Source organism: Mirounga angustirostris, unplaced genomic scaffold (assembly GCF_029215605.1).
Source record: "Mirounga angustirostris isolate CCGP_5_RB_7025 unplaced genomic scaffold, mMirAng1.0.hap1 SCAF_1, whole genome shotgun sequence".
Taxonomy (NCBI): domain Eukaryota; kingdom Metazoa; phylum Chordata; class Mammalia; order Carnivora; family Phocidae; genus Mirounga; species Mirounga angustirostris.
This window is the reverse complement of record NW_026991709.1, coordinates 145,571,876-145,642,511: the sequence shown is the minus strand read 5'-3', so window position 1 is coordinate 145,642,511 and position 70,636 is coordinate 145,571,876. Positions and strand designations below refer to the sequence as shown.

The 70,636-nt window shown below is 51.7% G+C and overlaps 1 protein-coding gene across 1 annotated transcript; it reads left to right on the top strand.

Moving 5' to 3' along the window:
- The first annotated feature begins 38,167 nt into the window (after nt 1–38,167).
- Nucleotides 38,168–69,975, top strand: VIPR1 (vasoactive intestinal peptide receptor 1). The gene is made up of 13 exons (XM_045863738.3): nt 38,168–38,346; nt 48,949–49,060; nt 53,519–53,632; nt 59,497–59,603; nt 60,823–60,926; nt 61,378–61,510; nt 63,763–63,916; nt 64,452–64,512; nt 64,714–64,780; nt 65,147–65,238; nt 67,704–67,833; nt 68,079–68,120; nt 68,626–69,975. Exons 1-13 carry the CDS (start codon nt 38,269–38,271, stop codon nt 68,815–68,817), a joined length of 1,386 nt encoding a protein of 461 aa, XP_045719694.2. The 5' UTR covers nt 38,168–38,268; the 3' UTR covers nt 68,818–69,975.
- Nucleotides 69,976–70,636: the final 661 nt, after the last annotated feature.

Below are 70,636 nucleotides of genomic sequence, written 5' to 3'. Positions count from 1 at the left end.
TATTTATGGTTTCAATGATGTGGAACTGGCTGGGATTAAATACACAATAAATCTGCTAAGTTTTTGAACTGCCAAAGAAATAGTTCTGGACTAAAAGAATTCTGTGACTCCTCAAGATTTACACTGACCCCTCAGCCCCCAACTTTCCTTTGTTTAGCCGTAAGTGAGCTAAGAAATCTATGCAGCCCCCCAAGAGAATATATTACCAACCCCCCACCTCAGGTTAGCCAAAGATTAAAATAAAGAAGAAGGAAGGTATAACCAAAGAGAATTCCTCAGCTCCACAATAGGGGCACTCACAAGATTTACCCAGTGGAATTTCAGAATTGCTCTTGAGATACATTTGGAGATCGTGGAAGAGCCCAGGCTAGAGACTCATTATTATATACAGAAGTATTTGAGGCTGTAGGTCTGAAGGAGATTAACAAGACTGATGGAGAAGGAAAGTGGTCCAAATACTGAGACCAGAGACACCGGAAGGTTTAGAAGTCAGTAAGATGAGAGGGAACTAACAAAGGAGCCCGAGAAAAAAGATCCAAAGAGGTAGCTGGGAACTAAAAGAGCAGAGAAGCTCACCAGCCAAATGAATAAGGGTGCCAAAGAATAGCTTAAAGGCATTTAGTTTGTACACAGCTGAAAATGTATTCATAGATCAGAAAGCACAACCATGTATAAATTGTCACTCTAAACAAAGGCAAAGGCAGGATTTATAGAGCAAAACTCATGGAAAGTGTTATGAACAGAGCCTTGAATTTTGTCCTTGGGTAGGATGGTTGACCACAAATGCTCAGGAGGGGAGGTGTGCTCTTGAGAAGGCTGGCAGGGTTAGGGAAGGCAGTTTAGTTCTTTGTGGGATGTCTGAGAAGCCCTGAGGGCTCTGTGGCTGGGTAGATAGCACCCCTGCCTCTCGTGGTGACCAGTGTCTTTCTACTGGTGTCTCTACCTTAGGTAAGCAAGTAGTCTCTCCATATACCTCATTATGACTTCTCAATCTTCTATTTGGTCAGCCTGAGCTCACTGAGTAGCTGAGAAAGCCAGTGGGACCGCTGTTTCTTTCTGACACAGTACTGTCAGCTAGATGTCAGCTTGTGGTAACATTTAAGTGTTGGGAGATAGCAAAATAAGGTAAGAAGAATTAAGAAGAAAGATACTTGCAAATACCATAAGGAAAAAGTAACACCTACTTCATATCTAGTTTCCTCTTCAGCCTACCCCTCATCAAGAGAATAAGATCAACTGGCCAACCATCAAGTGTCCTTTTCTCTCATTTGACTGGTTATTTTGCTCCCCCTTTAGTGGCGACCCAGGCATTATAAGATGTATTAGCTATTGTATAAGATGTATTAGCTCTAGCCCCTCTGGCTGGCAAGAAAATAGTCAAGGAAGTTCTACTATCTAGGATTGCTTGAGCCAATGAATGCAGTCTGTTACACAGTCCGTCAAGAGCCTGCAGCTTGAGTGTTTCATTTGTTATTTGGGCTAAAGTCACAAATAAATGGCGGATTTATGTTAGATTTAGATAACTGCTTAGTAGTTTCTAAGTTTTAATCTGAGAGACTTTATAATCTAGCTTACTGATTCCCTCTGGAGGGAGGGAAAGATATACTAATTCATTTGCTCTGAGAAGTTCTCACATTTAAGAGAAAAGAGAGAGAGAAAAGTCATGTATTTAGAAGCTTCAGATTGGGGGTGGGGAAGAAGGGCAGCCATGAAGTTCTAGACAAGCCAAATGCCATGACCTCCTTTTATTTCTATTCCATCTGAGATTTGAACTCTTAAACACATATTTAGGCTCATTTAAACAGTCCTTATACAAACCAGGTAATCTTGCTTAGAAACTATAACTCCCAGTTCTCTCCATCACTTGAAACCAATTTCAGTTGTTTAACTCTTTGTATACATTTCCTCCCTTTGATGGCAGGTTGGCTATATTAGACATACGTATGGTGCACACAAATGACAAGCTCCTGTGACCATTTAATCTCTAAAATTCTCCCCCTCCCAGGAAAGAGAGGCAACCACAAATACACATAGAGGAAGGAGGAAGATAGTTATTGATAGGCAATGAGAACTAGCAGTCTCCTTTTTGAAACATCCATCAAAAGCAATTACTGATACCTAAGCCAATTACTCTACTTGCCTTATTGGGGCTTCCGTAGATCTTCACACACAACAGTGGTACCACAGCAAGGGACATATTCCAGGCCTTCAGGCTCTAAACTGAAAGATGGATATCCACCCAGGTCTGCCAGGCTCTCACTCAGGAGACAACCATACCAGAATGTTTTAGACTCCCACTGTCCAAGTCCATGTCTGCCAGCCTTCCTCTGGCAGACAGTCATGGCCCACAGGACCAAGATGTTCCTGCTTCTAACATGTGAAAGACAAAGACATCTAACTATATCTATCAGACAAGTAATGTTGAACAGATCTGAAAATGGTCGTCTGCTCTGATAATGGGAACAATGTGTTGGGTCTCAGCATAAACTCACAAGTAAGTTAAGCAGTTCCACAAAGGAAAGGCAGGAAGATACCAAAGATCTTAAAGGCGCATTTGCTGTGATATTTCTTGATCTGGGACTGTTCTCCATTATCAGATGTTTGCTTTGCACAAAAAATTCTATTTGTTAGTGATTTAAACTCATACTACTACACAGACAAGTGAGTAACATGGAGGACGCTATCAACTATTGGGATACAAGGGCCCAGAGAAGGGTTTGGCCCTTTGCCTCTGGCTCCTGAAAGGTAAACTCTGAGGTCTTTGAAATGTCCTGCCTGATAAGAGAATGTCTTGTTTGCCCAGAGACAGATTATCTGTGCTAACAATGTGGTTTATGGTGGGAGCTAGACTTCTGAGGGGTGGAAGCTGGAGACTAAGGTCAGTAACCCATGCAGTCCTCCATGTCTATGTGACCAACCCCTGGTGGAAATTTTGGACTCTAGTGAGCCTTGTGGGTTGGCAGTACTTTGCACATATTTTCAAACATTGTTGCTGGGAGAAATAAGCACTGTCCACATGATTCCAACTTGGAGAGGACAACTACAGCCTTCATGCCTGGTCTCTTCTGAACCTTGCCTTATGTGCCTATTCCCCTGGCTGGTTTTAGTCTGTATCTTTTCACTGTAACAAACCATAACAATGAATATAGAAGCTTTGCTGAGTTCTGCGGATCCTTGTAGTGAGTTATTGAACCCAAGCATGGTCTTGAAGAACCCCAAGCTACAACAGACAAAGAGACAAATAATTTATGATGTATAAGTACACAAGTGACACCTCAACACTGTGGTTGAGACCAGCTAACAATCTAAATCAAAGCTTTGTGACCCAGTAATAGACAAATGCCCCCAATGCTGAAGATATCATAATCCTCAAGACAAAACGTCAAAAAATATAATAACAAATCACTTTGCTGCTGCTACCAGAGAAAAAAGAATGGCCATGTGCAAAACAGAATCAGAATAGAATCAGATGTGACCAAGAGCCATAGTCAATGTTTGAAAGCCAAAGAATTTGATTATCAGACTTATCAGAGAAGCTAAAGGAGAGTGAAGCAGGGGTCAAGGGGTCAATGAGGTATACATTCAGGCAGGCTCATCATTTGTTCAGCTCTGAGAGAGGGCAATATCTTAGTATTACCTCCCAAATTGTCAAAGAGTAACTCAGAGATGTTTAGTCAAAGTACAGCCGAAAATTTACATGTCATCCAGGGAGATCAATCATGCATACAAGGACAAAGAAAGGGTTTATAAAAGCAAAAATTACAGTCTGTGGAACATAGAGTCATATTTTTTGTCCTTGAATTGGCTAATTGACTAAATGTGACCAAAAAGGCAATTTGCTCTTAAGAAGAAAAACAGAGTTGTCAGAAAAGGCAGTGTTAGTTTTTTGTGGATTTTCTTTTTGGGATATTAGCTGTTGAATGTACTTGGACCTGACCTCAGACCTCATCTATAGTCATGGACTTGATCTTTAGGAATGAATTTGCCAGGACCTTAGACGTGGATCTGGAGATAGACACTGGATATTGGACCTGGAGATGGACAGTGGAAATGGACCTTAGATCTCGAGTTCTCAAAAGTTCCTATTGCAATTAGAGTGAGTTAAAGTATATCTAAGCAGTATTTATGTAAAGAGTCATTATCACACATTGGGGTTTTTTTTTAAGTTTTTATTTATTTATTTAGGAGAAAGAGAGAGCATGAGCGAGCATGCGCAGGGTGAGGGGCCGAGGGAGAAGCAGACTCCCCACTGAACAGGGAGCTCAATGTGGGGTTTGATCCCAGGACTCCAGTATCATGACCCAAGCCAAAGGCAGATGCTTAACTGACTGAGCCACCCAGGCACCCCGTATCACACACTGTTTAAAAAAAAAAAAAGTTACTTTCTTATTGCAAGTTAGAACCAATTAAGATGAATCAGATCAGTGTATGGGAAAACAAATCATTTTCCAATTTTCCCAAATGTGTAAACAAGCTAGTCTCATACACTGTTCTCAAAAGTATGGTCTTACTGCAAGTTATAATAAAGTAAGTGTACAAAGAGAAAGAAAACAAGCTCAGAATCAAAGTCAAAGCCAAGTACCAACATCAAAGTCCAAGTCCAAAGTCAAAGGTCTAGGTCTAGGTCTGATTTCCAGGACTAAGGTCTGGCCTGATGTCCAAGCTAAAGCAAGATCCAACATCAAAGGCTAAGGTCTAGGTACAAGTTCCAAAAACCACATCTAAGGTTAAAGTCCAAGTCTAAGATTAGAGTTACTGATCCAATGTCCAGAACTGAAGTCCAGGTCCAGTGCAGAGGTCCATGTTGCAAGTCCTAAGTTCAAAGCCAGACACAGAGCCAAAGTCCAAGCCCAATGTCTAACTCCAAGTCTAATTTCCAGGTCTAAGGTTAGATCCAAGGAACCAAAGACTATTCCAAAGACTAGGTCCATGGTCCACATCCAGATCCCACATCCAGATCCATATACAAGGGATGAATATAGCATGTTCACATCCCACATCCATATCCTAGGTCAAGTCTAGGTCCATGACAGAGGTATAAGCCTCAGGTCAACATCTGAGGTTGGTGGTCCAAATCCAAGATATAGGTCCACCTACATTCAAGTTCCAGCTCTAAGGTCATATGCATGTAACTAGGAAAACCAAGTTTCAGTGTCAAGGTCCAACATCCATGTCTAGATCAGAAGTCCAGGTCCAAGGTCAAGGTCAAAGATGAAAGGTACACTTCCAAGGTCCAGAAAAACTGCATGTCCAAGTTCCAGGATCAAAGCTGAGCAACAGTTTGAGGTCAGTGATACAGGTTTAAGGTCAAAACCTAATACCAGGCTGAAGGTGTAAGACAATGTCCAAGGTCCAATTTATATTTCAAAGTCTGAGGTCCAGGTCCAGGTCTAGGTCCAAGGTACAGGACAAATGCAGGTCTGAGGTCAAGTTCTGATTCCCATAGAGTCCAATTTCAACATCCAGGTCAAGTTCCAAGATTTAAAGTCCAGTTTGAACTCCAAGTCAAAGTCTAATATCCAGATCCGTGGACAAGATCAAAGTCCAAGATCCTAGTTCAGGGTGCACATCCAAGTACAAGTTCTAAATGAGAGGTCCAGGTCCAAGTCCAAATTCTAATAACCACATTCAGAACTATATCCAGGTCCTGGTCAAGGTCCTGTTCTAAGGTCCAGATCTGGGTTTAGGTCCAAGGTCTAAGACTGACTCTAAAGGCCTAAGTCCAGTTCCAGGTTGAAGGTCCAGATCCAAAGGCAAGTCCAGGACAAGGATCCAAAGTCTAGGTCTTGGTCTAAGGTCCAGATTCATGTCAAGGTCCAAAACCCAAGTCCAAGATCCAGGTTCAGGTCCAATTTCCAGGTATAAAAGCAGGTGAAAAAAATAAAAATAAAATAAAAGTAAAAGTAAAACAGATAAAGTTTAAAGTCTGCAGTTGCAATCCAAAGTTTAGATCCAAAGTCTAGGTTTGAAGTCTAAGTTAAAAGTCCACGTCTAAAATGCAGGTCCAGAAGTCAAAGTTGACTTTCAAGGTTCAAGTCTAGTTCCAGGTCCAAGTCCCAGACCCAAATGCAGGTTCACAGTAAGGGTCAACGACAAGGTCCAAGTCCTTGTCTAGGTTTAGATTAATATCTAAGTGTAAGATCCAAATCTAGGTTCAAGCTCCAGATCTAAGAATGGATCCGGGAACTGGAAAAAGTCCATGACCAAATTCCAGGTCCAAAATCAGTATACCAGGTTAGTTCCAGGCCCAAGTCTGCATGCCAGGTCTGAAATCCATCCCAGGTTTAGAGGTCCAGGTCCAAGGTCCAAGATAGTTCCAAGGTCCAGGTCTTAATCCAGTTTCCAGTTCTAATTCATATCCACATCAGAATGCAGTTTCAACATCTAGGACCAAGTCAATGTTCAGGTCTTAGATCCAGGTCCAGGGTTCAGGTCCACAGCCTTGGTCCAGGATTGAGTACCAGGTCCAAATTCCAAGGTCAAGAATCGTGTCCCAAGTCCAGGTCTGAGCTCCAAGATCAAGGTAAATGTCATGGTCTCAGATTCAAGTCCAAAATCCAGGTCCATGACCAAGGACAAAATCTAAGGTTCTAGGTCTTAGAAAAGTCCAAAACCAAAATTGAGACCCTATGTCCAATTTAAGGCCCAAATCCATATCTAAGGGCTATGCCAAGGACTAAGATTCAAGACCCAGTTCAAAGGCTGAAGTCTGGTACAATGAAAGTAAGTTAAATAATCCATCTTCAAGATCCTGGCCCAATACCAAGATGTAGGTCTGAGGATAGGTCTATGTTTCAAGTAAAAAGTTCAGGTCCAGGTCTCAGTTACTGATCCAAAATCAGAATCCATTACAGAGGTCCAAAGTCCAGGTCCAACATCTACATCCATTATGGTCCATGTCAAAGTTTGGAGGTCCAAGCCAAGGTTCCATTGTCCAAGTCCTGGTTCACATCCAAGGTACAGGTCCTAGGTCCAACTCCAAGTTACAAAGTTTACATTTGAGGTTCTGGTCCAGGTTTGAGGCCTAGATCTAAGGAATATGTCCAAGACTGAGGTCCAGGAACAAAGTCAAAATTCCATTACCAAAATTCAGGAACAAGGTACAAAGCCTAGATCTAAGGTTGACATTCATGTCAGAAGTCCTTGTCCAACATCCACATCCATAGTCATGTGTCAGTTCAGGTCTGATGTCCAGGTCTGAAATAAACTCCAAGTTTAGAGATTAAAGTCCAAATTCCAGTCCAAAGTCCATTCCCAGTTTCAAGGTACAGAACCAAAGTCGATAGCCAAGTTCAGATCAAGGTCCAGATCAGAGGTATGGGTCTAAGTTTCAGTTCCAAGATTAGAGATGCTGATCTAAGTCCAAGCCCATGACAAAGGAGAGGTCTAAATTCAGGTCTAAGGTCCATAAGAACCAGGATGATGCCCAAGATACAGGTCCAGTTATGATGTCTGGGTTTAATATCCAGCTACCAAAGCTGGATTAATTTTAATTTAGACTTGTTGGCACAAATACTGGTTGGATTTGTTTTAACCTGTTTTAACTTTCAATAAAAACTTTTGAGAACACTCTGTGACTTGGAGCTAGTTTTCACAAATACTGCATGGATTTATCTTGTTTGTTCTAACTCAAAATAAGAGTTTCCTTTTTAGAGTAATGTGTGACTCTGAGCTTGTTTTCACATATACTGCTGAGATTTATCAGTGTAGTTGACAGGAATGTGTATTTTCAGATTTTGCTCATGTAATGCTGATGCCCCTCAGATCATTATGCCAAGCAGTAAGAAGTTAATCTGTAGAAGGGCTTCTGAAACTGAACTTGTTTGCACTAATGCTATCTTGTTTCAAAACAACAATGCCGTTTTCCAGCTCCGTGAAGATGGAGTTGTCCCACTCTCCCTGCTCCTCCTTCTTACAACTAAAAATCCCTGGACGTAATACAACAAACAAGTATAAGAAGACTGACAGATAGAAAGAAGAGCACAAACTGCCTAGAGACCCCTAGATTTGATCAACACCATGATGAGTCCCCTGGGTTTGTTTCCTCCTTACCTCCACATGTTCTGGACAGGTATTGCACAAGCTCCCAACCCAGAACTACAAACAGGCACAGCCATAAAAACTTCAACAAAATCCTGTTCTCTCTAGCCAAAGGACCCTCCCCCCACCCCCAAAGAAAGTGCTCTAACAACAGAAAACTTTGGCAATATTTGCCCTACTCTAATCAAACATCAATTTAAAAAACACACCCTGCCCTGGCAATTTGAGCAAAAACATGACGGGGTAAAGGGATTTGATCTCCCACCCACCCCCTCACACCGCGGAAGTAAAAGGCACAATCTGACTTTTCTGCCAGCAGCGTTAGTGAGTCTGAGCAAGGAGCTAATATTCCATTCCCTGCCTGGCAGAAGTAGGCAGCATTCTGATTCCCCCCAAAGGTGGTGTCAGCCAGGTCCAACCCTGAGCTCAGCCTCCATCCACCCACACCTGGCATCAATGCAACCTGACAAGGCACTGCAAGTTGGGGCTAGTCGTCTCTCCACTTTCCTTCCATTCCAGGTATCAGGGAGGCACAGGTGTGAGCTGTACCCCCACATGCACCCAACAGCAGTGAGACTGAATGAGGCAGTGCAAAGCAGGGCTAGTCAGCACTCCCGCATCACCTTCCCAAGTGCTATCAGGGCGCAGTGGGGGGCTGAACTTCCACATGCACCCTGTGGCAATAAAGTGGTATGGGTCAGTCCACTTCTCCCCCAGTCCCTGGTAACCGTGCAGCCCAGTGGGGAGCTGAGCTTAAACTCCCACTTAGAAGCAACAAGACAGTGTGAGTTGGTGGCCCACTTTTTCTGTGTCAGTGAGGCACAGGGGAAACTGAACTTCCATCCCACCTCTCTGCAACAAGCCAGTGCCCCACTTTTGTCAGGGTGGATGTTGTCCATGCCCAGTGGGAAGCAGAACATAACACTCTCCCAGCCCGTGTGCTACATGTAAACAGAGGGACTCCCTGATTAAAAAAAAAATAGGGGTGCCTGGGTGGCTCAGTTGGTTAAGCATCTGACTTTCGATTTCTGCTCAGGTCATGATCTTGGGGTCATTAGATCAAGCCCAGCGTTGGGCTCCATCCTCAGCATGGAGTTGGCTTGAGTTTCTCTCCCTCTGCCCCTTCCTCTTCTCTCTCTCTCTCCTCTCTGTCAAATAAATAAATAAATAGATCTTTGAGGGAAAAAAAAGACTAAACAGGACCCAGCATCTTATGATATGATATCCAAAACATCCAAGAGACAACTGAAAATCTTACCATCATACCAAGAACCAAGAAAATCACAACATGAAGGAGAAGATACAATAAACAGATTCCACTACTGAGATAAATCAGATGTCAGAATTACCTGACAGAGACTGTTAAAGTAGCTATCATTAAAAAAATGTTTCAGTGTGCAATAACGAATTCTCTTGAAACAAAAGAAAAAGTAAACATCTCAGCAAAAGAAACCAAAGGTTTATTTTTAAAGAACCAAATGAAAATTATAGAACTGAAAAAAACAATAACTGGAAAAGATTGCTGCAGGGGTTCAATAGTAGAGTGGGGATGAAGGAAAATAGAATCAGATCAATAGAATTTACCTAGTATTAATAACAGAGAGAATAGATTGGGGGTGGGGAGGAAGGGCACCTAGGGGACGATAACAAAAGACATAACATCGTACTGCTGGAGTCCCAGAAAAAGAGGAGGGGAAGAGAGGGCATGCAGAAGTATTTGAATAAGTAATGGCTGAAAACTTCCCAAATTCACTAAAAGACATAAACCTACAGATTCAACATGTTCCAACCAAGATAAACCCAAATAATCTTATGCCAAGACACATCATAATTAAACTTCTGAAAACTAAAGATGAAAAACCATCTTAAAAGCAGCCAGAAGGAAACAATGCATTATTAATGAAGGAACGCCAATTCAAATGACGGCAAATTTCTCATTTGAAACTAAGTTACAAGGTGAAAATGACACAACGTTTTTCAAGTACTGAAAGAATATTATAGTTAGAGCAACCACTAAGAAAACCATACAGAGCAATATACTCAGAACCACTATAAATAAATCAAGAAGGAAGCCTTACAATGTTCAAATTTTTTAAATTTTATTTTATTATGTTATGTTAGTCACCACACAATACATCATTAGTTTTTGATGCAGTGAATTGTTAAAAATTTTTTTAAATATTCAGGGGTGCTTGGGTGACTCAGTTAGGCATCCGAGTCTTGATCTCAGCTCAGGTCTTGATCTTAGGGTCATGAGCTCAAGCCCCGCATTGGGCTCCATGCTGGGGGTGGAGCCTACTTAAAAAAATGTTCAAATTATACATGAGAAGCCAAGAAAAGACAAATAAAGGAATAAGAAATACAGAAAACGTGATAAAATAGCAAATCACCAATTAATGTAAATATACCAATAAAAAGAGATTAACAGAGTAGATTAAAAAGATGACTCAACCATATGCTATCTATAAAAAACTCATTTCATATACAAAGACACAAGTAGGTTGAAAGTATTAGGGTGGAACACTCCACCTAACAATAGCAAAATACACATTATTTTTAAGCATACATGGTACGTTCACCAAGATAAACCATATCCTGGGCCATAGGACAAACCTCAACAAATTTAAAAGAACTGAGATCAGGACATATATGTTCTCTGATCATAATGGAATCACACCAGAGATCAATAACAAAAAGATAACAGGAAACTCGCAAAACACTTGGAAAGTAAATACACTCCTAAATAATCCATGCATCAAAGGAAAATTTTAAATATGTATATAAAAAGAGAGAGCTGAATTAAACTGAAAATACAGTGTATCAAAATATGGAGGATTCAGCTAAAACAGAAATGAGAGGGAAATTTACAGTACTAGAGACTTACATTAGAAAAAAGAGAAAGTTTCAAATCAATAATTTAAGCACCGTCTGAAGGAACTAAAAAAAGAAGAGCAAGATAAACCCAAAAGAAGCCAGCAGAAATTAATTGAAAAAAGAAAAAAATAAAAACAGAAAAATCAAAAGGCCAGATGTTTGGAAAAAAATTTTTTAAGATTTTTATTTATTTATTTATTTATTTATTTATTTAAGATGGGGGTGGGGGTTGGAGGGGAGTGCTAATGAGGGGCAGAAGCGGGCTTCCTGCCGAGCAGGGAGCCCAGTGGAATGACAGAATGCAGGGCTCTATCCCAGGACCCTAGGAGCCAAAGGCAGCCACTTAACCGACCGACTGAGCCACCCAGGCGCCTCTGAAAGAAAAAATCTTTTAAGATTTTAAGATGAACCTCTAATAAGACAAAGATAAAAAGAGAGAAGACACCAATTATCAGTATCAGAAATGAAATACTAAAAGCAATTTTATGCTCATAAATTCGACTACTTAGAAGAAATGGACCAATTCTTTTAAAAACACAAACTACCAAAACTTAGCCAAGGTGAAATAGATAATTCAAATAGCCCTATAACTACTAAAGAAATAGAATTTATAATTTAGAAGCTCCTGGAGAAGAAATATCCAGATGCAGATGGTTTCACTGGAGAATCCTACCAATTTTTCTAATTGGCACCAATTTTACCAATCTTTTCTAGAAAATCGAAGAGGAAGGAATACTTACCAATTTATTTTATGAATTTGGTATTACCCTGAGATAAAAACCAGACAAAGACATTACAAGAAAAGAATACTATAAACCACTATGTCTCATAAGCACACAAATTCTCAACAAAATATTGGCAAATTGAATCCAACAATGTACGAAAATAATTATACATCAAGGCCAAGTGTGATTTATCCCAAGTATGCAAGGTTGGTTCAACATTCAAAAATCATTCAATGTAATCCACCATTTCAATCAGTTTAAAAAAAAAAAACATGATTATAAATATACATGGAAAGAGCATTTGACAAACTACAGCGCCCATTCATGATAAACCTCTCAGGAAACTAGGAATAAAGAAGAACTTCCTCAACTTGATAAAGAACATCTATAAAAAGCCTCCAGCTAACATCTTATCTAATGGTAGATCTTTCCCTTTAAGATCAGGAACAAGATAAAGATGCTTGCTCTCACCACTGCCAATTATTGCAGTACTGAAATTTCTAGCCACTGGAGGAAGGGAAGAAAAAGAAATAAAAGCATATAGACTGAGAAGAAAAAATCAAGTTGTTCCTATTTGCAATAATATGATTGTCTATGTAGAAAATCCCAAACAATCTAAAAACAAAAAACAAACTTCTTGAACTAATACGTGAGTTAAGTGAGGTCACAGGACACAAGATCAATAAACAAAAAACAACTGCATTTCTATATCCCAATAATAATCATGTAGAAACTGAAATTAAAAATACAGTACCACTTACAATCATTCCAAAGAAAACACGGCACTTAGATATAGCTCTAGCAAAACTATGCACAGGATATATCCTGAAAATTTTAAAGTACTGACGAAAGAAATTAAAGAAGACCTAAATAAGTGTAGAAATGTACTATGTTCAGAAATGGAAAATTCAACATATTAAAATAGGTTTAATGCAATTCCTGTCAAAATTCCCAGCAAGTGTTTTATAGACAAGTTTATTCTAAAATGTATATGGAAAGACACAGTACCTAGAATAGCTAAAATAATTTTGAAAAAAGAAGAATAAAGTGGGAGGAATCACTCTACTCCATGTCAATTCTTGCTACAATAATCAAGACAGTGTGGTATTAGAGACCGATGGGCACGTAGATCAAAGGAACAGAATAGAGAATCCAGAAATAGACCCACACACATATGCCCAACTGATTTTTTACAAAGGCACAAAAGCAATTCGCTGGAAAAAGGGACAAACAAATTATTTCAACAAATGATGCTGGAGCAATTGGGCATCCACAAAAAAAGTGACTAAAATAACAAAAGAAAAAACAGTGATAACACCAAATGCAGAGAAACTGGATCACTCATACATTGTTGGTGGGAATGCAAAATGGTAGAGCAACAGTGAAAACAGGTTGGCAGTTTCTTATGACATTAAACTTGCAACCACTGAAAGACCCAGCGATTGCAGTATTGGGCATTTATCACAGAGAAGTGAAATTTGATGTTAACAGAAAAACCTATAGGCACATGACAGCTTTATTTATAATCGCCCCAAACTGGAACTAACCTTCATGTCCTTCAATGAGTAGATAAATAAACAAACTCTAGTACATACATACCTTCAAATACGGCTCAGCAATAAAAAAAGAATGACCTTTTGATATGCTCCACAATTTAGATTAATCTCCAGGGAATTATTCTGAGTGGGGAAAAAAAATCCCAAAGGTTATGTACTGTATGATTCCATTTATATAACATTCTTGAAATGACAAAATTATAGAAATGGAGAACAGATCTGTGGTTGCCAGGAATGGGGATCAGGAATGGAATGGGGAGAGAGGGGAAGGTGGGTGTCGCTATAAAAGGGCCACTGGAGAGATTCTTGGGATGGACAGACTGGATCAAGGTCAACATTGCGCTCTAGTATTGTAAGATGTTACCGTTGAAGGAAACTGGGTAAAGGGTAGACTGGATCTCTCTGTATTATTTCTTACAACTGCATGTGAATCTATAATTATCTTGAAATAAAACATTCAATTAAAACATTTTCAAATACCAAAATAAAAATCTCTCTCTCTGTCAAATAAAGTCTTTAAAAAAAAAATTTCTATCTAGATTCATCTTAACTGGCTCTAACTCACAATGAGAAAAGTCAGTTAACATTGTGTTTCTTAGCTTTTTTGCCCAGATAAAGCTTACATTCGTATCTGTTTTCTGACAAAAATTAAGTAGTTACTTTTGAGAAGAATTTCTGAGACTGGGCTTATTTCCACTTATTACTGTTTGTTTTCTCAAATGCAGTTTGAGTCATCTCCTTTGCCTATGTCACAAGTAGGCAGAGTTGAGAAGAAAATGTGTTTGAGTGTCTTTGTTCACATTTGTCTCTAGTTATTTTAAAAAGCAGTAATAAGTTACTTTAGAGTAGAACATCTGAGACTGAGCTTCTTTGTTCTAATATTGTTTCTTTCCCAAATCCTGCTTAGATTCATCTTTGTCTACAAAACTGGCAAATACTGGCTTTTAGAGCAATTTCTTCCCCAACTCTAAGATCCAATTCCGGATCGTTTATTTGGCTGCCATGTCTATTTAGTCGAATTTGTAAACAATCTTCACTCTTTGTTTTTTGTGACTTTGACATTTTTGAAGACTACAGGTCCACTGTGCAGAATGTCCCTCAGTTTGGGTTTGTCTGATCATTTCCTCATGATTCAGGTAATGCATTTATTGGCAAGAATATTACATAAATGATGTCTCCAAGATCACATCAGGAGGCAAATGATGTCAATTTGTCCCCATAACTGGTGATGTTAACATTGATCACTTAGCTAAGGTGGTATCTGTCAGGTTTTGCCATTCTAAAGGTACCTTTTTTCTCTTTGTAATTTGTGTAGGTTTTTATTTTATTTTTTTTAAGATTTTATTTATTTATTAGAGAGAGAGAGAGCATGAGCAGGGGGATTGGCAGAGGGCAGAGGGAGACACAGACTCCCCGCTGAGCAGGGAGCCCGACACAGGGCTCGATTCCAGGACCCCGTGATTATGACCCGAGTCAAAGGCAGATGCTTAACCCACTGAATCACCCAGGCGTCCCTGGTTTTTTATTTTTTTAAGTGTGTTTGATAATCGTGTCTCTTGATATTTGGAATATCCATGTTGGGAGTAGAAGAGCAAATATCTTCCTATTTCTGCCTGTTTAAATGTCAATTCCAACAAGGTGAACCTTGGTGGGACCACTTTCCAGTTTGGGAAGTTAATATCTCCACTATCTGGCGAGGTTGTCCTTTGAGCACCAGGAAGCTGTTTTCACACAGTGCTGAACACTGCATTAGGTAAATGCTGGAAGCACTAGCGTCTCCAGCAGTGAAATCCATTTCATCCACCATGATGGGATGAAGAGATGGTTGCTTTTCTGAGGGAACGTCCAGCCAGAAGAGCACACCTTTCACCTGGGCACTCACTCTAGTCCCCACAGCTGCAGTGGATGTGGTGACAGCCCCAGGTGTTCCTGCATATGCTATATTTTTAAGTAATCTCTACCCCCGATGTGGAGCTCAAACTCACGACCCCAAGATCAAGAGTTGCATACTCTACCTACTAAGCCAGCCAGGCACCCCTAGGCTATTTTTAACGTTCACATAGTCAATATGAAGCTTTTGTTTTAATGAACATGGACATAGGTTACTTTTAGAAAGAACTTTATAGGGGTGCCTGGGTGGCTCAGTTGTTGAGCATCTGCCTTCGGCTCAGGTCATGATCCCAGGGTCCTGGGATCGAGTTCCACATTGGGCTCCCTGCTCAGCAGGGAGCCTGCTTCTCCCTCTCCCACTCCCCCTGCTTGCGTTCCCTCTTTTGCTGTGTCTCTCTCTGTCAAATAAATAAATAAAATCTTTAAAAAAAAAATAGAAAGAACTTTATATTTGAAATTAATCCATTAATAACAATGACACAGGTCTGCCAATAAAATATAATCAGTTTGTTGGTCAATACATAAATAATTTTTGGGCGCCTGGGTGGCTCAGTTGGTTAAGCGACTGCCTTCGGCTCAGGTCATGATCCTGGAGTCCCGGGATCGAGTCCCGCATCAGGCTCCCCGCTCGGCGGGGAGTCTGCTTCTCCCTCTGATCCTCCTCCCTCTCATGCTCTCTGTCTCTCATTCTCTGTCTCAAATAAATAAATAAAATCTTAAAAAAAAAATACATAAATAATTTTTAAATACATCATCATTTAAAGCCTTCCCTTTCAATAAAGGTGTGATATATATGCAATGGAATATTACTCAGCCATAAAGAAGAATGATGTCTTGCCATTTGCAATGACATGGATGGAGCTAGAGAGTATAATGCCTTGTGAAATAAGTCAGTGAGAGAAAGACAAATACCATATGATTTCACTCATATGTGGAGTTTAAGAAACAAAACAAATGAACAGGGCGCCTGGGTGGCTCAGTTGGTTAAGCGACTGCCTTCGGCTCAGGTCATGATCCTGGAGTTCCGGGATCGAGTCCCGCATCGGGCTCCCTGCTCAGCAGGGAGTCTGCTTCTCCCTCTCCTGCTCCCCCCTCTTGTGCTCTTTCTCTCTCTCACTCTCTCTCTCAAATAAATAAAATCTTTAAAAAAAAAAAAAAACAACAAATGAACAAAGGAGAAAAGAAACAAACAGACTCTTAATTATAGAAAACAAACTGGTGGTTACCAGCGGGGAGGATGGTGGGGTTATGGGTGCAATAGGTGAAGGGGAGTAAGTACGCTTATCATGATGAGCACTGAGTAATGTATAGAATTGTTGAATCACTCTATTGTACACCCGAAACTAATATAACCCTGTATGTTAATTATATGGGAATTAAAACATTTTTTTTTAAAAAGCATCCCCTGAAAGTCTCAAAATTATCCCAGTTTGGGGCACCTGGGTGGTGTAGTCTGTTAAGCATCCAACCCTTGGTTTCGGCTCAGGTGGTCATCTCAGGGTCATGAGATTGAGCCCTGTGTTGGGCTCTGTGCTGAGCACAGAGTTGGCTTGGGACTCTCTCTCCCTCACCCTCTGGCCCTCCCACCCCTCCCTTTCCTTCTCTCTCAAATAAATAAATAAATCTTTTTTTTCCCTAAAGTTTGTCCCAGTTTACTTAAATGTAATACTTAAAACTACAAAACTCTTCGAAGAAAACACAGGGAAAAAGCTTCACGACATTGGATTTGGCAATGATTTCTTGGATATGAATGACTCCAAAGGCACTGGCAACAAAAGAAAAAATAGAAAAATTTAACTTTATGAAAACTTTAAAATTTAGTACATCAAAAGACACTGTCCACAGAGTAACAAGGCAACCTACAAAATGGAAGAAAATATTTATAAATCATATATGTATGATCTTAATCATAAGGGATTAAGATCCAGAATATATAGAGAACTCCTAAAACTCAACCCTCCAAAAAAATTCAAAAATGGGCAAAGGACTTGAATAGAAATTTCTCCAAAAAAGTTATGTAAATGGCTAATAAATGAAATGATGCTCATGAAACGGTGCTCAACATTATTGACGTTAGGGAAATGAAAATTGAAATCACAATGAGATACCACCCCACACCAATCAGAATGGCTACTATCAAAAAATATATATATCAAAAATAAAAAATGTTGGCAAGGATATGGAGAAATTGGAACCCTTATGCACTGTTGGTGGGAATATAAAATGGGGCAACTGCTATGGAAAACGGTATGGCAGTTCCTCAAAAAATTAAAATAGAATTACTATAGGCTCCAGCAATTCGACTTCTGGTATATACCCAAAAGAATTGATAACAGGGCCTAGAAGAGGATTTGTACACCTATGTCCATAATAGGCTTATTTGAAATAGCTAAAACATAGCAGCAACCCAAGTGTCCACCAGTGCATGGCTGGATAAGCAAAATGTGGTATATCCATATAATAGAATATCATCAACCTAAAAAAGGAAGGAAATACTGACCTATACTACAACATGAATGAACCTTGAGGACATTATACTAAATGAAATAAGTCAGTCACAAAAAGACAAATACTGTGTGATTCCACATATGAGATACTTACAGTAGTTAAAACAGAAAGAATAGCCAGGTAGGTAGCCAGGTTAGGGGTAATGAGGGGATCACTGTTTAATGGGTCCAGAATTTCAGTTTTATAAGATGAAAAGAGTTCTGGAGATGGATGGTGGTGATGGTTATACAACATCATGAATGTATTTAATACCACTGAACTGTACACTTAAAAATAGTTAAGATAATAAAATTATGTTAGACGTATGTTATCACAATAAAAAATGTTTTTAAGTGTCCCAGTTTGGACACGTTAACCCACATGCCTGAGAAGTCAATGGAAGATTGTCCTTGAGAAGTTGAATTCAAACATTGAGGCAGAGAGGGTAGAGGTGGTTCCAGAGTAGTCTTCAGCACCACTTTCAGTCACCCTCCGTACATCCTCCCTTCCTCCATAAACTCAACATCAGAGCCCTGAGCCCCAAACCAGATATGCCCCATTGACAAGCAAGGGCATGCCCTACACCCCACACTACCAACAGGTCAAAGTTCCAAGCCAACAAATAGCTCAAGGGACTTGGGTTCTTCTGAGCAGATTGATAACCGTAACTCTTCTCTCTTCCCTCCCCCCATCTCTCCTTCCCTTAAATGCCCTCATTTCACAGGTGAGGACGATGAGGTCCAGAAGGGGCAGAAGCTGAACCAATGCCATTGCCAAGTTAACCATAGAGCCAGGAGCCAGCCTATCCTTCTAATTTCAGGAGAGTCCCTGCATTGGGGTGGGAAACAGGAATCTTGGCTCAGGATTCAACTGCTCTGGCTTTTGACAAGCTGCTCACTCCAGCTTAGAGGAGAACCACTGTGGCCACCAGGACAGAAGCCCACACAACATGAGACCAGGCCTCTAGGGAAGGCTATGGGGGAAGGCCTATGGGTCCCTGGCCCCTCCAGGCTGCAGTGCACTTCTGGGTGTCCAGGGATAAAGTGCTCTCAAACACTGGAAACTCTCCTTTTTAAGGATCTCAACTCTCCTACCCCAAGAAAACCCATCATCTCAAACCCACCCATGGTCAGCCAGACGACCCCAGGGCTGCAAGTCCCTTTTATAGTCTGAGATAGCCATAAATCGCTCCAATCGTCCTGCTGGAACACTGTGGTGACTTCGGAGTTCTTTTTTTTTTTAAATTCATGCTCACTAGTTTTCTGACTCAAACTCACTCATGAAAATGGGTAAGAAGTTTTATATTGGTCAATGTCAGGTCAGAGTCCCCAGAAGTGGATCCTGTGACAGGGTTTATTGAGGGAGGGACTCAGGAGATGGGGAACAGATGAAGCAGGTTGGAGTAGGGGAGGAGCTAAGCAAGGATGGTTTTGACAGGTCCAAGCTCAGCCTGACCGCATAGGAGTATCGGTGCGGGAAATGCACCAGAGTTGGTCCCACCCATGGCAAGGAGTCAGACTATTTTTTTTTTAAGATTTTATTTATTTATTTGAGAGAGAGAGAATGAGAGAGAGCAAGCACCTGAGACGGGGGAGGGTCAGAGGGAGAAGCAGACTCCCTGCCGAGCAGGGAGCCCGATGTGGGACTCGATCCCGGGACTCCAAGATCATGACCTGAGCCGAAGGCAGTCGCTTAACCAACTGAGCCACCCAGGCGCCCCAGACTATTTTTTTTTTTCTCTTATCCCTTGTATTGGTTGGTCTTTGGCCCTGAACAGCCCCTGGGGGTGGGAGGTGTACCCCTCTAAGTGATGTAGTTCCCACTGGTGTAAGGCCATTCTCCAGAGAAGGCTGTGAGCCATCAGAACCACATTTACAGAGGCTGAGATGGGGGGTCTAATGAAGAGGATCTGGGTGAGCACCACATCATCCAGTGCAGCTAACAACCAAGGTCGCTGCCCCTGGAAGCACCAAATCCCTGGGACCTCCAAGACCCATGGATGGAGTAAAAGTTTAAGCCTGAGGGTGTGACTTCTGGTTTTCATATATAGCCACTGGCCTTGCCCAGCCTTGAGGCCCACCCACTGCTTCAGAGCCCAAGAATTCAACACTTCCTTGCGGTCTGGTCACCAACCCCCAGCCTGATCCTCAAAGCAAAGTCTCCACCTTCCCTGTTCTTGGACAATCTAGTTTCATCTGGTTTCCTCGGAGAGCCCTGCTGAGAGGTGTCTGAAAGGTAGCCCATCCCTCCCAGGCAGCCTCCCACTCTGGTGCACGAAGAGGCTGTCGACTCCTCCCTGGAGCTAAGGAGCACCCAGACCTTGGAACTAGGCTCCTGGGAGGGTGGGTTTGCCTCTGATCCCTTCCGACTGGGCCTTTGACTGCAAAAAACAACAACCAATCCTGTGACAAACCTAATTCACTCGGGCTCCTTCCAGCCAGTTCCCTCTGGCTTCTAGGAAAAGCTGTTACACAACTTCAGGCTTTGTGTGGGTGTGGATGGGTGGGGCTGGTCAGCACCCCCGCCCTCCCAGGTGCAATGTGTGCCCTTTGTTCAGAGCCAATACTCTAGGCCTCAGCCCTGAGAGGAGAGGAGCTGATAACCCTCCAACAGGTCCCCACACTGCCACACCTCCCCAGGGCAGTAGGTGGTGGTGTTCTCGGTGCTATGGGACCTGGCTGCCTCCACAGAAAGGGCTTAGCCATCCTCTAGGTCAGTAAGGCTTTGTGGGGCTCTGAGTTCATCTATCGTCAAATGATAGCTCTCCATTAACCAAAACATTCAATTACCCAGAACCTCATCTGCCAGCCGGGAGAACCTTCCAGTGTGGGTCAGGGGCTTGTGGGTGCTTCCTGGGCCCCTGGGCCTCCAGAGAGGCCATCAGAAGAGGAGGACGAACCCCAAGTTCTAGCCCAGCCCTACTCTGTGTACTTGGAGATCTTCTGAATCCTCTCTGGGTTTCAGCTTCCTCAGAGGTGGGCAGACAATCTCTTGGGCTGTTCATCTGGAGACTGCCTCTTGGCTCTACCGTGTCTGCCTTCTGTTGACTCCCCAAGCATCCCCCTGCTCTGTGCTCTGCCTCCATGGAGTGGGGTCCGGGGGGTTAAACCCTCCTCCAAACCACCAGGTGTCTTCCTGAGGCCCTGAAGCCCCCAGCCCTCTCCAAAGCAGGGACACCTTGCAACTCCCCAGAGGTAACTGTGCTCCTCAGTCCTGGGGCCACCTGGATCTCTCAGCCACATCTCTTTTCCCCAGACGGGTAAAAAACACAAAGTACCAAGAGGGTCTAAGGGCCATGATATCACATAGCAGGAGGGAGGGCAGGGACTGGGAATGTTCAGCCTGATTCCTCACGTGACCCTCCGCAGGACCTTTCCTCTTCCCCAGCCTCAGTTCCCTCACCAATAAAATGGGCACAAACATACACATCGCCCAGGGCCTGGCCCAGACTCCCCTTAACACCTATTTAGTTCTGCTCTCTGCCCCAGCGGTCCCCTGATTTGTCACCCTCTACTCATTCTCACGCCACAGGGAAAACTGGGCCAGCTGACCCCTTCTCACGGGGAATTCGTGGAATTCCATCTTAAGGATGATGATCAAGCCCAGACACAGCCCTCACCTACAAAGGTCTGGTCCAACAGGAATTGTGCATTCCTTTTTCTGAGCCAAAAGGGGCAAAGGGACTGAACGGCCCCTGAATAACTTGCAGTTTCCCTAGATCAGTAAAGAGCTTTGCTGAGTATGAAAAATAAGCCCCTGCTGTCAGCTGGGCTGGACCTCCAGCCTCCACTGCAGTTAGCAGCCACCGTATTTCATGGCCAGAACACAGAGTCTCAATAGCTTTGGATGCGCAGCTTCTGAAAAGACTGGTGCTAGTTTCTGAAAACAAATTGATCCATTCTCATTGGTAGACCTAGGGGGAAAAAAAAAAAGCCCAGCCCCTTTCTAACGTCAGTAGGGCTCCATTCTCAAGCCTGGCCTGAGACCAAGCCCCAACCCTGACCTAGACTTGGCCCTGACCTTGGAGAGGCCACGAGCCCAAAAGAAATCTGAGCCCATCAAGGCAGAAGTGTTTACACCAATCATGGGCAATTACAGCATTACACATGGCAAAGGAGCAAGTATTAAACATATGAGCTGAGAATTCTGGGCAGGGAAAACTCGATGCGCTGGACTGTCTCAGTCATGTTGGTACCCCCGGAATCCAGCCCAGATGCTGGCATGGAGTAGGCGCTCAGGAAACATTGGGAGGGAGGGAGCAAGTTGGACCCTGAAATGCAGAGAGCCTTCCAGACAGAAGGAGCAGCATGAGCAGAGATAGAGAATGGAGGCCCGTGGCAGACAGGTGGCCCCCGAGATCCCTGCCTCCTGGTGCTGACGCCTTCCTTGTGTGATCCCCTCCCTGTGAGTTTGGGTAGAACGTGTGACTTGCATCTAACCAATAGCATCCCATCCCAAAGGTGATGGAAAGTGTGTGAGTGTGTAATATAATATTGTAGTGCCCATCTTGCAGGCACCTGGGGGGCTCAGTGGGTTAAGCATCTGCCTTCAGCTCAGTCCTGATCTCAGGGTCCTGGGATGGAGTCCCCGTGTCAGGCTCCTTGCTCAGCGGGGAGTCTGCTTCTCCCTCTCTCTCTGTCCCTCCCCCCCACCCCCGCTCATGCTTGCGCACACACACTCTCTCTCTCTCTCAAATGAATACATGAAATCTTAAGGGGAAAAAAAAGAATGTAGTGTCCATCTTGCTATTGTCTGTCTCCCTTCCTGGCTTTGAGGGAGCAAGCAGCCATGTTGTGGAATGCCACATGGCAAGGAACACAGACAGCCTCTAGGAGCCGAGGACAGCCTCCCCCTAGCAGCCTGCAACAGCCTCCAGCAGCAAGCAAGAAAATGAGGCCCTTAGTCCTAAGCTACAAGAAACTTAACCCTGTCAACACCCCTGTGCGCTCGGAAGTCAATCCTTCCCTGGTTAAGCTTCAGATAAGACCACAGCCTTGGCTGACAGCTTGATGGCAGCTTCACGAGACCCTGAGTTAGTGGACCCAGCAAACCATGCTTAGACCCGTGACCCACAGGAACCGTGAGATAATAAACGTTCATTGTTTTAAGCTGCTAAGTTTGTGGTCATTGGTTACACAACAATAGATAACAAATAGAGGGCTGCACTGGGAAGTCTTGATGGAACTTCTGGTCATTGGCATAGTTGAGGACGGCTAGCAGGTGACAAAATATTGGGTCGCAGTGGGAGTGGGGGGAGGGCAGCATGAAGCAGGTGATAACTGCTACCTTTTACCGAGCACATACCATGTGCCAAGCACTATGCTATGTGCTTTACATGTGCTAACTCATTTAATCCTCACACACTCCAGGATGTGGGGACTATTACTGTCTCCATTTTACGGATGAGGAAATTGAGGTGCAGAGAAGTTAAGCACCTTGCCCAAAGTCACACAGCCGGTAAGTGGTAGAGCTGGAACTCAAGCCAAGATGCCTTACTGCATTGCTCCCCCACTCACCCAACCCCCTGTTTTAAAGCATTTTCCCACGTGACTTCAAGAGAGAGGGAGCTGGGATGTCAGTCCGAGGAACTGTGTTCTTGGGGCAGTGGGAGGCCTCGATTGGAGGGACAGAGGAGTGGCACCATCCGCTGTATGTTTTGGAAAGTCCTCTCTGACGGGGCAGGAGAGAGGGTGAGGAGGCAGGCTGTGGGAAAATTTGGAGGCTGGGGCAGTTTGTGAAGGATGGAGGTGTCAGAGGGGAGACCCAAGCCAGGCAACCTGCGGATGCGCTGGGGAGTGGACAAGAGACAAAGCCAAGATGCTGATAAAGAGCCACTGAGACCAGCAAGCATCTCTGGGGTCAGGGCTGTATTGAAGTGATCCAGTCTGGTCCCTGAGCTTTGTCACCTCTCAGGGGGTTCTGAGGCTGAAGGAGGCTGGGCCTCCTGTCCACAGCCCCCAGCCAGTCGCTGGGCATGTTCTTCCCTCCTCCTCCAAAGGCTCCTGGGAAGTGCATTCAGGGGTGCACATGGGGGGCAGACATAGCCAGTGTCACGAGGGCACAGACCCCACCCCCTCCCAGGCTTGGCCTGGGTCCCCTTGAGCTGTCCCTACAGCCTCCACAGCCCCCACCAGAAATGACATGACACTGGACATGGACAGGAATGAGCCAGGCTTAGGGCAAATGCTATAATTCATTTTTTAATCTGGTGATTTACAAACCTCTACGGCATCCGGGCTGCTGAGCCTCAAAGCAGCTGATCCCACACTAGCTAATGAGGGCAGTGGCTTCCAGCTGGACACTTCTGGGGCTAGCTGTCCTAAAGCCAAGACGCGGACTGGTGGCTGGACCGGCTCTCCCGGTGGTGCCCACAGGAGGAAACGCCTCGAGGGCTCAGCACCATGGAGCTGGGGCCCAGCCTGCCTGCCTGCTCATCTCTGGGCCTGTTCTTACTGTCCCGCCCTCCCTGACTCTCCAGCAGCGGCCTCACAGAAATGTGCCCTGTCCAGAGTCTGGACAGCTTCTGGGTTTGCAAATACATCCAGGTACTGGCAGGGTGACGTACCCCAACTCCACAGGGACAGAGGCTCTTGCCCTCGGGACCCTCCCAGACCTCACCCTATTTATCTCTTCCTCTGGCTGTTCATCTGAATCCTTTGTCATATCCTTTAACAAACTGGGGAATGTGAGTGTTTCCCTGAGTTCTGTGAGCCACTTCATCAATTTAATCCAACACAAGGAGGGGGCACGGGAACGCTGATTTATAGCTAATTAGTAGAAGCAGAGGTGACAACCTGGACTGGGCAAATTGGCATCAGAAGTGTGGTGGGTGGTCTTGTGGGACTGAGCCCTTAACCAGTGGGATCTGAGGCTATCTTCAAGTGGAAGTGTCAGAACTGAGTTAAATTGCAGGACACACAGCCCATCACAGAATTGCTTGGTAGGGAACCCAACCCCCAACCTTTGGTGACCAAAAGCATCTGAAGGGAAGTGTTCCATGTGAGTAGTAAAGGAGACCTGCAAGGAGTGGAGGACTGGGGTTTCCCCTACTGACGAGGGGAAACCTGGCTTTTTCTTTTTTTTTTTTTAAAGATTTTATTTATTCATTTGAGACACAGAGATACAGAGAGAGAGAGAGAGCATGAGCAGGGGGAGAGGCAGAGGGAGAAGGAGAAGAAGAAGCAGGCTCCCCACTGAGCCAGGAGCCCAATGTGGGGCTCGATCCCAGGACCCTGGGATCATGACCTGAGCCGAAGGCAGATGCTTAACCATCTGAACCACCCAGGCGCCCCGAAACCTGGCTTTTTCTATCCACTGTCCCAGGTCCTGCTCTCAGAGAGACTCACACTAAGACATGCAGTAACAGAATTTTGAAGCAGGGCACATGCTTGCCCCTGATAAAGACCACATTTCCCAGCTGCGCCTTGTCGCTGCGTGTGGCCGTGACTAAGTTGTAACAAGTGATATCCCACAGAAAGCCAGCAGACATGTCCCTCCAGGGGACTGTGTTACCTCCAGGTCAGTCTGTCACCAGGAAGGTGTGCTCTCTCCTTCCCACTGGCTGGAAAGCGGAGGTGGTGGGGAGCAACCATGGGCCACATGGACAAGGATTTTCACCTCCTGTGTGTAAGCCATTATGTGGCCTCCTCCCACACTGAATCAGGAGTGGCCGGTGTGACCCAAAGAATGTGGCAAAAGTGACTGGGTGTGACTTCCAAGACTAGTTAGAAGAGGCATGGTAGCTTCCTCCGTCTTGGTCTCTAGGACCCCTCACCTTGGGGGAAGTGAGAAACCCTGACGTGAGGACCATCAAGCAGCCCTGTGGACGGGTTGGGGGAGGGGGTTGGGGGGTGGAGATGACTGCAGCCACATGAGTGATCTCAAGCCAGAACTGTCCAGCCAAGTTGCTCCTAAATTCCTGACCTGCAGAAGCCAGGAGAGACAATAAATGAATTACCTAAACCACTAAGTTTAAGAGTAATTTGCTACACAATATTGTATAACTGTTAGGGGTTGACTTGCATCCCCTCAAAATTCATATGCTAAAGTCCTACCCCCCAATACCCCAGAATCTAATGTTATCTGGAGACAGGGTCTTCATAGAGGTAATCTAGTTAAAATGGGGTCGTTGGGGTGGGTCCTAACCCAATATGGTTGGTGTGCTTATAAAAGGGGCAATTTGGAGACAGACGTGCCCACAGGGAGAGCACCAGGTGACGACAAAAGCAGAGATTGGGGTGATGCTTCTACAAGCCAAGCAATGCCCGAGATCACCTGCTGCCACCAGAAGCTAGGCCAGAGGCATGGGACAGATCCGCTCTTGCAGCCTCAGAAGAAACTGACCTTGACCTCAGACTTCTAGCTTCCCGATCGGTGAGATGATACACTTGTGGTGTTAAAGCTACCCAATTTGTGGCCCTGTGTCACAGCAGGACCTCCCAAGCTAATGGCGCGACTGACCCAGGTAACAGCCAAGGGACAACAGGGCAGCCAAACGGAAGGATCTGGGCCCTTAACATTTCAGGGAGGACCTCCACACAGCTCTGGCTTCCATGTGCCAAAGAAACAAATTTCCGTCTTACTTAGGCCACTGTTTGGTCTCTACCACATGCAGTTGAAGCTATATCCTAATTAATCCAGCATCGAAAACTTCCTCCCCACATGAAAAAAATGCTAATAATTTTAAGAAACAAATACAACTTCCTTCCCACATGCCCTCCCCTCTCTCCAGCACTCATACGGAAATGATTTCCGCCAAATAAGTAAATGAAGACCCTCGCTCTCATCGACGGGAAGCCTGCCTGCCTTCCACACGCAGACTCTTAGTGTTTCTTCCGCAGGACAAGCAGGTGGGATTGGGCTGGAGGAGATGCAGAGGGCCAGCTCCCCACTCTCCTCCCCGTGAAAGGGCAGCAGGTCCGGGCAGGACTGAGGGAGAGGCACCGGGGACCACCTGCCCACCATTTGGAGATGCAGCAGAGCATCTCACTATGGGAAAATGAAGAAGTACCAGAGGCAGGACAGACTCCAGCGATCAGGAGCGGAGGCCAACATGAGAGTCAAAGGAAATGCGTCTCTCGGGCAGAGCAAAAATGTACAGGCACATTCTCACTCCTGGGGGAGGCGGGGTTGCAGTACTAGAATTCTTTCTGATTCGTGTCACAGAGAGCCAGCATCCACTGGCTTAAGCAAAGAGGAATGTATAGCTCAGAAACGGAGAAGTCCACAGAGAGACAGGTTTTCGGTGCAGCTGGATCCAGGGACTCAAATAATGTCATCAGAAATCTATCTCTCACCATCTCTTGGATCCGATTTTGTGTGTACTGGCTCAAATCTCAAGCAGGTAAACACGGCCACCACAGCAGCCGGCTTATAATTTCCTGACCTATAGCCAAAAAAAGCTTCCTTCTTTCCCAAAGTTGTGGCAAAGGTTCCAGGGCTGATGCTCATCGGCTCAGCTCGGGGCATGTGACCATCAGCTTGGCTCTCATTGGCCGGGTCTGGGACGCGTACCCACGGCTGGAGCCAGAATGGCGGATGAACCCCCCACTCGACCCCCGGTCCGCATAAGCCAAGAGTACGGGAGCTGTGGTTTTCACCCCAACCACCAAGGGGCTGTTACCAGCAAGCCCCTGGATGATGATGGGTGTGTGCTACCTGGATGTTTTCTCACACTGACAGAGGACTGAGGAGATGACTGCGGTAGCTGAGTGGCCACCTTGTGCCAGGCGAGAGCAGCCGGGCCGTGGTAAAACACAGCCAGCCCATCCATGGGGAGGGGAGACCAAGACCCCAACCCAGCTCTGGCCCCAGGTGAAGCAACCTGGCACTTCCCCTAGACCGGGGGTGGGACATTTCTTTAATGCAAACAGTTCTGTACTTTCCTGGGGCAGAACCTCTCATGGTCCTCTGGTGGGGCCCAGTTACCCTCAAATGTGGTCTTGGCTCCAGCCCACAAGGCCTCTGCTCTCTGGCTCCTTCCTGTTCCCCCACTGTAGTTTACACACTCGCATGGGTGTGCGCGCACACACACACACACACCTTTCCTCCATCACCACCTCCACCACGCCTCCCTGGTCCTCCATTCCCTTCAGTGCATGGTTCCCACTGAACCCCTCTCTCTGGCCTGCACCACCCCAAGAGGCCAAGCACGGCCTGCAGCCCCCACTTAGATGCTAACTCGTCCCTGTAGAGGATTCTGGTCTCTCCAACTACCCTGGGGGCTCCCTCCTTGCTTCTTCTCCCCAACCAGATCCTCCCCCATCAAGGCAGAGGATAGACATGTCACATATAACCCAAGGGGAGATAAGTAGTCTCATATGTGGAGCCACCACAAAGCAAGAGAGCTAACAGTCAATCCAGGGTGGCTTCCCAGAGGCAGCAGCAGATGTCAGGGTTTACTTGGGCTGCAGCAGAGTTGCTGAAGTTGCCTGGACCCCTGTCCCACCCCAGGCAAGAAGAGGCCTAGGGCCAGATAGAGCTGGCAAGTGACTTGGGCCTGGGCAGGATCCAGGATAAGGAGGAAGTGAGAGAGGCTTGCGTAGCTGAGGCTATTTTTACCCAGACCCATGCAAACAGAGGCGTGGGCTGGTCCGGCCAGTTTTCCCCTCCCCTGGTGCTTGACCTCAAAGTCTATTGCCAGCTGAGCCTCACCCCCGGGTTGGGAGCCAGAGGGGAAGGATGGGTAGAGGACCGCCTCCCAAGTGCCCCAAGTCTCCCAGCTTTGAGGCCCTGGCCTGTGGACTCAGCAGCTCACACACTGCCTGCTAGTAACCAGCCACACACTTTCACTCCCTAAGACAGGCAGTGTGGACTGCGGCAGGAGTCAAAGTCAGGGGTCAGCCTGGCTCAGAAGTCAAGCTGAGCTAAGCCCTGTAATCAGAGTTAGATATCACCCTGGGGTCATGGGCCACTCTGGGCTGGGATCCATGATCAGAGTCAAAGGTTAGGCCGGATCAAGATCCATGATAAGGGTAAGGGGTCCGGCTGGGGTCAGGGAGCAGTCTGGGTCATGGGTAACTCTGGGTGGAGGCCCAGGATTGCAATTAGGGATCAGCTGTGGTCAAGGGTCAGCTCTGGCCTAGAGTCAGGATAGGTCTAGGCAGGAAAAGCCTAGAGGAGATCCGTTTCTCTTGCTAACCAACTTCCACTGACACCCACTCTGGGCCTATCATCCCCAGCAGAGGTCCCCAAAAGTCTTCCCAGAAGGGATGACTGACATGAATTCAAGCTCAAAAGCATGACAAAGTCACTCCCAAGCAATGTGTGGAGGAAATCATTCCTGGCAGAAGGAACAGCCCAGGCAAAGGCACGGAGGCACAAAAAGCATGGCGTTCTGGAAGGCTTGGGTGGTGCAGGACCAGCCTCCAAGGCCAGGCTAAGGAGAAGGAAGAGAGGTTTCCCCTAGAGCCGTGGGAGGGCCGCGTTAGAAACCTGGGACACAGAGGGCTATGCGTTGTAGAAAGAATCACTCATTCACTCACTCATCCTGTAGATATGAATAGATTGTACTGTGTGCCGGGCACCACTCTAGGGACTTGAGATAAGTTGAGAACAAAGTACCTGAAAATCCCTGCCCTTGGGGAGCTTCTGTTCCAGCAGGGAGAGATAGACGATAAAATGTAATAAAGTAGATTCACAAATAATTAAAGAGCACGGTACCTTGGAAAGTGGTGAATGAATGGGGGAAAGTAGACTGTGTAGGGACCCAGGAGTTCGACGGGGGGAGCTCTTTGCAGGATTCAGGACAGATACTCTGGGAAGAGCAATGCCAGCGAAGGGAACAGCTGGTGCAAAGACTAAAAATCAAGAGTGGGCCAGCAGTGAGTTCTTGGAAAGGCAGGGAGGCCAGTGTGACAGGAGACAAGAGGAGGGGGAAGGGCGACAACGGGGCACTTACTCAGGGTCCACAGGCACCTGGAACTGCGGAGCAACAGGATCTCACTTGTTTTCAAATGTATTTTAAAATCACCAGCCTTGGAGAGATAAGTTAAATAACAGCACAGGGATGCCATCAGCACACTCGGACTGTGGGAAGCAGGTGGACAGGACCAACCCTGTTTCTTCCAAAGAGAGTTTGCAGGGGACGGAGAGGTGGAGGGCACCTCTGTATTAAATTATAATGTGTGAACCTGATTTAAACAAACAGCTGTTCGAGTTTTTTTGTTTTTTTGTTTTTAAGCATTTAGGGGCACCTGGGTGGCTGAGTCAGTTAAGTGCCCAACTCTTGATTTTGGCTCAGCTAGTGATCTCGGGGTGGTGAGATCAAGCCCCACATCAGACTTCATGCATGAAGGAGTCTGCTTAAGATTCTTTCTCTCTCTCCCTTTCCCCATCCCGTTCCTATGCGTCACTCTTGGACAGGTGCTCTCTCTCTTTAAAAGAAAAAAAAAAAGCATTTATAAAGCAAAAAATAGATATTAAATAACAACAGAATATTTAATGCTATTAAGGAATGGAGGGTTAGGTGTAAAATTGTATTGTGTGATCACGCTATTGTGGTCATTTTTTTTTCTTTTGAAAGAAAATCCTTTGGAGAGACATACTGAAATGTTTACAGATAATATGATAGATCTGTGACTTGTTTCCAAATGATCAAGGTTGGGATGGGGACCCAGGGAAAGAACTAAGTCATGGGGGAAACGAGGGAGCTGATTATATTATTTTATCTACTTTGTATATTTTGCAGCTCTTCTTAATAAATTAAACAAATAATAAAAATCAACCTGGCTGCTGAGATAGGAGGGGGCGGGGCAGGGAGAAGCCAGAGGTTATGAGGAAGCTACTGCCCTGAGCAGGGGAGGGATGAGATGCAGATGAACTGAATGAAACAGGAAGGGGCGGGTAGCAGGGATGGGCTTGCCAGAGAAGACTTCCCCTTGCAAGACTTCCCCCTGGCTCCAGCATTTGGCTTCCCCCCTCCTGCCTTGCTCATTCTTTTCCTCCCTCCCAAATTTCCTTCCTCTGCCCCGACTCCTAACCACCACCCCCTGCCCCCCCCCCCCCGCCTGCCTTCCCCATCCCTCCCCTATGTTTCCTTCCTCAATTCTCTTCCTCCCACCTCCCTTCTCCTCCAGCTAGCATCTTCCTGGCCTGGTTCCCAGGCCTGCGCAGGTGGTCCCACCCAGCTGCTGCTTCTCTGCAGTGGGGATGCCAGTCGCCACCCCCTTCCAGCCTCCCAGGCCTGTTCTCCCCGAGCTGAGGGCTACCCCCTTCAAGTGTCTTCCAGAGAAGAAAGGCTGTTGCAGGAGTTACTTACACTCCTCAAAACAGTACCTCAGCAGTTCTGGCCCAGCTCGGGAGGGTGGGGTGGGGCCCAACTTGGCAAGGAGACCATGACGTGGTTTTTGCTGTTCTTCTCCCTGGAAGTGAGTCCTCTCTTGGGCAGATGATCTCTCCCCACAGAGCAGGGCTGAAGCTAGGAGGGAGCTGACCCTGCAAGGGGAGGAGAAGGGGAAGACCTCCTCGGGATTTCCTGGGACTGCCTTCCTTGAGCAGCACTAAATTCCTTGCCTGCACCCATCGCTCCCCACCTTGAGAAGGGGACTGCAGTCTATACTGGGAGGCTGGACCCTGGACACAAGACCACCGGCCCCATCAAGATTCTCAGGCCCTGAAACCTCAACACCACAAAGGCTGGGCTAATGAGAGAGTCCTGGAATCAAGCAATAAGGCCCAATAACCAAGGGGGATAGAGAAGGAAAGGGCTCCCTAATACTTTCCCAGCACAAGGCACTCTGGAACCAAAGAAAGGCTGAAGTTGTACTTTCTGCCAATCTGGTGTGATGAGGGGATCAAGTCGATATTAATTTTAATTCGAAGAAAATAAAGACAAGCTGTATTTCACGGACCTGGGACTTTGTGGACTGAGAGTCCCACCCACGTGAAGGGGATGGCAAGGAAGGGAACTGAGGGCTTCTGGCTCCAGTGAGGCCCCAGCCGGGCTGCACCAGACCGCAGACCTCAGACGGCGGTCCCTGCCCAGGGGCGGTACACCAGCATGTGGGCTGCCATCGGGATCTCTGCCCCTCTCACGAGGGCCTGGGGACCCTGACATAGCCTGTTGCCACAGGAAGGCTGTCCACACACAGTCCCAGAGAAATCAGAGGGCACAGCCTGTGGTTGGGGTTCTGATAATCATCACAGTAATAAAGATGATAGTAAGATGCATTAAGGAGTATGGGTGTCCACCCATGGGCAGAGTCAGGCCGTAAAGACCCCAGAGGCCTCCTTGCTAGACATTGGTGGCTAGGGTGGGGGACAGAAGAGGGACCAGAGACAGGCTGTCCCCACCCTCCCCTTAAGTCCCTTGCTCTGTTTGCCCAATGTTCAACCATAGCCAAGCCCCAGTCCCCGAGCCCACTCTTTGGTCTGGAAGTCACACAGTAGCTGCGGCAAAGGCCACGTCAGACTGTAGGTCTTGCTGATGGGACAAAGGAAGCCAGCTGGATGCTTTCCCCCTAGCCCTGCAAGGACCAGGATGACGGTCATGCCTGACATTTTCCAGGCCCGGGCTGTGCTCCGTCTTCTGTGGCCCACGTCAGCCCAACTTTGAGCCCATCCCTTTCTGGAAACACCTGGTTTCTCAAGAGCACCCTCCGTGTGACCAGCCAGGGTTCCCGCCTCCTGTCTCAGCTCCCACCTGGCAGGTGAGACTGGCCTCTGCAGAAACACCTCCTGGGCCCCGGGGCCCCCACCCCACCAGGCAATGGCTGGCAGCATCCTGTCTGAGGGCGTCCACTGACGACAGGCCTGCCCCCTCCGTTCCCCACCCCAGCGGACATGGTGTGCCTCCTTTGTCTCCATTTTTGCTTCTATGTGTATGTAGGAACGTGAATTAAACATTAAACGCTAAATTGAATTATGTATAAACATAATTCGTAAAATTCCTTATTCGTTAACATCCAGCAAATTATAAAACAGAATTATGGTCTTCTCCACTGGTGCTCTCCGTGTCTTGTTTTAATATCAGCATGATGATACCCCATAAAATATCTTGGAAAACAGTCTGTCTTCTTTGCTGTTGTCGAGCAGTTTGATTACATAAAAATCATCTGTTCCTTACAGGTTTTAGAATTCTCCTATAATAATCCCAAACATCTTCTTGATAGACTGGACATGCTAATAATATGAACTAGCTCTCTCAAATTTTCCGTCTTAAATTCTCCTTCATTCACATGGACTGTGGTGATTAGTGTTTGTAATTATTCCTGATCTTTGATTCTTTGTTTTTATTTGCCATGTATTCTTGTCTCTAACCTACCCCCTCCCCTGTACATATGGTCTTTTATTGAATTGGTAGCGTTTTCTTAATTTTTCCTTCTTCTAGCTGTTTAGGAGTTACATAGAGACCTCTTTTTTTTTTTTAATTGATACCCTTACATTTTAACACACACACTATTCTCTCATGACATCGATTATGTTACTTACCCCATGTCTGTCTTGTCCCACCCACATTATCTTCCTTTTCCAGAATCTCTGCCTGAGATCAGCTACACACCGATTCACAGAAACACAGGGCCAGGAAGTGGGGAGGTGAGTGTGTAAATTTAGATCTCCTGTGGGGTTAGTTTGAGCTCTTCCTGGGGTGGGAGTGCTCCAACCCCCACGGGAGTCCACTGCCCCAGGAATGAGCTCTGAGAGACACCCTGGTACTGTGGTCCTGGGCACTCTCCATGACATTCATTCCCTCTCTGCCCCTAGTTACCCAGAACCTTGCCCCTGACTCCACCTCCCAACACACACTGGCCAAGCCCTGCTCTCACACGCCATGCTCTTATAGATGGACACGCTCACATGCGCTCCCGCGCACAAAGACGTTGCAGTAAGCATTTGACCAAGAGACTGTAGCTGCTGTTAGAGAGCAAATGGGGAGTCCTCCCTTTCTAGAGTCTCCCAGAATCCCTGCACCATGACCCGCATGCCAAATGGCACGATGACAGACGGCTGACCCCTTGGACTGAACTGAGCCTTGGGATTTTGAAGAAAGGAGTTCTTTCTCAAGTCATCCCTCTGTGTGCCCAGATGGACTTGGCTCTCCCTGAGAGTAGGACCTAAGTCTCCTCTTTCTGACTCCGCAGCAGGAGTGCTCCGACTCCCTTCATTATCCATGCCTCAGTTTCCCCTCTGTGGTAGCCTTAGACACACATCACTTGGACCTTCCTTCAAGAAAGAACTCGCCAAGGCGCCTGGGTGGCTCAGCTGGTTAAGCGACTGCCTTCAGCTCAGGTCATGATCCCAGGGTCCTGGGATTGAGCCCCGCATCGAGCTCCCTGCTCAGCGGGGAAGCCTGCTTCTCCCTCTCCCCCTGCTGTGTTCCTTCTCTCGCTGTATCTCTCTCTGTCAAATAAATAAAATCTTTAAAAGAAAGAAAGAAAGAAAGAAAGAAAGAAAGAAAGAAAGAAAGAAAGAAAGAAACTCGCCATTCAGCTATGAGGAACGCAGTGAGATGATGCCCCTGGAGGTGGCACTTTCAGGATCTACCCCAGCATTGGAGCTGAGGTCCTGCTCTTCACAGACAGCTCCCAGCCGTGGACTGAGCACAGTGGAGTTACTAAGGCCTCTGTGGGCCATCTCTGCTCTGGAGCTGGCTGACAGGTTGGCAGAGGCTCTGCCTGATCCTGCTCTCTCCTCCGTTATCTTTCTCAGGGTTCCCCTGCCACCTACCAACTTCCACCGTCTTAGTTCCATCGTGGCATCTGCTCATGGGAGGGCCTGAAATGATGCACCGTCCCCTCTGTTCCCTCTGAGCCCTGACCTCCAGGACCAAGGGATGGTAGAGGCCGTTCCAGAACTGGTCCCCACATGTCATGTCAGGACAACTCTCCCTCCATCACCTGTGCTCCCGTGAACTTTGGTTTCTTCCTAGGTGCAGCTCTAGCACGGCCAGAATCTCCCCCCAGGGTCCCCTCCACCAAGCAGGGCTAGGTTCTCCTAGAGGCATCTGCAGAACCCGTCACTGTCCAGCACCAGTGTAGGTAGGCGATACACATGGGACAAAGGAATGCTATTTGCTGCCAGCTGTTAGGGAAGGGACAACGGATGGAACATCGTTTCTTTAAATACCTGTCTGGGCCCCACTTGCCCTCCACCAAACCACAGCTTGGGGTGAAAATGCATCTTCTCACAGGAAGAACGGGCCCCAAAGAAGGGCAAGAGAGGCTGCATGCTCACAGCGATGTGGATGCTCTGGAAGGGGAATCCTGGAGCAGTGACCCCCCAGGCCAGACCCCTGCCTGCCCAACACCCACCCCCACCCCATGCAGGCCAAAACTACACTGTGGTGCCCAGGCGCCCTTCCCACTCTACCGCAGCACCGCACCACCAGGGAGTTCCTGAGCTGGGAGCCTTGAAGCAGTGAGCGCACGACTCAGGGACGTGGGGAAGGACTGGGGGAGGCAAGGGTGGCACTCAGTGCAGGAATGAGGCAGGCAGCCAGGAAGCCAGGCAGGCTCCAAATGAGTAACTGCAGATTCTTTCCTGCCGTGCCTGTCGTCACGGGGAATGGCAAGTGACTGCCTCTCTCTCTTTCCCCCCATCTTCTGCACCCCTTGATTTCCGGCAGTCAGCCGGCAGCCTGGAGGGCTCTGGGGTTTGGGCCACAGACAGGGGATCCAGGAAGGGACACCTCAGAATACGAATCAATGCAAAAAGATATGGGGGAGCGGGGGGCAGAGGGTGGCTGCCGCCCCCTCCCCAAGCCTGGACTGCTGAAGCAAAGGACAACTCCAGATGGGGAACAAAGATCCAAGTCCCCGCTTCTTACCCCCTCAGGTAACCTGCCCCCCACCCAACCCTCAGCTTCTGAAATTGGCCCCCTCCCCCCCAGAAGCCTTCCCAGACCACTGGACCCATGAAAGGATGGCTTCCCTATAAGATCCCTCAGGACTCTTGGGTGATGCCCCCTGGGCCTCCGAACACAGAACTGAACAAGCGGAAACCGTTAGTAAAAAACGTGGTCAAATCTAACCTGGGCTGAATTCTTTAAGTTTTTGTTTGTGTTTGCTCTTTTCTTTTTTTCTGCTCCTTCTTTCCCTTCTGAATTTGTTTTGTGCCTTTTGATATGTAAGGAAGGGTGGGTCCCCCAGGGGAACAATTCTGAAAGAACAAAGGAGTAATTTTCATGGCAAAGAATCTGCAGGGAAACTATTCTCCCTTAGTCACCTGCTTCCTTCCTGGGAGCCAGGGGACTGCCTGAGCGTGGAGAGGCCCTGCCAGTCAACCTCACTGCCACTAGCCTGCCCAGGAAGCTAAAGAGGTTTCTTGTGGACCACCCTCCCGAGCAAGGGGAAAGGCAGCCCGTCTCTGGTTGGGAGCCTTAAGATTCCCTGCTAGGCCAGTGTCAGGTGGCAAAGTGGGGTCTGGCTCCTTCCTAATTCCCCAATCTTCACCCCCATCACAAAGGACTCTCAAGTACCCAAGATCCCGGTCCTTGGAGACAGCAGAACTTCAATAGACCAAGAGACAAGCTTTAATGATGGGATTTCAGCATTCTGTGACTGGCTAGGCGGTGTGTGTACATGTGCGTGTGCATGTGTGTGTGTGTGTGTGTGTGTGTGTAGAGTGAGCAAGGGTTTATGAGAGCCAAAGCCCACGGATTTGCCATTCATGTCTAGGACTCCTAGGACACTGTGCCAGCAGAGGTGACTCCCCAGAACTCGGACCCAATTCCACTGTCCTGCTGGGGAACTGAGGCCTGAGAAGGGGTTCTGTCAGGGTCACAAGGGGAGGCAAGAACCCCTAGCTCCTGAGCCTAACCTGGCCCCCAGAAGCAGAAATGGCCAAGAAGCCTGGAGATTCTTCAAACACATCCTCCACTAAGGGGTTGGGTCCAAACCCTAGAATGGCCAGGTCAGAAGCAGAGGCATCTCCCCTGTTTCCCTGTGGCGGAAGGGCTTATGTCCAGGCCATCTGGAAGGAGGTAGAAATTGTGGAGAGTACAATAGCTCTCCTCTGGCAAGAGGCCCCAATGTCTTACCCACAGCACAGAGCCTGGCACACTGCAAGCTATTAATAAATGTGCAAGGGTGGGGGGGCAGGGAGAGAGGGAGAGAAGGAGGAAGCAAATGCTAGCACCCCAAATAAACCTAAATTGAGGACAGGCTGGGAGCTCATCCCTTTCAGGCTTTTCCCTGATTCCCCATAACTTCATCCCACGCCAGAAAGTCAGCGGCCGGAGTGTCCCCGCGCTGTAAGAAGGGAAGCCAGGTGGGTCTGCAGGGAACTCTGACGCACCTGCTGGTCAGCCAGCTCCCGGATTTGGACCTCCTTCAAGCAGCCTTGCATCCCGCTGGGAGCCCGGGGAACTCGCCAGTCGTCCCCGCCTCTCCACTGGACACTGTCATCCCCTTATCACATTCATCCACCATCCACCCTATCTCTGCCGCCACCACCGCCACCTCCAGCCTCCATCACACCGTTCCGAGCCCTCGGAAAGAGGGCAAGGCATCCACCTGTTCTTGGTCTACAAGAAGACCTCCCGGGGCGCGGCGCTGGTTGAACCGTCGCCTCATTTTAGGGACGAATAAAATTGAGCCCTGAGGACGCGAAGTGGAGACAAGCTTGGTCCGTTGTCACCCAGCGGCCGACCCGCTCAGGCTTGGAAGCGAGGCACCAGAGGCAGGCGGCCCGAGGCCAGGCCTTTCTCTGCACTTCAGTTTCCCCGGCTGGAAAGCAGGGAAGGCGGGAGGAGGAAGTCTCCTGCTTCATTTTAGGTAGGTTGTGCAGTCTGGTCCTGAGCACCAGGGACAGATCTTCCCTCCCCGCGCGGGGGCGCTGGAACTTCGGCCCAGCCTCCCTCGGGAGGTGCCGGGGCCGAGACGCGCGAGGGCGCGGACGTGCCATCCTCCCTCAAGCACGACACTCCACTCTCTGGTCGTGAAGGGCCCGGGAGCCCAGCCGGTGCCAAGCGCGCCCTGCCGGGTCGCCTGAGCTCGGGGGGGCACCGAGGAACCCAGAGTCGGGCCTCACTCGCGCCCTTGTTTCCCCTCGCTCGGCCCGTCGGGAGGAGGGATGAGCTGGGGCGATTGAAAATGGATCAAACCACGTGCCCCACCTCCGGGTCGCTTACAACCTAGGACCCTACTCAGGCCGCAGCCCACAGCCTGGGGGATAAGAAGTGACATGTCCTGTCTCTTAGTCCGGCCCGCCCGCACCTGTCTTCCGAGGCGCAGAAATGGGAAATGGGGAGGCTGGCTGGGAGGCTTCCTGGAGGAGGTGGCTCTGAAGGTGGACGTGGAGAGCGTCCTGGGGCGGGGCTGAGGGGGCGCGCGGGAGTGGGAGATGCCATCCAGGCGCTTGGAAACGTTGTGAGCTAAGCAGGGAAGGATGCGGCGTGTTGGGGTCTCGAGACTCCCGAGGATGCGGTCGGAAGGGGTGAAGGCTTGTGAATTCCAGGCGACTGAGGGCTGACGTGGGGGGATAGGCGGAGGGAGCGCGGGGACTCCCCAGTGGCGGGGGAGCCCCCAGCCCCGCCCCACACCTGAGCGGCGGCCCCGCCTCTGCCGATCCATTGGCCAGACCCGCCGCCTGTCAGACGAGCCCCCGGGGCCCGCCTCCAGCACCGAGCTGCGCCTCTTCGCGCTGGGGCCACCGCGACCGCGCCACTCTGCCGGGGCTCCCCGCCGTCGACCGCGCGGTGCGCCGCCTGCCCGCGCATTCCCGGCGCCGGGCCGCCTGCCGCGGGTTCAGGGCGGACCATGCGTCCGACCAGCACGCCGCCGGCCGGCTGGCTATGCGTGCTAGCCAGCGCCCTCGCCTGCGCCCTCGGCCCCGCGGTGAGTGCCCGCCGGGCAGCCCAGAGCCCCGGCCGCCGCGGGGGGAGTGGGGGCGGCGGGAGCCGGGCCGTCTGTGCGCACGTCGGTGTAAGGGGAGTGCGGGGCACGGAGCACCGGGTCTCGCCTCCCAGCTCAGCCTCGGACCGGATCCAGACCCGAGGGGTGGGGTCCTGGTCGCTCCTAGTCCCTCCCAGCGGGGCTGAGGGCCCGCTCAGAGCGGCGATCTGGGACACCGGTGGAGGGGCGCCAGGAGAGAGCGTGCTCCATAAACTTGCCTTCGGTGTAGTGGCTGCGTTGTGCGTGGGGCGGGGAAGTCAGTGCTGGTGCAGGGTGGGGGACTGTGGTCGATTGAAATGGAAGGCCTGGTAGACAGTGGGTGGCAGAGAGGGTGGCTGTGGGGGTCGTCGTTGTGTGCTGTGCCCCTCTGGAGGTATCGGCGGGGCGTTGTGTGTTACGTGTAGGAGTGACGTCTCAGCCTCAGACCCAGCGCTGGGAAAGGGCTTTTGGGATAAGGTGGCTGACTGACAGGCCCTTCCTGCGCCCTCCCACTGAGCAGAGCTGACAGGTAAGAGCCCAAGGTGGAAGGTGGTGGGCAGTGAGAGGTTGAGGGCGGTGTTTATGAGGAAGGGCCGGACATGTGCTCGGAGAAAGCTGAGCAAGGTGCACACAGCCAAGAGGCAGTGGCGTCCTCTTTCTCCCACTTCTACTTCCTCCCCACATAGGTGTCTGTATGCCTTTGATGTATGTGTGCCAGTGAGGCCCCCCCCCCCCCCCGCACGTGGCTGTACCCTCGTGTGTCGCTTTGGGTGGCTCACCTGTAGGACAGATGCTGATTCAGGCGGGAGACGCATGGATCATCTCCCTCTAAGATCAGGGAAGACCTCAAGACTCAATGAATCCACCCAAGCCCATTTTACAGATGGGCAAAATAAGTCCCAAAGACACCTGTCCCCCACTAATCAGTCCTGGACTGAGGTTGATTTTCTCTCCCTCCCTATCCCAAGACTTGAGGAATCTGGGTTTGCTGCTTAGTCAGAGCCTAAAAACCAAGTGGGTCTCAGATCTGACACCAGCTCAGGTTGACTGGTGGGTGGGTAGAGTATATTGATCACCTAGTGTCTTCTATCCCATGATTACCTCCCTTACCATCACCTCCATCAAAGCAGGAATCTCTGTGTTCCCATCTAGCTAATGTCTTGACATCCTGGGGATGAGAAACTCATTGCCTGTCCTGGGAGCAGAACTTGATAACAATTGGTGGGAGACTCGCCTCCTCCCACTGAGAGGCATGAGACCCACCTCCTGAGCTCTCAAAGCCTCACCGGGTTTTGGCCCTAAGGCCACAGCTCCAGACCTCTGCACCACTTAGAGCCCCTCAGTGTCATGGAGCTTCCAGGCCTTACCCACAGCCCTCTGGCTTACCCCACTGGGCTCTGACCACTCGCATTCTCCTTGGATGAGCCACAGTTCTTGGGACTACCACTGGTACCCCATTCCCCAGCCTTGGAGGCTTCTCAGCCCAGGGGCAGGGTGCTTTCAGCAGGGTCTCCTTTCCTTCTCGGCCACATCTGCCCCCACCTCCTGAGGCCATCCAAGCCTGGCTCCTCCAATGCCTACGCACCCCCCCCATCTTTCCACATTTTATTCATTTAATACCCTACTCCATCACCTCCTCCAGACAGCCTTCCCTGATTGCTCCAGCCCACTCAGCCCTTCCCACTCTGACCCTACTCTTCAGCCCTACCCACCTCCCAGCCTGGGCTCTTCTGATCATCCTGTCATCCTCGCTGTCCCCCACAGAGCCGTGCAGGGCTGGGCCCGCAGAGGGAGAAGGGACGCACCCAGGACTGGATAAGGGCAGCCTGGAATGAAGGAGTCCCCACATCCTTCACCACTTCTCCCTCCTCCCCACCAGCTCCCACCCTGAAGGGACACCAGGCAATCCCGCTCCAGCCAGACTCAGGGTTGAGGGGGGCTGACGTTATTGGAGCCATAAAATGGCAGCTGCAAAAGTTCAGTGTAAAGGCCCAAGGCCTTATCACTCCTGTTTATGGTGCCTTGACCTCAGTCAGGGAAGGAGGAATCTCTGAACACGGAAGCAAAAAGGAAAGAAAACCTCTAGTGTCTCAGAAGAGGAAGTCTGCCCCAAGGCCACCTGCCAGGCCTTCCACGGCTCCTACCCCCTGGACAGCAGGCACAGGGGGCAATGCCCAGCCCAGGGACGGGGGGGGGGGGGGGGGCGGCGGTTGTCAGAGGAGGAGCAGATCCAGGTCCTGCCCTGGGAAGAGTCTCAGGCTGGTCAGGGAGAGCAGAGCCAGTGGCCCACGAGGAAGAGCCCAGGGGTGTGTGGGGTGCAGCCTCCCAGCCCTGAGGCAAGGGTCTCTGAGAGGAGCAGTCAGGGAAGGCTCCCTGGGGGAGGCAGGACAGTGCCCTAAAGAGTTTGGCCAAACGGGCCAACCTTCCACCAGAAACTATAAAAGAGTCTCTGTTGGCAGGACCAATGGGCCTGGTCCCAGAAGGAGGAAGAAGCCCCCAGCTCCCCCCACGCCCCCAGAAGCTGGGATGGCCCAGGGGTTGGGAAAGGTTTGGCTCCTCCTAACTCCTCTCTGAGGCAGGTTGCTGGCCACCTGCTCCTGAAGGGCTCAGCCTCTCCAGAGGCTGTCCACAGCTGGCCAGACCCTCTTGGCCCCCAGCAGACCACCTTGTGGGCTTTAGGGAACACGGCTACAGTGGGGTCCAGCCTCCTCTTCGAGCGGAGTGACAAGCTCAGGCCCACCCGGGGCTCCTAGGGGACTGTGCTGGAAGAGTGACCTCCCCTCAGAAGTTTCCAGCCTCCCATCCTGGCGCCTTGAGTCTCAGCCCTCCCTGATGTTTCTGGAGCCATGAGAACTGGTCCTCACCTTACTCCATGGCAATGGCCAGTTGCCCTTGAGAACATGTTTGATCTCTGTGGAAGGGCCTCGGTTTCCTCATCACAAAAGGGAGGGTGGGAATCTTGCCCCTCCCCTGCCCCCCCAGGAGAAATAGGAAGAGAGGGCTGGGCTGGATGCCAGCTCCACCCCGTGACTGGGGCACAGTCTTCCCCCTTCTGTAAGACCTGAGGGAGGACCAAGTGCTGTGTGACCTGGGATAGGCCATCTCTTCTCTTGATCCCCAGCTCAGGAGCCCTGGGGACAGGGGTGTCTTCATGAGGTAGCCGGGCAATGTGGGGGTGAGCTCCAGGCCCAGGTGGGTGATGGGTCATCTCAGGGAAGGCCGGGAGGGAGACAGCAGTCTCCTCACATGGTGGGCACCCTCAATGGCAACCCAACTTACGTTGAGGCTGCCCCTCGCAGGACCCCTCGCTGTGGCCCCTCTGGCCAGGGATGCAGGCAGGGGCTGGGGGATTAGATGAAGCCCTGTCCCTCTCTCCCTGCCTTTGCTGCTCAACCTCCCACACTCTGCCCTCCCCAGTTGGACTTCCCAACACAAATGTATAATATGTGCAGAGGTGCTCCCATACCTTAGATGTATTTCCGAAGTAAAAGAAACACAGCTTCATCTCTCCACCACATTATGGGTTTTTTAAATTAACTTTTTACTGTGAAAAAAATTTTCAAACATATAAAAAAGAGAGAGAGAGAAGAATATAATGAGCATGGAAATAGCCAGTCCTTGGGGTGATATCAGCAAAATGGCAGTATAGGAACGTCCCGTGCTTGTCCCCTCCCAATCCCTGGGTTTGACAACCAATAACCCATAACAGTTAATATTGGCATCATTTCCCTTTTTTTGGCTGAAGTATTTTAACATCAAGTATAGACATTATGACCTTGCACCACATGTTATTTTAAGATGCATTCTCTAAAACCAAAGGACATTTTCCTGTATCACTATGATACCACCACCACACCGAACAAAATGAACAAGCATTCCTTAATATTTTATGTTTGGATATCCCCAAACAGCATTTGGTCCAGCACCCCAAGCTGCGTGGTGATATTAGGGGTCTGACTGCAAGGATCCTTCTGGCCTGGGTTGTGATGAGCCTGTACAGCGAGCTGGTGGGTGGGTGAACATCAAGCCCTTCCCTGGACAGGGCCCCAGTCTTTATCTGTACCCGAGTTTCATGTGGCTCATGATATGAGGGTCTGTATCTCTTAGGAAGTGCCTCCTGCTATCTGAAAAACAAGTTCTTCCTGTATGCATCAGAAGGGGAAGAGGTCACCAACCGACTCTGTATGTCTGCCCATGCTGGCTTACAGCGCTCTGCAGGTGGCCCCCCCACACACCATGTGTGTAAACTGAGTCCTCTTTCCCCCCGGGGTGCCCAGGATGGCTTTCAAGAGGCAGAGGATTTAAACCTGAGCCCCTACTGCTCCTGCTTCTCTGGCCATCGCCACAGTGATCCTCTACAAAGAATCCCCGAGAGGCTTTGTGTCCCTAAGGACGCCCCGCCAGAAGGGCCCTTAAAGATGGGGCCAGGCTTAACCCCCGATGGAACATCTTTAAGCTTGTATTCTAATAATGAGAGCCCTTGCGCTGGGGCCACCCTGAGATGTGGAAAGTTCTTTCTTGCCCCATGCCCACACCAGCATCCCTGGGTCTCCCTCTTTGTCTTACCCCTGCCCGCCCCCCCCCCCATACCACCCAGAGCTCAGCCTCTCCCAGGAGGAGGTGTGGTTGGCAAAATTTGGATATTCAGAAAGGGGAGGCTTCAGATTATTGGCAAAAGGATGTAAAAATAGGGAGGGGGGAGAAATCAGCAGTAAGGGGTGAGGGAATGCCCGACTCGAGGCCTCCCCTCTGGTGGCACAGCGGCCACCCGGCAGCTGGCGGGACCTGCAGACTGCCTGGCGTTCTGCAACACGCCCAGGCTGTGGCGAGGCCCGGGTCCAGACGCAGATGGCAAGGCCAGCCGGGCACGAGGGGCTGGCTGGGCCCTTGGCAATGACTGCTAACCTTTCTTGGTGGTCCCCTGGTGTCCTTGACAGGTGACCCTGGACACAGCCCTGGAAGTAGATGGTGCTGTCGTTGTCCCCCTTTTACAGATGAGGTGGGGAGACTTGCCCAAGGTCACCCAGCCAGGAAGTGGCGGGCAGTCTGATTCTGGGACCTCTGGACTCACCAAGAGGAATTGCTTCTACCAAAGCCGCTGTAGCTGCTGCGGGCTGCCCCAGGACTTCAGAGACATTTTTTAATTTGTAAAATGTGCAAATCTGCAGTGACCGGTCAGGAAGTTGTCACACGGTGTGCACACCTGTGTAGCCACCACCCAGATCAAGCTAGCCCACGTTCCCCTCACCCCGGACGTCTCCCCTGTGCCCCTTCCCAATAGGATGAGGCCTTATTTCAACTTCTTGGAGTGCCCTCTGCAAAACTGGGAGCATGTTTCTCCTCTTTTCTGTGACTTCTGCATCCCATGATTTACCTCACCTTCCTGTGCCCCACCCCCACTGCCCCCTGTCTCCTTCTCTCCTTCCCCCACTGCACCCTCTCCATTTTCTTACCAATTCAAACACAAAAGCCAGAATGAAGGGCACAGCCTGGGAAGCTGGGTTGGGGTCCTGCATGCCTTTGACCACACTGCTTTCTCTCAGGGTCCTCAGTTTCCCTTTGTGGTTCTTTGTTGCCCCATTATTTCAATGGGGGTAGGAGGCTCAAATAAATCATGGGATATGAGCTGGAGATGGGGGAATGGTAAATGGGACCACCCCTGCTCTTTATTCCCCCATTCCCCAGTCATCCCTGGCAGGGGCAAAGGGCCCTCCTCCACAAGCCTCAGAAGCCCAAGTCATTCAGGGTAGCTCCCAGGGCTTGGCAATTTGCGGGCAGGAGGTTCTTTCTTCTGTCTCACCGAATCCAACAGCCTGCTGCATTTTAGACCCCTCTCAGAAACCAGCTGCCCCTCAGAGGGACTCCTGCTCCCTCACCAGGCTCCCTTGGCTTCTACTGCCACAGTTCTCTGGCCCTGGATGAGGCTGAGGGTTCTGATTCCAGGCCAGTAGCTGTGAACTCAAGCTCCCGTTGAGGGGTGGGTAGGGCACCCACAAAACTTGAGTCAGCCCCTCTCCCCGTCTTTCAGAGCCCCGAGCATCTAACAGCCACAAATCCCAGCATCTGCACCCTACCCCAGCTCTCAGGGAGCCCCACCTGGACTTTCTCCCAAGACCCTCACAGTGAGGATAGAGAGGAGGGACCCAGGTAAGCAGGCTTTGGTTAATCCCTGCCCCCAACCAGAGACTCAGGATTCTCCTGCCAACATCCAGTCCGTGACCTCCCACATCCAGCCAGTACCGTGGCAGGGGACGGAAGAGGACCCAGGTGTAAGGGAGCCTAAAGACTTCCTTACTCTTGCCCGGGTCTCCTCTTCTGGGCTCAGGAACTCCTGTGATAGGGAGCGTGCTGGGGGCTCCATCTGGCCTGAAACTTCCACCTCAACCCACCCACAGGGTCAGGTGACTTGAAGCTTACTGGAGCTCAGCCCAGCAGGGGAACTAGGGCTTGAGAGAAAGCCCTGCTTTCTCCTTTTCACGTGGGGCATCAGGAGACAAGTCAGGAAATGTAGGCAATAGTAGAACTAGGGAAGGCCTTGAATGCCAGTTTTGAAGTGTGGGCTTTGACTCCTAGGCCCTGGGGACCTTGGGTTGCAGGTGGTGGGGCTGAAAGCTAGTACACTTGTCCAGGCAGTAACTGATGAGGCCTGGCCCCTGCCTGTGTCCCACAACTTGTCTCCCGATGCCTCAGGACCCTTTGCTGCAGCCACACCGTGTATTTGCAACCTTGTGTGTATTAGGCATTTTCAAACCTCCATGCTTCTGTACACACTGCTCCTATTTTTTGGAATGTTCTTATTCCACCTCTAATGATCAAATTTACACCTCTTCAAAGATGCACCTCTACTACCCATTCTCTGTGAAGCCCACACCCCAGCTATATCCCACCCTGGAACCCTTTCCTAGAATCAGTAGGCTTGGCTGTATCTGGCTGGGAATTTTCGAACTTAGTGTGTCTGGAGTCCAGAGGGATAATGAGGATGTTTAGCATAGGGAAATAAGTGGAAGAGGAAGTTCAAAGTCTGCCTGAATTTCTCAGTGATAAGGGCTACAGGGAGCTGCCCTGGCCCTGTCCCCCAAAGAGCAATGGTAGACCAGATGGCCCAAGGCAAGGTCATGGAGCAGGATTGATGTAGTCCAGACTAGTGGTCAGAGATGCAGGTCCCATCTAGGAATGTGCACTTGCTAGGGGATTTCAGGTCCCTCATTGGGTCTCTCTTTCCTCTATCCTTCTGCAGATGGGGTCTAACACTCAGCTAAATTGGGGTGAAGACTGAGCATATCTTCCAAACTACCCTCACTTTATTCAGAGACAGCCCACACTGCCAGATTACCCCAGGGCCTCCTGCCCTTCCTCTGCAAACTGCCACTCAGGAAAGGCTTTGTGGCTATGCTGCTGAGTGGGGCAGGCAGAGTTGGCTAGAGAAGTTGACCCAATATCCTTCCACCGTCAGAGAGTGGTAAGCAGAAGCTGCTAGGAACCCTATGGTGCCCTTGGTGATTGAAAAGGAATTATCTTTTGGCAAACAGCATGGCCACAGCTCTGGCTTAAGAGGACCCAGCAAAGGGGTGCCTGGGTGGCTCAGTTGGTTAAGCATCCAACACTTGATTTCAGCTCAGATCATGATCTCAGTGCCGTGAGATTGAGCCCTGCATTGTCTCCACCCTTGGCATGGAGGCTGCTTGAGATTTTCTCTTTCCGTCTCCCTGTCCCCCTCCCCCTGACTTGCGTGCTCTCTAAAAAAAGAAAAAGAAAAAGAGGACCCAGCAAATGAGGGCATCTACTGTCCTGTCCTCAGAGCATAAGTCTGGACTTTTTTGGTTACAGGGATAGAAACTCAACTTACTCAAGCAATAAGCAAAAATATTGACTCATGTTGCTGGAAACAGGGTTATTTTCAGGCATGGCTGCATCCAGGGACTCAGATAATGTCAAGAGGACCCAGTTTTTCCTCCATGTCTTTATTCAGCCTTTGCCCGTGTGGCCTTCATTGTTGTGTTCCACAACAACACAAGAAGCAACAAGATGGTAGCAGCAGTTCCAACCCCTGCACCCTTTGAGGTTTCCAGTCTAGTTGGAAAGACCAAATCTACTTGTCTAATCGCTTAATCCAAAGTCCCAGGAATGAGCCTGCTGGCTCTGAGCAGCCTGACTTGGGCCATGTGCCAGGCACTAAGGCCAGGAATGCTCTGACGGGCTCAAGTCTGATCATCTCTTAGAAGACACCAAGAACCCCAAGAATCAGGAGTGGGGAACCCCAAGAACTAGAAGTGGGGAAGGAGGTGGTTTCCCAGATAGAGATGAGGACATGGCACCAGAGGAGGGTAAAGGATGGTAGAAGGCAGCAACAAGAGATGGTCTACTACCATCCATCCCATGTTCATGTTGTGGGTGGGGGGTGGGTTGTGGAGAATGGGCAGGAGACACAGGTGAGGCTGGGAGGGGGCCAGAAGGCAGAACAAACTGCATTGCTGGAGGGCAGTAGGGCTGGGAAGGCATTCTGGGGAGAAGCGTGTTCCAGACAAGACAGACCAATGGTGGAACATGAGCCAGTCCCCAGGTTCTTCTTCCAGAAGTCACCTCTGGGGTCCTTTGGCCACCCCTCTTCCCATGTCTGAGCAGCATGCGCCGGCCACAGATCACTGAAGACAGAGCATCTCGAGTGTTTGAGTCTGAGTAATGTTTTGGGGCAAGAAGGGAAGCATGTGACCCCAAAGAGGGACCACAGCTCATATCCTTCAAATCCCATGTATTTTCTTTGAAACAATTATATGAATAACCATATCCTGCTCTATAATAGATCTGTGTTACTTTCCATATGCCAAGTTTTAAATGATTTACCAGCTCATGTCTTTACCTCCATTGGCTGATAAAGTTCACAGTCCAAGATGGAACCCAGGTTCACTGTGGGGCTTCCAGGCCCATGGCACATGGGCAGGTGAGGCCTGGGTGCTGGGAAGTCTGACAGGCATCCTGGACAATGAGGCCTTCCCTTGCATCTGGGCTAGGCCAGCTGTGGTTCTTAGCCAAGTATGGGAAAGTTGGACATTGAGGACTCTGTGACAATGAGGCTCCACCAAGGCCTCCACAAGGGACAGGAGTGTTGAGTGGAAGGGACTCAGCTATGCAGCCTCTTGAGCACTGAGTTGTCCAGCTTCTGTTTGGACCCCATTCCTCTATAGCAATGGAGAGCTCTCTGGCACCTGGGATGCTTATCCCTCTGTGGGGTCACCTTACTTAGAACAGTGGTCAAAGGCACACCCTTGGTACCAGGCCAGAAGGCAGCAAATGCTTTCCTCCATAGCCCCACTGCAACATGCCTTTGAGTCAGCAGGGGAGCTGCTTGAGGCCCATTTGAGGGAATTGAGGACTTTGTCCCAGGGCAGGAGGGACAAGATGGAAGAGACGCCAAGAGTATTTGATTCTGGAGCTGCCTTGCTGAACTTTCTCCAACGGCCCTGTTGGGGAACTGCGGCATTCTCTTCCCTGAGCAGGGAGAAGGAAACTGATATGGGGTTGTCCAGGGGTGGCAGCCACTTCCCTAAAGCCAAAGAGACTCACAGAAGTTTCCACTGGCTCAGTTGTTCCTCCATGGAGGTCTTCACCTGCCTTTGCCCACCCAATGGTTCTCAAGACCTGTTTTTTCCTGTCTGTCCCTGGGCAGCCATCACCCATACTCACATGTTGGCCCCAATGCCGATGCCTGCCTGTCCCCCACGCCAGCAGGCAGGTCTAGTTCCATCCCTGATCCCTGGCCAGGGTGCGGCAAAGGGGAGGCTGGGAGGCGTGGGCCTTCCCATCCCTTGTCCCCACCTCCCAGGGGCAGGGACAGAGGCAGAGGCAGAGGAGGTGTGGCGGGATGGCAAGCCATCCTAGAGGGGCCTCTTGTATTTCCTGAAACCTGCCTTTGCCCCTCCTTCATTAGATCTGATACAGCTGGAATCGTCTGGAAGCTAAGAAGAAAGCAGGTGAGGTCTGGGCAAGGAGGGCCAGTGTCCTCCTCCCAGCCTGGTGACCCGGGAGACTGAGCACAGCCTCCTGGAATGGGGACAGAGCCTGGAAGATGCAGCCAGACTCCTGGATTCCTCCCAGGCCTGGCTCCAGGGACCTAACTCCTCATAACCCGGTAGCACTAGCTGGGCCCCACTCATCCGGAGAGACTGAGGCAAGGACCCAGGACTCCCAACCCAGGCTGGAGGGTGGCAGAGTCCGGAGGGCCAGCTCTGGGCTCCAGAGAGAGGCCCTCCAACCTTCATCCAGAGTAATGCCATAGTGCTCCCCACCCAAAAAAAGACCAAGTTGTTACAGCTGCAGCATTGTTAGAAGCCACCAGGAAGCCATGACAGGGCCCTCCAGGCAGACCCAACTTTGGGGACGGTGGACAGGAGTTCTGGGTCCAATCCAGGTCGGGGTCGGGTTTTAGTCTGGGGTTGGGATTGAGGTTCTGTCTGGAACTTGGGTCAGTCAAGTGACAGGCCTTGTTGGGCCTCACGTTCCTGGAGTCTGTGGATGTAAGGTAGGCCACTGATGAGGATGACAGGTCCCCTCCCTGTCTCTGTCCCCCAGGGTGGCCAGGCAACCAACCTGCAGTGGGAGGAGGAATGTTACCATCTGCGGATGATCGAGGTGCAGCACAAGAGGTGCCTGGAGGAAGCGCAGCTGGAGAATGACACAGCAGGTGAGGGCCAGCAGGAAGAGAGGGCCCCGGGCCCCTCGGGGAGCCCTGCTTCTCATCACACTGTGAGCCCAGATCCAGGCACATTCTTCCCACACATGTCGGGTGGGGATGGCACCGTGGAGCTGCTGGGGGTGAGGAGAGGATGCTGGGAGAAGCTGGGGGACCAGATGGAAGCAGGAAGCCCTTAACAGGCCTCTCTGATCCCACCACCTGCCCCAGGTCTGGGATTTCCCTGCTGTTAACCAAGGAGAACACACTAGGTTGGGGGTTCTGAGGTCCAGCTCCTTCCTCCCAATCCCAGACTCTGCACCCAGACGTGCCACCTACACACACTTTCCTCCCCAGCCCGACCCACCTTCAGCAGGCCAGATGAACCGTCAGCTCATTCATTGTCCAGCTGATGAGACGAGTCACAGTCAAACCTAGAGGCTGAACACATGGGGGCCCAGTTCCTCCTCCTGAGGGGGTGTGGGAGAGCTCCAGCCTCATGGTGGGAAGGGTGATGCCAGGGGCACCCTTAGGCCGAGGCTGCCCAGCTGCCCAGAGCCGGCAGGACCATCCCATCAGATGACAGACAGCACCCTCTACCCCTGGTGCCCCGCACTCACGGCTGCCCAGGGAAGGAATGGGAGGAATTAGAGACCTTCCTTTGAAAGGTACCCTTGAGCCAGTCTGAAGGGTGGGCAGGACGTGGAGAAGCAGAGAGACTCGGGGGGTGGGGGTGGGGGGTGGGAGGTGCCTGGGCAGACTGCTTATGAGGAGTGGGGGTGGGTATGGAGCTCGAGGCTCCCTGAGGGCAGAGAAGGGCCGGAGCAGGTGGGGGGCTGTGCCTGCTCTGGGCGTCCCTACCAGGTCACCTCCCTGAGGCCACACTTGCAGTTATGTAACCACCTTGCTCAGGAGTAGGGAGCATCTTTACACCCCCCGGGCTCCCCAGTCTCCTGTCACCTCTTTGAGGCTGACAGTTATGCAACCCCTCCTGGATCCCTCCTTCTTGGCCCTGGTGCCCAGAGTCTCTGCCTCCTGCATCATAAGGGAGTGTCTGTAGCCTCCTGGAGAGCCTTTACCTCCCCCAGCTCTTAAGGAAGGGCAGAGCCCTGCCTCCTGGGCCTTCAGACTAAGCCCTGGGTGAGGGGTGGCCAGACCACCCACTGCCTATGCACCACCCCCCACCCTCCAGGGCAGGGAGGCAGGAGATGCGGCAGACGGGCCTCAGCGGGCCCCCGCAGTGGGGTCTGGGGCTGCAGGCAGCCCAGAGAAACCCAGACCCCAGAATCCCAGGCCCCACTGCGGTGCCTCCTAGGCCCCGAGGGCAAGCCACCCTCGTGATCCCAATGAGGTCATTGCTGGCACAGGGCACCTGTCGGGTGCCAACATCCTGTCACCAGGAAGGCGGCCTGGGATCCGAGGAGGGCGAGAATGCGTCTGTGGGCGATGAGTCTGCCCGTGACCTTGTGGGGCTCTGTGCATGTTCGTGCATATCCAGATGTGTGCTCTTGGCCCACGTGGGTCTGGAGCTGCCTGTGCCTCTGGGATCTGTAAAGCCCCATGTCGGACTCTGAGTGTCTCTGTGTGGCAGGGGCATGTGTCTCTGTCAGCCTGGCTAGGCCTGGTGCACTATGTCTTTGTGTGTTGGTTTGTGGATGTGTGTGTACGAGTGTGAATATCTGCAGTATGCCCACTCCTATCTCTGCGTGTGTATCTCTGAGCTGCATGGGTCTCTCTGTGCCTTTGTTTGCTTGTGCCTGGTCTTTCCATGTCCAAGTAAGTATACGTGTATGTGTATTTGCATATATGGCTGTGGTTCTTTGTGTCTGGGAGTGCGCGTCTGTGTGTCTGGGAGTGCGCGTCTTTGTGTCTGGGAGTGCGCTTCGGTGCGCACATGCCTATAAAATGGCAGAGCAGAAGCCCCCCGCCCTGCCTCACCACCTCCCACCCCAGGCTCCAGGCTTGCTTTCTTGCTGAGGTGGCAGTCCCCAGGGGGCACACACAGCCAGCCGGGGCCCTGCATCTCTGTGGGCCTGGGGACATATGTGGTGGGGCCTGTGGAGCCTCTCTGGGGCATGCACAGAGACAACAGGCTCTCCAGATCGCTGGCATTTGCTTGCCTGTCACTCCCTTCTCAACTTCCTGAACCTGCTGCCTCCTCCAGGAGGCTTCCCTGACCACATGCCCTCAATGGCCTTTCTTCCCTGGCTCCCCTGCCATGTCACAGTTCACAGCCCAGTCTGGTGGTGTTGAGAGTCCTTGAGGCCAAGTGCATCCTCCCGAAGGGCAATGCCCAGTCTCCCTCTCCCTGTGCCGCTTCTGGGGAAGCTGAGCTCAGGGCCAGGGACCCAGCTCCGTGCTGAGCTCGAGATCCAGAGAGCTCAAAGTCTGGCGGGGACCCAGACACAATAACTGGCCTACAAAACAAGGTGTGCCCAGCCTAGTCAGAGGGCTAAACAGTCCAGCAGAGCAAAATTCCCCACAAGAAATGGGCCTGGAGCCCTTCAGAACGGGAGGAGTGCAAGAGGTTTCCTGGAAAGGGAGCGTAGGAACGTGTGAACGGGCTGCACCATTCACCAGCGATGTGACCTTGGGCTAGTTACCTTATTGCTCCATACCTCAGTTACTCCTCTGTAAAATGGGCGGGTTAAATAAGTTGTTTATTTAAAGAGAGTAGAACAGTGCCTCCCAAATACAAAGGCTATGTAAGCATTTGCTGATATTATTAACAGGGCCTTGAACGGCTAGCCGGAGGTGCCTGGCCTCGTGGACCCCTCCAGGGCCTCCAGAGAGGCTGGCACAGGAGTGCAGGAGGGACTGGGAGCCAGAGGGAGGCCACAGAAGCCTCAAGACAGAGTGGACAGAAGTGGTTGGGGCCCCCAAGGAGGGGAGGCTGTGCTCTCTGGCCAGGCCCCGCAGATCCAGGTGCTGTCAGCCTTCAACCTCCGCCCTCCCCAGGCTGCTGCAGCCCCAGAAGGCCCCCTTCCCCACTACCAGCCCATCTGGCACTCAGGTCCAGCCTCCACTGCCCCCCCCACTGCTGCAGCCCCAGAAGGCCCCCCCTCCCCACTGCCAGCCCATCCGGCACTCAGGGTCCCAAGTCTCCTCCCCAAGTGGGCACATCCTTTCAACTCCTCTTCCCAGGCCCCCTTCTTGAGAACTTATGAACCTTCGGACCTCGGCTGGGCTGGGCTGGATGCAACTGGCACTGACTTTGGCTTGGGGTTGGGTTTCCTGAGAAAATCTATGGGCCCAGCTGGGTTGCAAAGAAACAATGAATTCTCCCCCAGGCAAGGGGATCCAGAGGAGTCCTAGTCCCTCACTGGCACCCAGACCCCGAACAGGCAAAATCATGCATCTGCCTATTACAGCAGACTCCTAGGGACCCCGCTGTGCACCCTTCACCAACCAGCCCTCGGGGCTCACCTGCAGGGCGGGGTTTTCTCTGAACTCACCTCCTGAACACCACCACCCCACAGTGCAAGTCACAGTTTGACTGAGTTGGGGGCATATGTGTTGCTTTTTTAATTTTCTGAAGACGCCTCAAGACCTAGCTGAATCCCAATCTCCCCACCACCCCATCGTACCCAGCACCTCCTTTTATGACAAATATTTTTTAATGTCTCCTTTACTATAAAACGAAATTCAGGACATGTGCATTCATTTTTTTTTTAAATGAAGTTCTGGTTGTAAAAGAAAAATAAAAAGGGAAGTGATTTAAAATGAAATACTGTGCACGTATTCAGGCACGATCACACTGACAGATAAGACATAGTCTAAAGAATGTATCTGTCCTTGTACATTCTGGAAATGTGCCAGGTAGGTTGACCTAGACGGTGGTTGCTTCCCTGACTCAGGTCCACGGGCAACGTTGCTGGAGGTAATGTGATTTTCCAAAACCTTAATAATGTTCAACATGCAACAAAGCACAGTCTTCCCTCCCTTTACTCAGTTGCATTTCTGGAAAACCCCATGTATGTTAAATCTGTACAGTAAGTGCCTGGTGTTTATAAGCGAAATGGAGTAAGAGTCTAGGCTCTGGTCATTACAAAAGGTTTTCACCTACACAAATGCCCAGGGGATCATCTGAAAGTCTTGCAGAATACTACACAATTAATTATTGTGTGACACCTTGCAGGATGTCTGCCTGACATCCCTGGCACTTGCCCATAAATGCAGGGTGAGACCTTCAATCTCAAACAAACAAAACCCCCACCACTCTTCCAAACACCCCCAGGGGCGCTCCATCTCTCGCTGAGGAGCATGGAGCTGTAGTCCTGCTGCCCATCTGGACAGGCCCTCTGCAGCCTGGGCAGGGTGGGGCCAGCTCTCTCAGACTGGAGGTTCCTCCAGGTGGGACCCTGGAGGAGGAAGAAGAATGGGTGCCTGTGGGCTCAGGCCCCAAGGCTGGAGGAACCCGGTGACCGTGCTGACCTGTGTGTCCTCTGCCTTCCCCCCTTCCGCCATCAGGCTGCAGCAAGATGTGGGACAACCTCACCTGCTGGCCAGCCACCCCTCCAGGCCAGGTGGTCATCTTGGCCTGCCCCCTCATCTTTAACTTACTTTCCCCAGCTCAAGCTCAAGGTAAGAGGCCTGGATCGAAGCCAGGGAGGTGGGCCAGCACAGGTGGTTCCAGCTGGAGTGGGTCCTCCCCTGTCAAGGAAGTGAGAAGGCAAAGGGCAGTGGTCAAAGCGGCTCGAGCCATCGGTTGGGGGGCTTCCTGGAAGAGGTGTGCTGGCATCAGGTCTTCGAAGGATTCATGGGACTTGATGAGCTCTTCACATAAAAGATAAGCACGTGGGAAGAGCTCACTAAATATTTGTTCAGCAATTGATAACCGATTGACTGACAGATGCATGACTAAATTATGGCTCCCATGGTGCCGACGACATTTTGGGCTTTGCTTACACACCTTGTCATGTTCTGCTCCAGTAAATGTTCTCATAAAAGGCAGAAAAGAAAAGGAGGAAAGGAGGAACCTCTTTAGGAACTGGGTTTTCTTGCTATCGACTAGCTAAGGAAGCTTCCAGCATATATTCAGCCATTCTTTCATTCCGTGAACATTTCTTAAATATCTACTAGTATGATACGCGTGGGCTAGACAAACACAGGGCAGGAGCATTAGAACAGCCATGCTGTCTGCCTGGCTCTAGTTGAAGAGACATTTAGCATGAAAACAAACACATGTCATAAACGGTGAGGAGTCCTGGCAAGGAGAAGGGGGTAAGGCACAACATTAAGGCAGGTGTTCATGGGTAGAGGCGGTGATACTTCAGCTGCCGCCCAAAGACCTGGAGGTAGGAAAGATCCTGGGTGGGGCGATCACGGAGAGGGACAACCAGCAGCCCACAGGATGGACACCAAGGAAATGCAGTGGAGGCCCCAGGGTGAGCAGAAAGAGCTAAGGGGAGGGAGGAGAGGAAAGAGACCGGCGGCAGAAGCCCTGCTGGCCCTGAACACTGACTGAGGACTTGGACTTTTTCCTAAGTTCACTGAGAAGCCACTGGGGTGGCTCCCCCTCCTCAGTAGGGGACTGACGTAGTCCAATTTAGGTTTAGGTTTTTAACCGATAATTCAGATTTCCATGAAAGAAAGGATTCTGGGAGTGCAATGGGAAGACCCAGTCACAAGGTAATGGTTTGGACTTGGAGCATGGCAGAAGAGAGAAGTGGTAATGGTTTGGACCTGGAGCATGGCAGAGGAGAGAAGTGGGAAACTTGCCTAAGAAGGGTGTGCGTGACTCATGGCAGGGAGTGAGGGATCCAGCATGTCCTCCTTGGGTCTAGGTTTGATGAGCTGGGAGACTCATCAAAGACTAAGGGAGGAGCAGGTCTAGAGTGGGGAGGACCTGAGGGAGGAGCAGATCTGGAGAGGGAAGGACCTGAGAGAGGAGCAGGTCTGGAGGGCGGAGGACCCAAGGGAGGAGCAGGTCTGGAGGAGGGAGGATCCGAGGGAGCAGCAGGTCTGGAGGGGGAGGACCCAGGGAGGAGCAGGTCTGGAGTGGAGAAGACCCAAGGAGGGAGCAGGTCTGGAGGGGAGAGGACCTGAGGGAGAAGCAGGTCTGGAGGGAGAATGACCCAAGGGAGGAGCAGGTCTGGAGGGGGAAGGATTAAGAGGAGCAGGACCTAGATAAGAATTCAGAGGCTGAGCAGAAAGACTCTTGGACATCTCTTATTCTAGGTGGCCTTTCCCTCTCTGTACCTGTTTCTCTGTAAAATGGGGACAGGTGGTGGGCCAAAGGGACTCTTTGTTGCAGGCTGGTTTTGCATACCCCCCTCCCCCTCCACCCAGTGCTCAGTGTCATGACCTCAGCAGTGAGAGAGATATGTCGGTGCCCTCCCTGAGGAGTCTGGGAGCAGTCAGAAACGTGCCGTAATCCAGGCCAGCTCTCACCTAGCCCAGCTCTCCGGGGGAACCCAGCACCTGGGCAGGTAGGCGATGAACTCCGGCAGCTCTGGTGTGTCCAATCCGCAGAGCCTGGCAACCAGCCTTCTCTCAGATCCCTGGAAGTGCCTGCTACTCGTGTTCCTCCCTGACACTCGGCTAATTGCATTCCTCCTGACGGCTTTTCCTTCTGTCCCTGCTGGAATTGTCAAGGCCGCTCCTTCACTTAAGAACCTGGACGGCAACCCACCATCTGGCTAGCCCCCCCCTCCCAAGGCTGCCAGCCTCATCGAGGCCCACATGTGCCTTTGTGCAGATGAGAAGGCAGCCCCTCCTCAGCCTCTCACCAGAACCCACCTAATGACAAGTTGAATATGAGGTAGACTGTAGCCGCCATGTTTATCAGCCAGATGCCCTTGCGCAGTGAACAACCTGCACAGCTATACCTGGTGGCCTTAGCCTCTGAAAAGGGTGGAGAGAAATGGGAGACCAGGTTAGGGGCTAAAAATGGAAGGGAAAGAGGGCGTGTTTTCCTGGGAAGAAGGTGTGAGCCAGTGACCTTAAACTCCAAAGAGGGAGGTTTGTGAGAAGGCAAGTGTAGAGCAGGGACAATGCCAACCCCAACTCTTACCCCTTTGGGTAACAGGACTGGGGAAGGAATGTCCTCCCTGGAAGTATTGGAAGGGTCGTAGTTCTACAGGGAAAGCTGAAGACACCTGAAGAGGATAAAGACTGTAGAGTTAGAGAGAAGCCATCTCCCCAGGCTGGGTGGTAACAACCGTGGAGGAGGCGTGTTGGCCAGGCAAGGGACTGCTCATCAAGGCACCAAAATGTCTATGGGGGCTTAGTCCTTTGATTCCTGGTCTTCACGTCTTTCATCTGTGGTGTTTTTACCTTGAAATATTTGAAGAGACATTTTTTAAGAGTGACAACTAGGATCGATGTTTTCGTTGAGAAGACTCCACATGGGCTGCATTACCCATGTCTGTGGGTCTGTGGGACACCTCCTCACCCTGCTTCACCCCCTGCATCGTGAAGCCCTAGATAAGAAAGTCTTGACGCCAACCTGAGACGTTTGCCCCGGCTCACTGGGACGGGGCACCACTGACAGGATTTCAGCCGGAGAGCACCATGGTCAGAGCTAGGTTTGAGAGCAATCTCCTCAGCTATCTCGGGTTTGGGGGCGGGTTGGAGGGGACAGGAAAGCAGGGAGACCCATCAGGAGGCTCCTGCCTAATTCCGGAGAGAGAAGATGGTGGTGGTGGTGAGGAAGGGTAGCTGGGATGGGACTGGTGACTGATGGGGGAGGGGAGGAGAGAGCAGCAGGAGGAAGCAATTCCCGTTTCTACTTCCATTCACTGAGCTGTGCTTTTCTCATGGAGAGCCCAGGGAGGCGGGGAGGGAGGGCAGTGACTTCTTGGTGTGACCCAGTGAGCCGCAGGAAACTGGGAGATTGTGGGGTTAAAGTCCCTAGCCCCTCCCTTTCCCCCTCCATATTTCCCTCTACACACACAAGTTCTACTGGTTCCCAGGCCCAGGCTGGAGACAGACTTTGGACTGCTTCTTGGGGTCTCATGGTGGCCACCCTTGAGAGCTCTCTTCAAGAATAGTTCCCTTGGAGACCTGGGCCACAATCCCAGGGCTCTACAAAGAGGCCACCCAACCCTGAAGATGACCCGCTATCCGCTCCCATCCCCCGATATCTGGGGCAGCCAGCCTTCCAGGGGACAGGGTGCCCCTTCAGCCACTCTGGGAGCCCAGAAAGATGCAGAGCCAGGCTAACCCATGACTGTATCCCAAGCCTGCTCCCTCCTTGCTGTGTGACCGTAGGCAAGTCACCCGACCTCTCTCAGCCTTGGCATCCCCCTCCTTTAGTGAAACTCGTAATAACTCCTAATGGCTAGCTATAACACAGTCACATTTGCTGTCCCCAGCGCCTGCGGTGTGGATGCTGATGGGTCACCTAATTCATGATGGCACCAGGTGTCCGCTATGTCACGGGCCTGGCCTCACCGAGGCCTGGTCCTTCTGGCCAGTGAGCAGCTCAAAACTTGAGGCATTGGTGTCCCAACCTCAAGGCTGGCTGATTTGGCCTTGTCGCCTTTTTTGACTTGCCCCAGGCCCCCGGTTGGTGGGGGAAGTCCGCACAAGAATCAGATCCTGGGAGGGGCCCTCGGTGAGGTCCTGAGATCTGGGGCTGAGGCAGGCCTGGTTGAAGCCTACCCAGGCTGCATGGGGGGAAAGCTAAGGGGCTGAGTGAGGCTGTCTCTCTTGCCCTGGGAGCCTCTTGCAGCAGGGCCGTTGGGAGGCCGGCACGGAAAAGGGCTGCCAAGTCAGGAACTGGCCCAGCCCGACCCCTCTGCCTCAGCGGAGTCTCTCCTGCTGGCTCCAGGACCTCGCAGTGGGAAGAGACCCAGGCCGGGCTACTCCTCCCTGGCTGTCCCTCAATTCCTCGGCCATCGAGTAGGGTGGTTAAGAACCTCTTTCAAAGGGTGGCCAGGAGGATTTCCAGAAAGAGCGGACAGGGAATCACCCGGTCAGGTGTATGCCAAGCCAAGCTGAGAAATATTAAATGCACATGCACAGTGACCCTCCCCGAGCTCTCAGGACAGCTCGACTCCTCCTACAGCTCTGCGCCTGGACACCCGAAACAAGTCCTCAGGTCCCCTCAGTGCAGGCGGGGGCAAGGTCGCCTGGGACGACTCTGGGGATCACACCTGCCGTAGCTTCTCCTCTCCGTGTGGCCTGGGGCAGGTGACCAACCTCGAGGAGCCTGGCTTCTCCAGCGGGAAATGGGATTCCCTTCCTCACCGGAGGGTTGAGGGGATCCAGTAAGACGCTGGGCCTCAAGTGCTCTGTCCGGTAGCAACAAACAAAGGTTCTCCAAACTTGCCATTGTGCCGGAGCTGGTGGTGGTGATGCTACTTGGTGCTGATGCTGGTGACCCCAGGGATGAGAGCAGCTGGGCTGCTGGTGGGGAAGGAGCTACAGGGCGAGGACATTGGGGACCCTTCTTCTTTCTCAGCTCTTCCTCATCTCACCTCATCATACTCTCCCTCCTCCTCCATCCCTTTACCTCCTCCTCCTGCCCCTTCTCTCTCCTCCTCTCCTTCTCCTCTCCCCGCCTCCCTCCCACCCCAACAAGCCAGCTTTCTCCGGGACTCAGCCCTGGGTGCTCTTTAGTGAGTCCTGGGCTCTTCTCTGGCTCCCCCATTTTCTCTGCATCCCCTCCCCAGGGCTAGAGAGCGGGCCACCACATGGGTAGCCCTCACACCACAGGCCCCCTTAGTAGGTCCTGTCCCTTTGCTTCAGCTTTGGGCCTCTGAGGACAGTGGAGGATGCCACAGCCCTGGAGCCCCAGCCGCAGTGAAGTTCAGCCCCAAGATCCTGCAGGGCTGTGCTGCTTGATCAGCCCTCACACATGCCTTTGCCTTTCCCTGGCCAGGACTCCCCGCTTCTCCACTTAGGATTTCAGACTTGCGCCCTTATCAGGCGTCCTCCTTCCTGCCTCACCTTTGGTCCCTCTCCAGTGGCATGTCTGAGCCACGCTGGGTGAGGGAGGAAAGCAGGCCCGTCGGCCCAGGCAGACTGACCCAGGAGGAGCCCCTCAGCCCAGCCAGAGGGCACCTGTCTGTACCCACTGGGCAAAGAAACCCTCTGCCACACCAGCGCCTGTGGCCCTGTGACAAGGGTGAACACTCAGCTCATGACGAGGGTCACAGGTCATTCTGTACCAAGAATCCAGGCTGTGACGAGGATCACTTTATTTATTTTGCAGCGGGGTTCAGTTTCAGACATGACAAGGGGCAGGGCTGAGCCCAGGAAGGTCTGCTCTGACTGTCACTCGTGTTGGAGGGTCCCCCTGGGCAGCCCTGGAGGAGATTTTCCCCACCCCAAGTCCCCCATGATGCCCCGGGGTCTAGGGCAGGGTGGCTGGAGCCCATCACAACCAGGGGTAGCAGGGATAAGGTGAGCTCAGAGACAGCCAGGCCCCACGCCTACTCATGGACTCACCCTGCTCCCAGCCTCAACCTCTCTCTTCTCCACCCCCGCCCTCCACCCAGGCCGCAACGTGAGCCGTAGCTGCACCCACGAGGGCTGGACGCACCTGGAGCCTGGCCCCTACCCCGTTGCCTGTGGCTGGGATGACAAGGCATCAGATTTGGACCAGGTGGGCCTCAGTGCACCCCTGCCCCACCCCCCACCCCCCAGCGGGCATCCACCTGCAAGGCTCCTCCCACTCTCTCCTAGCAAGGAGTAAGGTTGCTGTCTGTGTGGAAGCCAGGACTCCAGGTAGGGGGGGAGGCTCCGCCCTGCCCAAGCCTCCTCCCTCACCAGACCTGCACTTCCAAGGGCTCATCCCCTTGTCTCTCCCTGACCTGGAACAGGAAGGGGGCTTTCACAAGGATGACGCAGAGCAGCAGAAGCTGAAGAAGCATCCCCCGGCTGGGCCACCCCAGCGCCTCGTGGGAGCCTTGCTCCCTCCCTAGAGGGGACAGGCCAGGCAGGCCTCATCTTCCCGTCTCATGCAGAGGAGAAACTGAGGGGCAGATCCTGGAAGGACCACCCTCAGATACCCAGCAGCCAGCCAGGGACAGGGACAGGAACAGGGACAGGACCGTGGTCCTGAGGCCCAGGACAGGGAGATGCCCTGGAGCAGGTGAAGATGTGCTCACTGTATGGATGTGGGCCCAGGAGCCAGGTAGGGATTCTGACAGGAAGGTAGAGTGTAATTGGAGTCGTCAGCTAGGAGCCCCTCACTGCTTTGGTGTGGGGACACAGGTGTGTACGTGTGTCTGTCGGCTGTGACGTCTGTCCCACCCCCAGACACTCTTCTCAGAGCTTTCACTCCTCCCACGAGGGCAACTTCCTCAGAGGCCCTCAAAGCCCACCAGCTCCTCAGGCAGGATCTAAATCCCCTAAATCCCACTTGACCACTTGCCTGGACTCCAGCAGGGGTGGGACGTGGAGAGTGAGAAGGGAAGGGCCCAGTGACCAAGGCTCTGCATGTGTGTCCCTGGGGAGGGCACTGGGGAGGCATCCAGCAAGAAGCCCTTGGATTCTAGCTTCGTCCTGCCACCTCCTGAAAGGCCAGATTGCCCTCACCCTGCAGACTGCTGCCTCTGAGCCCACGGGGGCAAATTACCCGCGGTGTCTTCTTTGGCACCCTCATGCCCTGCAGCCTCTCTTGCTGCCCAGGGAAAGGGCCTCATATGGAGTTTGAAGGGCGAGAGTGTTGGGCCGTTGGAGGACCAAGCCCTGGGCCCCTTCATCTGCCAAGGCAGGGATGGGAGGCAGGGTGTGTAGGGCACACACCCCTGCCAGTACCCCCTAGATGAGCCCCCCACAACTCCACCTCGGACCCCCCCCCCCCCCGCTCTCCCCTGTAGCAGCAGTCCATGTTCTACAGTTTCGTGAAGACCAGCTACACCATTGGCCACAGCCTGTCCCTCGCTGCCCTTCTCGTTGCCACAGCCATCTTGAGCCTGTTCAGGTGAGGTCTAGCCCCAACAACAAGCCTCAGAGCGGACCCAGCCAGCTCGCTTCTCTGCTCGAGCCCAGCCTGGCCCAGTCGTGCTCTGGCCCCCTCCCCGGTCACCCCCCTCGCACCCAGGCAGCACACAATCCCTGTCCCCGTCCCCTGCCAGGCCAACACCCTGGGGAGACAGCAAGCTGCTCAAAGTGGTCCACCTGTCTCAGCCTAGTCCCCACAGGATGGCGCCGAGCCCGGGAAAGGGCACCAGAGGGTGGGGCCGGCCCTGGAGGCTGAAGCACTGGGAGGCCAGGCTGCCCTGGGGCTGGGGTACCTGCGGGCGGGGCCTGCGCTTGGAGGCCACATGCTGCCCCTGCCTTACCCTCGCGCGCGTGCGCAGAGCACTGGACAGTGTGGTTGGGGTGGGGGTCCAAGGCCCCTGCAGCTGCCCAGCTCTGCCCGCCTTGCTCAGGAAGCTCCACTGCACGCGGAACTACATCCACATGCACCTCTTCATGTCCTTCATCCTGAGGGCCGCCTCTGTCTTCATCAAAGACTTGACCCTCTTCGACAGCGAGGAGTTGAACCATTGCACCATGGGCTCGGTGAGAACCCTGCCCAGGCCCACCTCGCTCTCCCTCTTCCCCTTCACCTTCTCACACTTGATCCCTCTTCTCCCACTTTCTCCCCCTTTCCTTTCTCCTCCTTCCTCTTCTCTCTCTCACCAAGGATGGCCAACCCCCCATCTGCTGCCATCTGCAGCTCCTTGAATCCCACTCCCCTCCCAGCAGCAGGAGATGGTGTTCAGCTTCCCCGGGAGCTCACAGATCTGCCCGTGCCCATGACAAATGCCTCTCCTGGGTGGGAAATGCGACATTTTATGGCCAGAGTCCACAACCCCCCTGTCCCGCCACTGTTGCTGACTTCCCAAGTGACCTTCAGGAACTCCCTACCTCAGTTTCCCCATCTTGCAAGGACTTCCAAGCTTCCTTCCTACACCCTTCCACCCACCACCACCACCTGGAGCCAGTCCAAACACACAGCCCTTCTATTCCCTTCTTCCCCTGCCATCAGCCCCATTCTGGGCCTTCCTTGGGAAGGGAAGTTAAGAGAGTGTCTAAAGAATTCATTGCCCATCACTAAGGGGTCCATCTCCAAGTGATCGTGAGCACTGGGCCCCCTCTCTGAGTGCCCCAGAGCTAGGACAGAGAGCTCAAGACCAGCCCTGGCTCCCACCTATTCCTATGATTCTTATGGCCAGGGACTCATTGTTTCATGAGGGACATCAAAGGCAGTGCATTATTTCGGGGGTCAGCAATACCTTCTCCCCAGAGAATAAACCTATGATGGTGGAATCTCGGGCATCTTGACAAAGAGGGAGGGAAAACCCAGAGTGGCCACCCTGGCCAATCCCAGAGCTCCTCAGAGGATCCCACCCAGGAACTGGGACCCTGGGAAGCCAGGAAGTCTCCAGCACACTTGTTAAGGAGAGTTGTGGAGACTGGCTTCCCAGTTCATTAGCAACTATCTGAAGCTTTTCTAAGGCAAGAAGCAGAGATAGTTGTCCTGTTAAAGAGATGAGCTATTCTAGTTGTAAAGCAAGTGGGGGAGGATGGGAGACACCAGCCCCCCTGTAGCTGACAGGACTGGAGTGCCACCCGAGGAAGGAGCCTGCAGCCAGAGGGACAGGAGAGCAAGCTGCTCTCTGAGGATGTCTTAAAGCCAAGGGCACAGGAAGGAAGGGTGGGCACCTGTGTTCCAGGGAGGCGTGGAATCTAGAGGGCTTCCTGGAAGGGGATGGCTTTAAGCTCTGGCTCACAGCTCTTTGGGCTTGCTCTGAAATGGAAGACTGTTTCTGGGAGAGGACAGAGGGCCCAAGGACCTTCTGGTCATGCCAGGTGGGCCACCCAGAGCCCCTGATTGCCCTACTCAGGGATCCCCTTGACTCTCCCGTTGTCCTCACCTGCCTGGGGAACCCACTCTCCTGCCAGCTCCTCTGCCCCCAGGAGGAATGACCATCCCTTCCCTCTCCTCTTCTTCATTTCTACTTCCTTCTCCTCTTGCCTCTTCTCTGCCCCCATCTGTCCTCAACACTTCCATCAGGACCCCACTCCACAGCCCGCAGTGCATAGCCCCACACACTCAGGCAACTCTTGCGAACTCAAGCAAGAATTCTCCCTTCTTCCAGCTACCTTCAATCCTTATTGCAATAAGGTGAATGAGTGGGTGAGGAAGGGGTTAAGTGAATGGGTAGGTAGAGGGATGGCTGAGTAAGTCGGTGCATGGATGGCTGTGTAGGTGGAAGGATAGATGGGTAAAACAAGAAAAATTGGATTGATGATTGGTAGGGGGTGGGTGAGTAGATAGGTGGATGGATGCATGACTTGCTGGATGTTTAGGTGGATGGATGCTAGTGGGTGTCTAGTAGGTGGAAAGGTAGAAGAATGGAGAGATGGATGGGTGAGTGCATGGATGGATTGATAGATGGGAAGATGAATAAATGATCAGTGGATGCATGGATGGTGGATGGACAGACGGGTGAGCTGGTAGTGGGTATCTTATGGGTAAAGAAATGGATAGGTGGGTGGGTGGGTGGGTAGATATATAGAAGGGAAATGAATAGATGCTAAACTGATGGATGGATAATTAAAATTGCAAGCTTATCCCAGAATATCAGATGATCTAAAATCAAGGATAATGGGAAAACCACCAGGGATATTTCTAAGGGGACAATGCAAAAACAACAGAGAGATTAAGTTGGCCCTGCTGCACTGTGTTTGTTGCCCCAAACAGACTGGGGGAAGGCAGGGGACTCCTGTGAGCCCCAGTGAGCCCCTTCTCTGTCCTCCCCCTGCAGGTGGGCTGTAAGGCAGCCATGGTCTTATTCCAGTACTGTGTCATGGCCAACTTCTTTTGGCTGCTGGTGGAGGGCCTCTACCTGCACACCCTGCTTGCCGTCTCCTTCTTCTCTGAGCGGAAGTACTTCTGGGGGTACATACTCATCGGCTGGGGTATGGTACCAGGGAGGGCTTCCAAGCTGGGGACAGAAGGGGCGAGGCCTGGGGAGCTCACTAGGGGGTGGGTGCCAACCCTGCCTGCACTCTTAGGTCTCCCTGGGCTGCGGGTCCTGCCTGCCAGGCTCTTGGCCAAGAGTTGACAAAAGTGCCCCAAACATCTGACCCCGGGGCAGGTGCCCTCAGGCTGCAGCTGCACCTAGGGCTGATCTGTGGGACAGGTTCTGTGAGCATCCATTTCCCCTTCAGCCCCTGAAACACAGGGTCACTGCTAGTCTGTAAAGTGCCTCCGTCAAAATTAGAAAAAGATTCTCCCTTTGGGTGGACACAGCCCCTCAGGCATAGAGCTCCACCCCCTCAGTGGAGTGAGTATCTTTGCTCAGTGAACAACCTATGTAACTGCAGGTGGCAGCCCTGGCAACCCACCCTTTCCTCCCTCCCTCCCTCCCTCCCTCCCATTCTCCCTGGTTCTTTCTCCTAAACCTCTCCCTTGTGCCCTCTCCTCTCTTTCTCTCGCCTTTGGCCCTGACAGGGGTGCCCAGCACATTCACCATTGTCTGGACCATCATCATGATCCATTTTGAAGATTATGGGTGAGCTGCCACCCCACCCCCTCCCCCTGGCCGCCATCGCTTGGGGCAGATCCCCTGGGTGGGATGAGGGGGACCTGGGAGCAACAGACTCTGGGCCTGTAGTTTCTAAACGGTTTGGGGGCAGAGCTGGAACACCAGGGAGGGTCTCTGAATCCGGCTACGGACAACTGCTTTCATTCTCCCCCACCATGCCCTGTCCAGATGCTGGGACACCATCAACTCCTCATTGTGGTGGATCATAAAGGCCCCCATCCTCACCTCCATCTTGGTAAGGCCTCTTCCCACCACTTAGAGATGGGGAAACTGAGGCCCAGCTTGGGTAGTCAACTTTCTTCAGGCCACACAAGAGATTCATGTCAGGGTCAGACCTGAAACTTAGGCTTCCCAGTGCCTATGCAGGATTATCCCCATCCCTTTCCCCATCAGTTCTTCCTCTAGGGTAAAGAAAATGGATTGGGAGGCCCATTCCTTAGAGATGTGAAGTAGAGTTCCCAGATGGCCTGCCCAAAGGGGGAAAAGCTAGGGAAGAGATAAGATGGACAGGCAGCAGGGTCCTGGGGGAAAAAAACAGGCCATCAGCCCAGGGAGCTGGACACCCCAGCCTCCCCTCTCTGACCTTGACCTCATCCACCAGGTGAACTTTATCCTGTTTATTCGCATCATCCGAATCCTGGTTCAGAAACTTCGGTCCCCAGATGTTGGGAAGAGTGACAGCAGCCCGTACTCGTGAGTATGCCCTGGGTCCCCCAGTGTCCCCATCCCTGGTCTTCAAATCTGCCCACATTTCCTTGAAGTTCTCCAGGAACTTTGGTGACTCCGGAGTCACCAAATAGCCACCTCCCTCTTGCCCACCTCCACCCCCATGACCTGGCTCAGCCCACAAGTGTTGCCAGACCCAGGGCCCCCCCCCCCCCCCCTTCACCAGGGCTGCTTCTCCTGCAGTCACTTACCTAGCAGGTGATCTGACCCAGGTATGCACCTGCTGCCAAGCCAGGGAGCTTGAGAAGACAACAGATAACCTGTGCTTTATTCACACCATGTGCCCAGTCCCTGGCATGTGCCTGGCACAGAAAAGGGACACAGTAAATGCACAGTAGATGCATGCCCTGGGGGAGCCCCCAGGTGAACAATGAGGTAGCCACATTCAGGATGCGGCAGTCCCCAGTAATAATAACACCTGCGGTTTACGTGTCAGGCGTGTGCTAAGGGGTTTCCACGCATCATCTTATGTCATCCACACAGTCCCCTATAAACTGTTCCCATTTTACAGGTGAGGAAACAGACACGCGCTCCCTCCTCTTCAGGGGTCTGGGAGCGTATCGCCATGGCAGGGGAGGGCATGGTGTCCATGGGACAGTGGTCGTGTTCCTTGCTTAGAAAGGTGTGAAGGCTGTCCTCTACTCCCGGGAGGACTGGAGAACTAGGTAGGGTTTCATGAGAACAACAGGGCTCGAGGACAGAACTAAAGAAACATGGACATGGTGGCTGTGGGGAGGTGAGTAGGGGTCTGCCTGCCTACAGATGGGAATAGGAGATGGCTTATCAGTGCTGCAGAGACCGGACAACCCTGGGGCGCCCCATAAGGGCCTTCCAGTCCTGGGATTCTGGACTGTTCCTGGCTTGGCTTCTCTTTGGGGAGTCTTGTGCTGTGGTTCTAAGATTCTTGTCTAGAATGTCACGAGCTGCTGGATTTAGGATTCTATTCTGGAATCCTGTGATTCTCTCTGATGAGACTAAGGCTCACGTTCCCGGTGTGACGGCATTCTCCCCTGCTGGGTGCGTAGGAGGAGCTTCCCTTCCAGTCTGAGAACAGAAGGCCCTGCAGGGCTCTGTCCTCTGCCAGGGGGCAGCACATCAGGCCTGTGCATCCCTATCCTCTGCTTTGCCTGTGGGGCCCTGTTTTCCCCAACGTACAACTGCTCCAAAGGGCTCGAATCGGAAGCAAAGAGAGCTGGTCATCACCAGGTCCCTGTGGGTGAGACAGAAACAGAACAGCTGTAGGCAGGCAGACGGGGTGGGGGGGAATGGGAGATGGAGCTCCCCGCTGAGGGGCTGTCAGCTCCCACTCTCCACCTCCCCATAAGCCTTCAATTTAAAGAAAGCCTCCATCTGTCAGCCTTGGGCACGTGGGATAGGTTTGTGGCCCAAGAGGGATGGGCAGTGCTCAGGATCTTGGCACGGCTGGGAACCGGGTCCAGGAAGGAGCAGGAGGGGCATTGCCAGCTTCTCTGCCCCCAGTCGGCTGTGGGACCTCAGACCCAGGACCAGGGTTCCCCGGACTGACTGCCAAGGCAGAAAAGATAAAGGCAGAGACCCCTGCCCCTCAGACCTCTCCCAGCCAGGGAACCATGGGCTCACTGAGCTGCCTGGACAGGCTCTGAGCTCAGGTGGCTGGGAGGCCTCAACCAGGATGAGCCCTGCTCCACCGGAGAGGGAAGAGTCATTCAGAATGAGTATCAGCCCTGCCCAGCACACAAGGCTGGTGAAGGAGGCGCTGGCCCTTCCGAGCATGCTGGGTGTGTATTGGTGTGGGGAGGCTGGGAGAGAGGGCAGCAATTCCAGAAAAGGTGGCAGCTCCTAGAGGAGTGGACGGCAGAGAAGCCAGAGACAGGGAGCTGTACTAAACCAGGCACAAACTTGAATGCCCAGCATCCTCCCAAGTGGCCTTGGGCATATGTGGTCAGCACCCCAATTACAGAGACTTCCTTCCCTAGTGTCCTCATCCCCAGTAGAGAATTGGTTTCTCCTGGATGCACTGCATTTTATAGCACCCAAAGCACTTCTGAATTTACAGTGGGCCCCGTGTCTGTAATTTGATCCTGTTGAGCAGACATTTACCCCACTGTAAAGATTAGGGAAACTGAGACCAGGAGAGGGGGAACCAGATCTCCTGAGGGCTGAGAACATCTCTCCCTTTGCTGCCATAGAGCTTGAAAGACTATGTCTCATCCTCAGGGTTCAGTACTGGCCTCCTTTATAGTCTCTCCTCTAGAAGGGTGAGAATAGAGTTTCTTTCTCCCTCATGCTTCCCTCCAGGCTAGGAGAGCTGAGGGGCATGAGGGAACAGGCACTGCAGATCTGGAGCAGGAAGAGAGGTGCACATAGTATTTCCAGGAGCCAGCAGCCCATCCTCACACATCCCGGTTGTCCCTACCTCCTGTACCCACTGTCTGCCCCTCTCCTGTCCCCAGGAGGCTGGCCAAGTCCACCCTTCTGCTGATCCCCCTGTTTGGAGTGCACTACTTCATGTTCGTCTTCTTTCCCCACAACTTCAAAGCTGAAGTGAAAATGGTCTTTGAGCTCGTCGTGGGGTCTTTCCAGGTATGAACCGTCGACCGAAGGCTGCTTTCTTCTCTGGGCTTTAAGGGTGTTCAACCTGGGGCCTTGGCCCCTTGCCAATGGCTTCCATTTTTTTTTTTCACTGTAATAAGTACTGATTAAGCACCTGCTGTATGCTTAGCTCTTCGGTTAACCACGGGAACACAGGGGCCAGGGCCAGGGGTGGTACAGGGCTGGAGGCTCCGGGAGTCTGTTTACCTCACCTCTCCTGCCCCCTTCTTCCCCAGGGTTTTGTGGTGGCCATCCTCTACTGCTTCCTCAATGGCGAGGTAAGCCCCTCCCAGACCTTGGTGGGCCAGGCAATAACACTCTGGTTGGCCCAGGGTCTGGAAGCATTGATGGGATATGTGCAGAGCAAGGATGGGTTAAATCTTGCTACTCCGAGTGTGGTTCTCAGGCCAGAAAACAGGTGGGGGCGCACACCTAGGACCTTGTTAAAAGGGCTGATTTCTGCCCCCACCCCGCTCCCCAGACCTGCTGACTTCGCATGTGCATTTTAAGACGCACGCGCACACACCTGGGATTCGTGTGCACATCAGTTTTTTAAGCAGCTGTGTGCGGCGAGTGGAGGTGGGGGAAGGGGGTGGGCAGCCATCGGTTACTGTGGAGCCCTGGTTACAAAGCACAGAAATCCATCCACTCAGATGAGCCCAAATGAGCTGGAGGGCAGGGATCGGAAGAACGGGAATCCAGCCACCCCCAGGCAGCACCCCTCTCCCTCCCTGGACTGCACTCTGATCATCTCTGCCTCCCACCTCCTCCCACTCCCCCCAGGTACAGGCGGAGCTGCGGCGGAAGTGGCGGCGCTGGCACCTGAAGGGCATCTTGGGCTCGAACCTCAAATACCAGCACCCCTCGGGAGGCAGCAGCGGGGCCACGTGCAGCACGCAGGTGTCCATGCTGACCCGCGTCAGCCCCGGCGCGCGCCGTTCCTCCAGCTTCCAGGCCGAAGTTTCCCTGGTCTGACCACCGGGCGCCCAGGGGCCCAGGGCGGCCCCTCCCGGCCGCACCACCCACCCCCGGGGCGGCACCGGGGACGGAGGCCTGCCCGGGCGAGGCCAGCCCCAGCCCTGGGCTCGGAGGCTGTCCCGTCCCCCCTCTCCCCCCCGCCCCAGGGCACGGTCCAGACGCCCCTAGAGAACTCTGCCCCAGCGTTTTCCTGAGGAGAGGAGGGCGCGCAAAGGCGGGTGCGCTGGGCGCTCGGGCCCCGGGCAGATGCGGGGTGGAGCTCAGGGGTCAGACTCCTCCCCCAGGCGCCCCCTCCGCCAATCAAGGGCCAGAAGTGCGCAGCCGCTCGCCGGACTGGCGCGCGGCGCGGTCAGGAGCCGTCCCGGGAAGGCCGCCGCGCGTCCCCTCGCGGTGTACGTGGGACCGGGGAGTGCGCTGAGGACACGCAGCTCGTGCGCCTGAAGGCCACCCGCCGCCGCCACGGCGACAGGGCCTGAAGTTCCGCCGCGGCCGTCAAGTTCCTTTGGGTTAAGCATTGCCATTCCGGCACCGCTTGCAAGATGCAGTGCCCTCCCCCAGCGCCGCCCTCCGAGCTGCCCGCGCCTCCCGGTGGAGGCGTTCCTCCGCCTCACGCAGGTGCGGTCCTGCGCGTGGGGTGCCCGGCGTCTCCGTGGTCCCCGCCCAAGTGGAGTGGTCCCAGGATGGCCGGAACAGTCGAGACTGCCCTACGGGGCTGTGGAAGCTGGGAGAACCCGGCTGAGAGACGCGCGCACTCCCGCGCCCCGTTAGCCTCGCGTACTCAGTTAGGTGGGGAGTCCGGCCCCGACCTCGCTGGTGAGGAAGCAGCCTCGCGGAGCGCGGTGCCTCGCCTGTCACGCAGCTGGCGTTTGATCTCGGATCTGACTCACCGGAAGGTGAAAGCACAGGCTCTTTTAACTGCTGCACTTTATATATTGTAACAAGCTGAACCCTCACTACTACTCCTTCCGGACTCCTGGCAACCCCGTTCCCACGCGACCCAGCCTGGAGTGTGGCTGCGGAGGCCTCTGGCCCGTGTGGCATCCGGACCCGAGCCTCTGGTCGTAGCTTCCTCCGTCGACCCTGCACCCTGTGGCCACGTGGCCTCCTGCCCGCGCCCTGGCTAGAAGACCCTCTCAGTTCTGCAAGCAGGCTTGTACAACAATAAATGGTGGGTTGAATTGGCTTGGTTTCTCTGGTGGATGATATTCCCATGTGGCTTCCAACGGACAGCCGTTTCCCCGCATTCAGAGGAGGGGAGGTTTCCGGGGCCCCCGCCGCCACCCCTCTGGCTTTGGATGGGAATCCTGCACTTCCAGGGGTGGAGCACGCAGTTCTAAAGGCCTTCAACTCATGTTTCACTGAGCGGTACCCTCTGCCTTCTGAGAGTGATGAAGGTCCTCACTCTTTGATGAGGACCCTCGGATGAGAGGCCCTGGTATCCTAAGGCCCTCATTGTGTCCCCTGACCCTCTAAATCCAACCAAGAGGAGACAATTCTATTCTTGGACCACTGCAAAACAGCTGCCAGAGCTGCCTGTGGTCCCCAAAATGGTTAAGTGGGAGCATTTTCCAGGCCACAGTGATGCCTGCAGACGGGGAGGGGCGCGTGGGGTATGAGCCGACAGTGTTGACATTGCCCAGAGTTCAGCTGAGAGGAGATAGATAGAGGACAGAACAGACGTCACCAGAATGAGTGACAGAGCCAGTACGACTAATGGAAAAGGGTAGATGCAGAGGCAGGAGGGCGAAATCGATGTCAGTTAGCAAGAGGTCTCCAAAGCCACTGCCTGACCTGACCCCTTGGCTTCCACTTCCTG

Coding starts and splice junctions, on each gene's coding strand:
- VIPR1 (XM_045863738.3), top strand. CDS start 38,269: ATGCGTCCGACCAGCACGCCGCCGGCCGGCTGGCTATGCGTGCTAGCC. Junction 61,511..63,762: donor ACCATTGCACCATGGGCTCG/GTGAGAACCCTG, acceptor CTCCCCCTGCAG/GTGGGCTGTAAGGCAGCCAT. Junction 63,917..64,451: donor GTACATACTCATCGGCTGGG/GTATGGTACCAG, acceptor TGGCCCTGACAG/GGGTGCCCAGCACATTCACC.